Source organism: Monopterus albus, unplaced genomic scaffold (genome assembly GCF_001952655.1).
Source record: "Monopterus albus unplaced genomic scaffold, M_albus_1.0 scaffold34.1, whole genome shotgun sequence".
NCBI lineage: Eukaryota > Metazoa > Chordata > Actinopteri > Synbranchiformes > Synbranchidae > Monopterus > Monopterus albus.
In genome coordinates this window covers 5,893,847-5,957,530 of record NW_018127914.1, presented here as the reverse complement: position 1 = coordinate 5,957,530, position 63,684 = coordinate 5,893,847, and the positions used below count along the sequence as shown (strand labels likewise).

Genomic DNA, 63,684 nt, shown 5'->3' with positions numbered 1-63,684 from the left:
GCTGATTTCTCCAAAAAAATCTGTTGATAAAAATAAACAGGGTAAGAGAATTGGAAGTGCTTGGAAATCTTTTTAAGCCTTTCCTGCTTTGTTTGTAGGCATCTGATTCTTTTTCTGCTTCATTTTCAGATCCTCAGTTGCTTCGAGGAGGTCATGGTTATTGCATGTTATCACAAAGTTATCAGCTTTGGACTTGTCAACAGCTAATGACAGTCTTAGTGACATTTGACAGCAAAAAGTACTAAATCTGTATGTCTTGTCTTCTCCTGTTGTAGCTTCTGATGACTCCTCAGATGATGAGCCACTGATAAAGAGGAAAACCTCTGCACTGACTAAGACACCAGAGAAACAAGAAAAAAAATCATCCAGGTCTAATGGCACAAATAATAGGGATGCAGGTAGTTACATTCCCATATGTCATCAGCTATATTCCTATTTTCTGATTTGTGTCTATAGTTAATCATTTACATTTTTAGCTTTATGTAATCTGAACACAGATGGTAGCTCTGACAACGAGCCTCTCATTAAGATTGCCAGAGTGTCTTCCAAAGCTGCAAAGAAGCCTTTGTCGGTGACTCCAAAGAAATTTGTTGATAAAAATAAAAAAGGTAAGATAATTTTCTCGCAGCTTGTCAGTATAATGCCACTGTTTTCTTTAGTAGATGCTTACATTTTGTTTTATTACACAGAATCACCGGATGATGATAGTTCAGACGAACCTCTGAGTGAAATTTCCAAGAAACTTCAGTCACAACATCAGAGAAAGGCATCTGGCATGCCATCCAGAAAAGCAGCCCAGGTTATGAAATCCAGAAGGAATGCAGCAAGAAAAATTGGTAGGTGTAAAATCTGTACACATCTAAAATGCTTTTCTCCAAGCACTTGTACCAGAAAAAAGTAGGCAAAGTGGTAAACCTAATAATTTATTTGTTGTAGTAACATATGCAGAGTCTTCCAGTGATGACTGGGATGATGAACCACTGGCAACAATAAAGATGAAGAGGACAAAGGCTACTAAGGAGCAAAAGGCTTCAGCAAACAACAAGAAAACAAAAACAAAACCTGCGGACAAATCATCAAAAGGTTGGCAACACTTTCACTAAACTGGCCAGGGTGAGTTTTGATTCAGTTAAATTAGTTTAACCATTAAATGCTTATGTTTTAAAAGACTCTTCCTCAGAGAACAGTTCAGATGATGATGATGATGTGCCCCTGGTTAACCTCATTGCCAAGAAGATTGAACCAGTGAAGAAAAATGCAAAGAAGACACCTGTGTCACAACACAGTGCATCAAAAAAGAGACGTGGTATTTTTGCTGTAAAGATAAATGAATGAAACATAATTAGATTTTGCTACCAAAACATAAGAAGGAAATGTATTTAAATCCTTGCTGATGTGATTGTTGTTTGGCAGGACCCTCTAATGAAAGCTCAGATGATGAACCCTTGATCGGTACCATGAAGAAGAAACGTAGAGACAATCAAACAAAAACCAAAAAAGGGGACACAACTCTGAAAAAGCCAAAGACGACGCTCATGTCAAGTAAAGACTCTGGTAAAGGTGCCACAATTCAGCACGCAGATCAAAACAGACCGCGGAAGACAGCTATAGTTAATTTTGTTAACAGCAAAACCTTTGCTCAGTTACATAAATGTTAAATATTTTAGTTCTTCAAGGAATTTTATATGATATATCTGTGTGTTATTAATATTTTTTTAGACTTATCAAGCAGCAGTTCAAATGATGAGTCCTCAACCAAAGCGGCTAAACACCCACAAGTGACCAAAATGGTGAGAATAATATTAGAGAGGTGTGATGGTGAAGACGCTTTGCCAACAGGAAGCTTGAACAAAACCAGCACAGGTACTAATTGCTTAACCATTGGGTTACTGGTGCTGAAATATGATCTCAAAATTTAATAATTTTTTTATTCCTTAAACCAGAAACACAGATCACTGAACATCCAACAAAAGATGACTCTGAGGGTTTGGAGGTATCGTCAGAAGAGGAATAAGCAGATGAAGCTTTATAATGTGATGGGGCGGTTCTTTACTGTAAATTTTCAGCTTCTGGACTGGGAGGTTAGTGGCTCCAGGTTTGAAGAGCTTTCCATGGTGTCTACATCAAAGCACTTAATGTTTGTGTGAAGTTCAACTTTGTGTTTTATAGGCATACATGTTAATTTAAAGTGATAGTATTTTTACTCCAGTTTTTAATTTTGGGACCAAATTGTACAGGTTCCTGAAGGATTTTATGAATTCATTTATGTTATTTTAATATTTGTGCCTATTGTTTGTATTTGCTGTTTCCTCTGGGTTTTACATTTTGAGGGAATAATTGAACACTCGTTGATGTAAGTTACAATTCTGCTTTCAGATTAAGTGTGAAGTCTACATGCAAAATCTGTTGTGTTGGATTAAACTGCATTCACTGTGAAAATGTTTATCAGATGAGTCAGTCTCTTTCTTTCATCTGAGTTGCCACATACCCTTGACACAGCCTATCATCAGTTGTTTTTTCTAGTTAGTAGCCTTGTTCAGATGTAAAAACTAAAAATAGGGCTGCAACTTAATTATTCTGTCAATTATCTTTTTCCCTTAATGAACAAATGCTTTGACCTGGAAATAGGAAAAATATTCATCAAGTCCATGGTGACTTGTTCAAATAATCTGCTATGTTTTACTAGTAAATATGGCAATTATTTGATGATCTTTAGTTTCTTATTTATCTGTGGGATGCTGGAGCCAGAGAATGATAATTTACATTCAACATTATTGATTTGTTTCTGTCTATTTGAGCAATAAAACGCCATAAACAAGTACCTGCATTAACAGGATATATAACGCATTCAAGATGAATAAAAACACTGATTATACTGGCGTAGTTTTTAAGAGGGAAATGATAATGTGACAGGTTTCTAAAATCACAAGGACCTGCAGTGAAGTTTGGTCTTCACTCTTCTTCGTTGCTTTTTGTAGCTATTCACAACTTCCGCCACGTCCCGGTCGTCTCCCTGCAGCAGCGGTGCTAAACTGAGTCCTCCACACAGTCAACATCACAGTGAACACTTCGGGTGAGATAGTGCCACTCTGCAGATTTGTGCAAGAAAAGTCCATGTAGAAAAAGGAAGATTATCTTGTTCTGCGACGCCGGTATAACGTAAATCCAAATACTTATTGGATTTCGGTATCAGCTAACTGCTTAGCTAGCATGCGGGTGTCTCAAACCATAAGGAAAGTCCTCTCTGATTAATTTTTCTCTCGTCATGACTGAGTTAAGATGTCGGAAACTTGCAGAGACTTTGAAGGAGGATCAAGTAGAAGAGGAGCGCCGAAATGATCCTCAGCTGCAGACTGAACGTAAGTTAAGATAACTTCGCAGTTTGCTAACTGAACACCATTTAACTTCCTGTGCAGAAGCATCCAGTAACGTAAAGTTCAATTAACTTTTCCAGAGGAATGTTAAGTCTGATCTACAGTAGATGTGTGCACCGATAAGATCACAGCTGGATTGTCTGTTGTAACACATGGATAGGTATTAATGATCCTGTGAAGACAGATGAAGGGGTGAGTGTTTCCAGCTGTGGAGCACAGGACAACTTGGAGCAGAAAGATGGACGTGAAGTTAAAGAAGATGATAGCCACCATAAACAGGAGGACTCAAGCAGACTCAAAACATCTGTCAAAAAGTCCAAGAGCTCGTCTGCTTGTAAGTTTATTTCCTGTATATGTCAGTATACTTTTGCCATTGTCATTTGTGACCTACATAAAGAAATCTCTGACAGTCCACTTTTACTCCTTCTGATAAGTACTTTAGCTTCTTATCCATCATTCAACACTGTCAGGGAGGCATTTTATTGGTCCCAGCTCACAGGAACGACATCCTCTGCTGTGCCTTCTTGGTGATAGTGCTGATATTGGATATCCACTTCGGGTCCTGGGTGATAGTGGAGCCCAGGAACTTGAGGAACTCTACTGCTGATACAGTGCTGCTGAGTATCTCTACTGATTTGAGCACATTCAGATCCAGGTTGTTGCGACCACACCACAGGGCCAGCTCTTCAACCTCCCATCTCTAGGCTGATTTGTCACAGTGTCGGATGAGACCGATGTCATCTGCGAACTTTAGGAGTTTAACAGAGGGGTCCCATGAGGTTCGTCGTTTGTGTAGAGGGAAAACAGCAGCAGGGAGAGCACACATCCTTGGGGTGTGTCTGTGCTGATAGTCAGGGTGCTGGAGGTGGTTTTCCCTGGTCTCACTTGCTACTTCCTGCCTGTGGGGGCAGACACAGTGAGCTGGGTCACTTTAGAGTGGAGGATGTTGAACACCGAGCTGAAGTCCACAAAGATAATGAAATAATACAACACAAAGGATCATTTTAGTTTTACTTTCAGTTTTGCAGTCCACTGTGGTCAACCATTAGACATTTTGAGATGTGGTTTTTCCATATCTATGCATATATATCAGCATGAGGAGAAAGTCCTTACTCATTGAGTTCAGCATGATCAGTTTAAACCTTTATTGCTCAAGGTCACTTGAGCATTGTTCATCAACAATTTGCAATAATACAGTATCCACCTTAAAAAAAAAACCCCACAAAACTACTTCTGCTCCTCAGCAGGTTTCCTGCAGCATCTGGTGCGGGTGTTCTTTGGATGTCTGGCAGCAGTTGCCTGCGGTGTACTTTATGCCGGGTATCTGTCTACATATCATGACAGGAAGTTCTGGTTTTCCACTAGACAGGTGGGTGGCTTCGTTTTTATTCATGTGCTTTTATTACTTTTTGACTTCACTGCCATATAATTTTAATTCTAAAGTTTAGTTAAGTGCACATGTTCTCTCTCAGGAGCTGGAACGTGAAATCACCTTCCAAGCAGGCAGTGGGCTTTATTATTACTACTACAAGCACATGCTGGCAGCAACATCTTTTGAAAGAGGTACTGTTAGCCTTTCTGCTTCTAATTAAAGAAAAAAATGTAACCTCTAACAAAATGCAGCACCAAAGGGACAGTAATTTGGAATAACACATCATGAACGTCACACTTTTCTCTATCATCATTTTTGCTTTGTATTTCGCAGGGTTTTATGAGCTCACGATAGATAACAGGACTGTTTCAGGTCAGACCATCAACGCAGTGAAGCGACTGTCTTTGTATCCAGAGCTCATCACAAGCTACATATACAGAGTCACAGGCAGCCAGGTCAGTCTTTTCGCTTCAAAGTTCACTATAATGAAGTACAATGAGGACATTGTCAGTTTGGACCATATGTTTATCATATATGTGATGCAAGGTGCATGTGTCAAAAGAACAATCAGATGTTGAACCGGTACAATCCCTAAAGCAAACAAACGCTGGCAAACAAATTAGAAAAGGCAGCGTTTTTCCTGCCATTCGCCAGTCGGCCTATCACACTGAACCTCCTCTGGAGGGAAGGTTTTGCTCCATAATGTTAGAAAATTCAGACCGGCTGAAACTTTATCAGATTTGTTGTGAAAAATAAAGAATCTGCAGAAAATCCTAATACATTAACTGTTCAAGAGGAGAAGGGAAAAGCACATTCTCACTGAGCAAGATCTGCCTCAGCGGTTTGTGCAATTTATACAGTGTTTCTTCAGTGCCAGGTGTCCTTGGGCTTGTCTCACTTTGTCCCACAGATAAGCTACTCCCATGTTTATAAGATGTTACATAGAACATGTTTACAGTGTTTCTCCGGAGAGATCACTGTGAATTCTTACAGCACAGCAGAAAAGTTTTTCATGACACATTTTTCCCTCAGTCATTCTTCCTTCCCAACCACATCAGCATAAGTTACACATGCTTTCTTTAAGGGGCCCAGTGGGCTTCAGCTCACCTTAAAGGCTTGAAGAAGTGTTTGGTTGTACAGTTGGTGAAGTGGTATGAATTACACAAGTGGTCTAAAACAAGGCAGCATATTGAGCATCACAGTAAACAGACTTTCTTTGATGCAGTGGTTTAGCATGTGAAATGCTTGTTTGTTTCTGTTTTTCTCAGTCTACTCAGTGACAGCATAAACTGAGCTGGATGGAATTCAAATGGTGTAATTCCAGTGTAGCGAACCTCATTGTGAAAGCCCTGAATAAACACTACAAATGCAGAGGGCTTGTCATTGGATTAGGAAATAAAGTATTCAGTCTCCATTGTGCCAGAAAGCTGGGGAGAAGTTTGCATTGCATCATCTGATACTGGGTTAGTATAGCAAATCAAATCTGGCAAAACAAAATGAAGACTTGAAGCCAGTGGGCCCCAGCAGGAAACACGTACACAACAACACAGACTCATCTGTGAGTTTGCCAAGTTGTCTTATTTGTGTCATTTGGCTCATCACCTAGTTTTAGCATTTTACTTTTTGATGTTGGATTTCTGGCCTTGACATTGTTACTTTCAACAGCTACAGTGTAGACATAGCTGATACAGGCAAAGAGTGTTTTTGTTGATAAAACCAAACTGACAAAAGTGCTGCTTCTGTCCTTGTGCCTTCAGGACTTTGTGGAGCCAATTTACTTCTACGTTGGCACGGTCTTCGGCCTCCAGGCTGTCTACGTCACTGCCCTGTTTGTATGTAGCTGGGTGATGAGCGGCACCTGGGTGGCTGGAATGTTGGCTGTGGCCTGGTATGTCATCAACAGGTGAGAAGAATACTTTCACACTGCTCCTTCTACGTCTGTGTGAGATTTCTCCATGTGCCTCACCAAAGTGATTTGACAAGCTCAAGTTGCCTTCTTCCTGGTGCTCGTTCTTTCTCCAGTCCCCCTGTCGTTCCACCTGTACTGTGATCACAGAAGCATTAAGACATGCCTCAAACCTTTCTGCTTCATGGTGACTGGTCGTCTTCATTTCTCCCACAGACCGGACATAACCAAAGTGGACCATGCTGTTCCTCTGCGGGACAGCTGGGCTCTTCCTTACTTCTCTTGTCAGGTGGCAGCTTTGACTGGATTTCTGTGTAACAACATCAGCTCTGCCACTGAGGTGAGCCTCTCCTGATGCTTATGTTTGAGATATTTCACTACAGAATCAGTCAGGTGGAACTCTGCACCTGCACACACTGATTAAAACTGTATTCCCCTGTAGATGTTTTGCTATCTTACCATGAGTGTCAGCACCTTCACCTTCCTCCTGCTCTGGGAGCACAGTCACTATGTGCTCTTCATCCAAGGCCTCTGTCTTTTCCTGCTCGACTCTTTTGACCTGGTGCCATCACGTAAGGTAACACAGTCCTGGCTAATGAGGACCACATTCATCCAACTTCCCTTTTTAATATAGTGATTTACTGTAGATGCATTCACCCATTGGCCACGCTAACCTTTGATAGTTGTCCTTCTGTTAACTACTACAGCAACTCAGATATACAATAGATACAGTATGTATTCCTAAAATGTAGGTGGTAAAACTACCTGCATGTGTACTATCTTTAGATCCTGCACTGTCACACTTTTTCTTTCTCTTCGCTCTCACTGTCTGTCTTTCTTATGTACAGATGGCCGACATCCACAAGGTGTACCTCAGCTCCTTGTTGTTGGTGTACTTGTTCCAGTTTCAGAACGCGACCCTGCTCAGCTCGCCGCTACTCGGCCTCCTGATTGGCTTAGTGCTTGCGAGGTACTTCCAGGTAGAGTTAGCTGCTCCTCACATCAGAGCAACACATTAGATAACACATTACAGGGATTTGCTGATTTTACATGAGTGAAATTTCACATTAGTTTGATTCAGAATCATCACTGTTGATCATTGAGCTAATTTATCAAGTAACTGTATAAAGAATTTTCTTTTCAGTCATGGGGATTTTGTACTTTTCCCACTAACTAATTAAAAATGGCTCTTGTCTGTATTTTTATTCCAGCAAAAGATGAAGATGGGTCCTCTTGTGGCCAGAGTGATGAAGCTCTTCCTACATTTCCACCTGGTCTTTACTACAGGGATCACCTTCAGTTATTTGGTCAAGGTAAAGCTGCGAGCACTCAGTTGGTCCCTTTGTGGAAGAAGTTAAGATCATTCAACTGTAGCTGTTAAGTTCTTAGATAATAACCAGTGTTTTTTATTTACAGAAACTTATACCTGTAAGTGAAGGTGACTTCATATTGAAATTCCTTGAAGTAAAAATTGGGCTCAACACAACAAGGTGAGTTAGTGTACTGTCATTTGAGTTTCCTGTTACAGTACTGGATGCTTTGGATTAAATAACCCGTGGCATGGTGTGGGTAATATTCTCTGTAGTTCTGAAGCCTGTCCATATTTCTAGTATCTTATTTTCAAGTTATATAATATCATATAATAGCAGTGCTTTCTTTTCCGTTAGTGACTTCATCACAAACCTCCTCATGTGCCAAGAGAGTTTCCAGAGACCCGGGCAGGACTTATTTCTGCGACTGACACAGGCCTCAGTCCTCCCCTTCTACTTGCTGGTGCTCACCGTCTGCCTGCTGTCCACCCTGCAGACCATTTACAGGAGACTCAGGTTGGAGGGTTATATCACACGCAGTTCAATTTGGTGGCTTTCCAAAATAATATTGGACAGAACATTCATTAAACATCATGGTTGTGCCTTTGGCTGTAGGTTTAATGTCATGATGCTGAAAGAATTTGCACTTCTTTTTCAGTGGTCAGCCAATGAAAACCAACCTAAGACTTGAAGATGGACAAATAGGAGAGCAGCCTGAGGTCGTTTATCACGTTTTTCACACCTTGTTTTTTGGAGCCCTGGCTCTGCTGTTTGATGGGTAAGATTGTCAGCATAAAGGTGTGTTTTAGAACATACACTCACCGGCCACTTTATTAGGTACACCCCTACACCTGCATGCAATTCAATGCAACGCTTCCACCTGAACATCTGTGTTTATGAAGCTCGAAATGTTCAGTGTTTGGTGAAATTGTTTATTATTGAGGTCATAATTAAAGGTGGTGTTGTACTGGGCTACATTATATTTAGGGCTGTCTCTATATTTTTGTCCTCCCCAGCTACATACATGAGAGGGTCAGAATATTAGGAATACCTCAGAATGTAATGTAGAAGAAGCTTCTGATCAAATCAAACTGGACGCAACATATTGTAAAAGAGCAGTTTTTGAGGAAACTGTATGATTTGACCACTGCACACTTGTTATTGTACACACATGACTTATATTTGAGTTAAATCTGCTTATGCATGGCAGTTTAGGACCTCAGCTGTGTTCACTTTGGAGCTGGATATGTGTCACTTAAAAACACGAATGTGATGCATCAACACAAAAAGATCAGACCTGATAAAAAAAAATCCGAATCGAGCATTATGGCTTGTGATTTGAACTCAGGCTTAGACATGAACCGTGTTCTTTCTTCACGCAGGATGAAGTATTTGTGGACGCCATACGTCTGCATGTTTACAGCATTTGGTGTGTGTTCGCCTGACCTCTGGATGACTGTGTTTAAGTGGCTCAAACTGAAATCCATTCACCCTGTAGTGCTGGTGAGTGGCCTCTGACTCACTTTGAACTGCATAACTTTTCCAAACATACTGACAATAAAAATGCAAACCTTTTGGATAAATGCTTTTCTGGGCATTAAACTTGCTAAATTGTGTTGTTACCTAAAAAGTATCCTTATTATCATAAAATACTGTAACAGAGGACTCTCATCACTTTTTACTATAAATGCTGTTTGTTGTTTTTATTTTTAATCTTCAGTCTCTGATCCTGAGCACAGCAGTTCCTACCATCATCGGGTTCAGTTTATGGAGAGAGGTGAGATTTTCAGCAGGCTTTTCAGTGCGCTTTATGTCGGACAGTTCTAGTTGAGTCATCTCCTGTGTGCTGCTGTCTTCTGTCTTTACAGTACTGGCCTCGTGTCCTAGCGGAGTTGTCTGACCTGCAGGAGGTCTACGACCCAGATACGGTCGAGCTGATCAGCTGGATCAAGTGAGACATCAGATTCATCAGATATTCTCTGGGATATACCTTTTGCAGTGCTATTGCCAATAAATCTCTAAAATGTAACAACATTTCTCACAGGGATATGATTGAAGTCTTTATTATGCCATTAAATGTCTCCTCTTCCTCCAGGTTAAATGTTCCAGTGGCAGCTGTGTTTGCAGGAAGCCCTCAGATGTTAGGAACAGTGAAGCTGTGTTCAGGTTCAGCTGTGACCAGTTTACCGCTTTACTCCGACATCAGCCTGCTGAAGAGGGCTGAAGATGTGAGTGACTGATAAAGCTGAGAAGCTGGTGGTTTATTTAATGTGTTTATTTAAAAAAATCCCCTTTAGCTGAGTGCCATAGCAATCAGCTAATCTTCCTTGGGTCCACACCAGGTGGGTGTAATAAGAACTGGATTCATTTCAAAACAACCTCGTGTTAGAAACTGAAATTGAAAGCAGTTTAGTACAATGTGGACAGCTTATAATAGCCTTTTTCCAATTTAAGATTCTTCCTTTTTGTGGTGAGTTCATGAGCAAATGTAGGACCTTTAAAATCCATTTCTTTTTCTCTGTTAGAGTTATCAGGTGTATGCAATGAGGCCTGCAGAGGACATCTATAAGATTCTGACGTCTCAAAAGACAAACTACGTGATAATCGAGGAATCGATTTGTAATGAGATTAGGCTTAATAAGGGCTGTAGGATAAAAGACCTGCTCGACATCTCCAATGGACAGGTGAGTTTCAACACTTAGACTTGTGCCAACCTTTTGAAAGGTGCATGTTGCAGTCATATACTGAAAATAATTCTAGTAACTCAAAGATATAATTTGTTCTTAGCTAAACATTATTAGGTTGACATGAAATTTAACTTATCAGAATTAATGTGGAATATTTTTCCTTCAGACAAAGAGATTGGAGAATATTGTTAATATGAGACTGATTCTGTCCAATAAAAACACCAAAAACAGATTGAGTTCATAGGTTGTCATACACAGAAACTGTGCTAATCCTTTTCAGATCATTCTACTCCCTCACCAAATAAATTTAATAGTACTGTAGCTTGCAGCACTGTTGTCATACAGCAGCTGCACACACCTAAAGTCTCATTAACATTAACTACAAAAAAACTGCTTTCTGACTATGAAGCTACAAAGACACCCCAAACTGAAATGTTTCATTATGAGATGAGTTTATAAAAATGATTATATAAAAAGAAATCTCCATAATGTTTGATATCATCTTGTCCCTTTCAGGTTGTTTATGACAAAGGAGAGATGTATTCCTTCTCCAAATATGGAAGATTCTGCCAGGAGATGAAGATGAACTACTCGCCCTACACAAACTACTTCACCAGAGTTTTCTGGAATCGCTCCTACCACGTCTACAGAGTGAACTCAGTCATTTCCTTTCAGTACTGACAGCAGTTTCTGCCTCCCTGCTGACACTTCGCTCCAGTGTTTCACTTCATATTTACAGTGTAACACAGAGGACTGCAAAGTGTTTTTGCAGTGTGGGGACAGAAAATGTCTGATCACTGTTCATGTTTGGGCGAAAGTTGCACATCTGATTCAAAAGGGATCAGCTGAGCACATTGTTGGTCTGCATACTGATTTAAAATCAACATAAATTGACCTTGATTAAGTTGACATATGCCATATTAATCAGTGCACTGTAGTTCTATAAGCAATGTGTTACAGATACTGCAGAGCATTTCCTGAAGAGGGAGGTTAATGTCTGAGATCTGTGTGTTCAGTTTGTACAGAAGTTGTGGTTACTGAGATGCTTAGGGCATTTTATCTTGTGTTCACAATTTAAGTCATTATGCTGAGACAACAACTTTTGCTTATATGAATACTATACTGTAAAGCTGTCATTCTCTGCCACTGATAGAAGTATACTGTTGTCTTGACATAACCAGTGCAGTTTTCTTAAAACCTTGTTTTAATGTCACATGGCCTTTGAATAATCCGGCTCCCCTCCACCTTGGTTTGTTCATGAAGTTAGCCTTGTTGCCCTAAAAGGAAAAATGTCCGATAAGACCACATAGCAAAAGAAACCAGGTAGACCTACGCATATTAGCATTAGTTATGATGACCACCATTTAGTAATTATGATTAACAAACAGTTTGCTTGTAATTATGATTAAATATTGAATTATGAGCTTGAACATCAGATCACAAGCTGATCCATTTATCGAAAGCTAATGTGATGATGAAGAGCTAATTAAAAGCTGAACAAAATTATCCTTTTGTTTTCATCACAAAAAATACTCATGAACCCCATGTTTATATGCTGTTCTTTTGCTTCTTTGATGGGGAAAGTGGCTGTTTATAGGGTGACGTGTTCTGCAAGTAAGAGCAGGTGTCTACTGTCAAAGGGGAATATTACTGCTGGAGTCCACTGTCAGTGAATGTATTTGAAAGTAACAGTTGGCTTGTGGCACGTGAAGATACAGAACAGATTTGTAGTGAAGCTGTTCATATATGATGCTTCATCATTCTCTCATCAACTGGACGTGCAGAGCTTGAAATGGACATGTTTCTGGCCTGAGGGGTCTTAAGACTGTTCCCATCTCTATCGGTCACAACTTCAGCCCTGAGACATCATGTCCCACTGCTTCTCACCTGAAGTATCTGCTAGTTTCTCTTGGTGCTATCATGCAACACCACTGTTTCCCTGCAAAAGGCCATGTAGTGAATTTTGGATTTTATTGAAATGCTGATGGATATTAAGTGTGTATGAGTTGATAAATACAAAATGATCTCTGAAATGTTGCTAGTTTGTATACATTGTTTATTTCTTTTCTTTTTTTATACAAAATATTTATTGCTTTGTCTTTTTAATGCTGTGAAACATTTCCTTTGATTTCTGGCATGTGATTATAAGGTTAAACCTTTGCACCTGTTGCAAGTCATCCCTCCACTCTTCAAGCCTCCTTGCTTGCATACAAATTGAAAAGTCAAGTCGAGAAAAATGATAAAGGCTGTTAACTTTGTGTCTTACTGTTACCTTTTTAGTTTTCTTGTGCTTCATCCTCTCTTTCTATTACAACATTTATTTGATTGCATTTAAGTGTTTAATTCAGAAATATCGATGTAATTTTTACACAAGACAGATTCATTTTCAGTGCTTTTTCCAGGATTTTATATAGGTGCCCAGCTATACAATATATCAGTATCAATCTGATCAATTTGTAGGCGACAGCTTGACAACAGTCATGATTTTGAAACACGTTTTTAAGTAAAATAGCTCCACCTCTCCTTTCCCTTAAGTTGTTTTGTATTGTGAAGGGTACAAATTTTTAAAATATTATAAATACAATGTTTTTGATTAACTTTTAAAATTTTTCAAATTCCAGGATTTTCAGTATTACTTTATATGTTAAAATACTATTTAATTATGGCTAGTAAACTGTTAACTTATTGCTTTTATTTTTTATTATAGTTTTCAATTTTATTTGTCGATATAATAGTCCTCCACATAATTAGTCTCAAACAAATCAAGTCTGCATTGAAGAATTTGTGTAATTAAAGTACAACCAACGTTTACTGTGTAAGCATCACAGTTAATGAGTAACATCTGTTCAACAAATTTAGCGCTTTCTCTGTTTTTTTGCCCAGAGTATAAATATGCGCAAATGTGGCGCAACTTGTGTCTTCCTGACATCGAAGCGGATCCGGAATTACAGCGGAGATGGGGAAGCGCAGAATGAATTATGTGAGACTCCAGCAGTCATTGTGTATCGGTTCCGTCACTTGTCTTTGAGGGTTTTCTTTAGCATTAGCACTTATATCCCCTGTTTATTCATTTTGTCCTATTAAGGTAAGATAATCCGTCCCTATATGTGCGGGCCAGGCTGTAGAGTTTAGCCAGTTATCTAGAATATTATCACAAACAATGTTAGCTTCAGACACCACAGACAACGATAGGAAAGGGTGCGCTTGATATACAACGGCTGCCCCAGTTTAGAGCCAGTTACGCTACAGCTCCGTTGGACCAAGTTGAAATCCCCGCCCAGTCGGGATTACACGTGAAAACAAATCAAGGTTACACAGACCACAAAGACAAACCTAGTGTAAAATTAACTAGTTTCTTTCTATGGCTAGTCAGAACCCCAGAATATTTATTTTACTGACAGATATGGCAAAGAAAACCCCATAGCTATTTACATTTTAAAGTAATTATGTCCCATTTTTGCGTGAGAATGAATTACTATATTGTCAGTTATCTAATCATTCGCTGAATTTCAGCACTTTTTTCAATCTTCTCAAATGACGCTATCCAGATGTGTAAATTACACCACTCTGACTTGACAAAGCTCCCCCAGACTATTGACATCACAGTCAGCTGTTTTTGCAGATTCAGTAGTGTTCCCCATGAGGAGTCAACCAACCAACCAACCATGTGTCCAAATATGAGATGATATAAACTTAGATTCTTTTGCTTACATAGAGCTTTACTTCAGTTACATTCCAACTTAAATTTAAAGTTTATTACCCTTCAGCCACAGTGATGATGTAAACATCCGTGTTGACTGTTCACCAGGGGAGAATGAGTGCGGAAGCTGCAGACCGAGTAGCTGCAGTGGGCAACAGTCGGCCCAGCACCCCTCTGCAGACGTCATGGTTCGAGTTCCTCCTGGATGGCAGCCTGCTGGAGAAACACCTGCAGAAATCAAACCCAGGTCAGCTCACACTTACTCATGACTATAGCTTATTTTCTTTTAAATACACTATACTGTATTAAGCACATTATTTTGTTTATGATGACTCCCATTCTTTAGCAAAGTACGTTTAATAAACAAAAATGCAACTGTTTACAGTTGTAGAAACAGCAGGTTTTTGCTTGTAGTTTGTGCAATAATTGTCCAATATGGAGTTAAAAACTGTTGGTGAGGCACCCCAGCATTTCTAGCTTTATTTTGTTGTTGTATGGCAAACATGTCTTCTGTGTTTACATGGCCACATTTTAAACAAGAATATTATTACGGTATTGGTAGTCCAGTTATCATTAGAATGCATTATAAAATGCTGACCATTTAAATGCCAAACTTCAGGCTGTGATGCAGTCTCATTCACCTGAAAGTACATTGCAACACAGTTGCCTAATTATTCTAGAATTTCGTATATTTAAGAAATTTTAAAAGTGTATGAGAGAAGTAAGCACTGTGACAACCCCCTGAACAAAATGGCCTGAGTGCATGTTAGTGCATAACTATACCTTTTCCCACAGACCCGACACCAGCGCAGCTGATCATCCAGTTCCTGGAGCAGGCGTCAAAGCCATCTGTGAATGAGCAGAATCAGGTGCAGCCTCCAGCAGACAATCGCAGGAACCGCACCCTGAAGTTGCTGGCTCTGAAAGTAGCCGCCCACATGAAGTGGGATCTGGATGAACTTGAGAAAGGGTGAGTGTGTGTTGCAGTTTTTATTCAACATCAACAATACGGCTTAATTCCTCAAATACTTGCTCTTGAACAATAATAACTTTAAACTGTTGTAATATGTATCACAGGCTTAAATGTTGAAACTAGTTTTCCTAAACAATTAGAGTTGTAAAGTTATCAGGAAAGCTGAGTTGAAAATATCTTCTGTTCTGATGTGTGCAGTTGAATAAACTGTGTAGGTTCTTGCAATGTGCAGTGTTCTGTTCTCCTTTGCTCCCCAGCTTGACCACACCAGTGTTAAATATGTTACTGAACGAGCTCCTGTGTGTGAGCAAAGTGCCACCAGGCGTGAAACATGTGGACCTGGACCTCTCAACTCTGCCTCCTACCACAGCCATGGCTGTTATCATCTACAACCGCTGGTGAGTGAGAACAGATACAAAACAAACTGGGGGTCAGACATCTGTCTGACTAATCCACTGTGACCTGAAATTGCAGTGAAATACTATTTTCTTTGGTGTTGATCAAGTGATTCAGTCCCAGTACATTGCTCACATCATACAGCACCAGGACATCACATGTTGACATCCTTCTTGTGACTCTCCCTATGTCCAATATTTCTTGCACCTTTCAAAGGGCCATCAGAACCATAGTGCAGAACAGTTTTCCAGAGAAGCAGACCAAACCCGGACCTCACCAGATGAACATGTACGTGCTACACTTTCTTTTTCCTGTTGCCACCCTCTGATTTTGAACAGGCTTTTTGTTTTATCGAACAAATAAACATGTATATCTATATCTGAAACACTGTACAAACCATCCAGACGTACTGCACAGATCTGATGGAAAAATAGAACCTGTCCAAATAGCTTTTACTTTGAGTTTAAAGCTTTTACATCAAGGTATTTGTGACTTTTCTCCACTTGTGGCTTGTCTTAGGTTAAGTATTGTGCAGCAGGAGAAAGAAATGACGGACAACATCCTTTGTGTGGTGAGTTAATGTACAGTATATACATATCCTTTAAAAACTCAAATGCTTTTTCTCATACTTTTTGATTTTAATAAACTAATTTTCCACTAAATATTAAATGTAATTTCTTCTCTTGGGCCATTATGCTCTCAGCTGAAAGAACAGGCGACTGACTCGATCAATGTTCTGGAAGGAGCTGTGCGGCTGAAGAAAGACTTCTACGTTCACACCCTGAGGACTCTGGACCTGCTGGCTGCTGATGCGGCCGCCAACGGAGAGACGGAGTCCTCGACAGCGGGGCTTCGCATCAGTGCTGACGAGCTGCACTGTCAGGTTGGAGGACCACGCAGTTTGGTCTTGCTGGATTTAATTTTAGGCTGAGATCACTCTGAATACAACGAATCCAGATTACATCAAAGACTGTGTCAGAACTCTTGGAATATGTTTAGGATTAATAAACTAAACTTTGCATTATTGAATCTGAAGAAAACCAGTGGCTGTGAATGTTCATTTTGTGTTTAATTTCAAAATGTAGTTTAAATAACTGATTTTGTAGCTAGTGAGTTGTAATCCAGCTTGTTGTATTTTGTGTTTCAGGTGCATTATGATCTGGGAGGTATTTTCTTCCAGCAAGGCTGCACAGACCAACCAGCCTTTGAGAAAGCTAGGGATCACTTCAGACAAACAAAGGAGCTGTTGAAGAAGGTACATTCACTTGTTTACTGACATTTATCATGAGTAGAACTTCAGCCTGTTTTGATTTACTGAAAGGCACCTCCTTGTTCATCCATGGCTTCTTTTTTTTTTTTTTTTATTTAAACAGTGCACTGTTTAAAATGCTGTTTATAGGAACAAGAATGCAGTCGCGGTGCACAGAAATGTGTTGTCCTGGTACTGTATGCTTGTGGTTCTCGGTATTTCCTGTCTATTTTGTTCTTCAGCTGGACTCGACTGTTCACGTCCACCTGGATGAGAAGCGTCTGGCCGGTTACTGGAACGCATGCAAAGCTTTGACAGGAGACTGTGACCCCTCTGACTCCCAAACCACACCCTACGATCAGATCAACACTCTGATCCGGGTACACAACTACCAGGTCAGAGCAGACCCACCACTCACAGTAACACTTTCTGTGTAAAAATACACCTGGGACTTCACGATGTAAAACTTAAACTGAGAAAATCCACAAAGACATCGAACTGAGCTGAGCGATTCAGCCCTGTATGTCCACCCTCTCATAGGCTGTCATCGAAGCCTTCATCAAAGACAACGCAACCCGCAGTTTGCCGAGCCACTTCCGACGCTCTGTGCTCAGGGAGTTCATGTACAAAGTCCAACAAGGGTGAGCGCACACTTCAATCCAAAACTCATTTAAAAGAATGCAAGTCATTCCATGGAAACTGTACAGTATTTTAGAGCACAAATACATTGGTGTGACAGGGATGGAACATGAAATTTATGGACACATCATGCTATTTTAACTTTTATTAACACATTTCCCATACGAGGGAAGCATTTGTTTCTAAAAACAAAAGACACTTATTGAGCATTACCGCACATTGTGAGAAGTGGTCAGAACGGACATGAGAAACTGACTGTAGCTTAACAGAAAACTAAAAATATGCAGTGTTTAATTTTGACTTCATGCTAACAAGTACACTTGAATTAATGTCTGAAAACAATATTGACAGTTTTTGCCTTTAAATGATGGGGACAACATGTACAGTTTCCATGGAATGACCCAGGCTATAGATTACCAACAGTGAATGTGTGATGCACTGAAACGAGGCACCGCTTCTATTGTAGTCGCACACTGTTGGCATTTCTATTTCATCTACTGACGACTTTAAAAGATTCTTTCTCTGTACCACAAATCCCAGTTGATATTTTCTGCAGTCGGTTTGCCCTGAATTTCTGGTCAGTTTTAGTTTTTAATGAAGAGTTGAACTGAAAAAATTAAATTTATATTGACTGTCAGTTATTTGCTACAGTAAAAACATGAGCATTACGTACAAAGCCACTCATGTTGCACAGTGAGCCCCACACTAAAGTCTGCAAACTATTTCTACCACTGTGCAGGGAAACAGGCCTGGACGAGGTTTGCCACAAGCTCTGTGTGTGCAACGCAGTCCGAGATGCTCTGGAAGGAGAAGTGCTGAGTGTGCGTTTCCAGCAGCTGCTCCTCAAGCCCAGCAAACGAATGGTGGACTTCATTTTAGAGGTAATTGAGCTAAAAACAAAACTCTTAAATAATGAAAGGTCAGCACTGCCCCCTCATCTCAGCTGGTGCCAAAGCACTGCATTATACCGAGGTTTGTATGAAGAGTTGCACCCAAGGCTTCATCACACTAATACAGTCCTTGCAACAGACATGATCTGTTAGTGGTACATGCTGCACTGAGGTTTGAGGAGGAAAGTGTGTAATTGGGGCTGACCTGAAGCTTTCTCGTCGTGGTAAGACTGAAAGGTTCACTGTTCTTCATCCTGCAGGTCTGCACACGTTCACTGGAAAAGGAGCGTCCGTCCAAAACATCCCGAAGAAACATGGCCATTTTCATGAAGTGAGTGACACACGCCAGGAGTTTGGCTTGATGTTTAAGCACACTGACAGTGCACCTGTTTGTCAAAAAGCAGATGGGGCACTATGTTGTTCAGTAGGCAGTGCCTGAGACTTTTATTAAACAGCACCAATTCTATATGAAACGTTTTCTATGCAAAATCACATTTTTAAGTTGGATCATATTTATTGACTCGTCTGCATTCTCGCTGTGCAGGACTCTGTGTGAAAGCTTGCAGGAGCTGCCTCTGGTGTTTGTGGTGTCATCTCATAAGCTCTTCACGGAGCTGCTGAAAGAGGAGGAGAGGAAGCTCCTGGTGGAGCAGATGAGGAGGAGGTCGGCCACAGTCAATCTGAGCGCCAAACCCCTGCCTTCCTTCTATGACATTCCAGGTGCAGGGATCAATTTTTCTTGCAACACATTAGTCAACGATGTCCACATTTCTTGTCAAAATTCTGCCAGCGTTGGGTCACTGAGTTTTGTGCGTCTCGATTCATCCTTTGACAGCTTCGGCCAGTGTGAACATCGGGCAGCTGGAGCAGCAGCTTATCCTCTCCCTGGAGCCTCGCAGGATCAGACAGATCCTTATTGAACTTCATGGCATGGCCGAACGGCCCTTCTGGAGGGTCAACAGCAAGGTCAGAGGTCAAAAAAAATCCAGCCTTGTCTCATACTTTACTGTAGATGTCTAAACACTCTTAATGAGATAAAAGGATTCCATCAGATTTCTAAATGTCCAAATGTAAGAGCTACTGTAATTAAATACATACCGAAATAAAATGCTATTTGTGTGCGTGTACAGTGGGAGGTTCCTCCAGACTACATCACTGTAATCCTCAGTATTAAAGACAAGGTGACCAAGGACCTGGTGTACATCCTAATGGCCAAAGGACTCCACTGCATTTCAATAAAGGTCTGGCTTTATTCAGTGCTCAGAAATGTAACCAATTTAAAAATAATTTTGCCCAAGTGAAATTTTTCAGGTTGCACAAAGACCTGTGTCTCTGTTGGCTGCTCCCTACAGAAAATAATTTATTAATTACATGCTGAGAAATGCGTTTTGAGATCAAGTGGCTCTTCTCTCCAGTCTTTGTGGAACCTAAAGTTTGTATTAGCTTTTTTGACTCTGCACCAGGAGAAAAGTGTGTGTGTGTGTGTGTGTGTGTGTGTGTGTGTGTATTGTGAACTGATTACCTGGTTAAGTGAAAATTTAAAACAAAGTATAGAAATCCAAGCAGTGAGAACCATTAAACATGAAGTGCTTGGATCATGCTCTCCTGCTATCAGGACTTTATCCACGCGCGGCAGCTGTTCTCGGTCTGCCTGGAGCTGGTTACAGAGTTCTCCCCGAAGCTGAGGCAGGTGATGCTGAATGAGATGCTGCTGCTGGAGGTTCGAGCGCACGAGACGGTGGCAGCCGAGGGCAGCAAGGAGCGGCCGCCCCCTGACCTGGTCAGCAGGGTCAGAGGTTACCTGGAGATGAGGATCCATGGTGAGTGGATGCTAATACTGCAGAATTGCTACCTTATCTACATGTCACTTAACTCTGATTTTTATTTACTTATTGTGTCCAGATCTGCCACTGCGTCAGGTGGTAGGTGAGGAGTGTGTCGCCTTCATGTTGAACTGGAGGGAGAACGACTACCTGACTCTGCAGGTGCCACCGTCTCTGGTCATGAACAACCCGTACATCAAGGTAAAGAGTGCATTGTTCTTCCACTGCTGCCTCTTCCTAACAGTTATATAATCCCTATCACTCTCTTACATTTGACTAACCCAGAAAGCTACCAACATTTTTGTAGGTAAAAAATAAAGTTTTCATATAAATGTTAATTTAGACATCACTTAACTGCTCAAACACTGCTGCTCACAAATTTCCTTATGCCTTGACATTTTCAATGAACTGCTTGTTGAAGTTACAGTAATCACTGACAAAACAGTAGAACAGTGAATTTCAACACATGCAGCCATTCTAGTTTAGACACAATGTCTTAAACTCTGATTTAAGTAAGCCATGTGATACTTGTACTGAAATGCAAAACGATATTCAATACCTATGTCATTTCAGAAGTACTCTTAAAGTAAATATTCTTAAACTGTATAAAATCTAATACACATTTTCCTATATATATTCAGTTTGGTTTTTGTGGAAGCACCGACATCTCTCCATGATGGCTTAGAATGCTGCTTTAGTTTGTCATGATCTAGTCTTGTGGGTTAAAACTAAGTGCTGTGGTTTGTCCCTCACAGCATTCGTTACTTCTGTTTCCTTCTGACAGCTCGGTCAGCTCCTGGCATCCACGTGCAAGGAGCTCCCCGGTCCCAAAGAGAGTCGCCGCACGGCCAAGGAGCTGTGGGACGTGGTGGTTCAGATCTGCAGCATGTCCGTGCAACATAAGAGGAACAGCGACGGCCGAGTGGGCCTCATTAAACATAGAGAGTCCTCTATGGGCATCCTGCACAGGTAGACATGTCTAGTAATATCTAACTTTCCAAAAGGGTTTTTTGATTATGCGCCTGTGAAAGAGTAATGCTCCGTTTTCATGGTTTAACCCATTTAGGAGCAAATTCATCACTTTCATCAAAAAGCTTAGAGTAGTAGAAGTAGTAAGGGGTCGGCGGGGGGGGGGGGGCAGAAAATACTAAAGTAATGAGTTTCATCTTTTTTTGCACAGGAGCCTTTGGTGCTGACAACTCTCATCTCATTGTTTGTGAGGCTCCACAGCATAGTGCGGGTACGTCTCACAGAGCTGTGAAAACTGACTTTACCTTTAAACAAAAAATAGATGTGCTTTAGTGACTTTACAGTAAGTGTTAAAGTCTGCACTTCAAGTTCTTCAAATGTTTTCTTCTTCAGGATGATATTGTAAATGAGGTGACAGCAGAACACCTCTCCATCTGGCCGTCGTCTCTTCCAAAGTAAGAACCTGTTTGAACTTTCTACACACTTATTCCAACTGAACAAAACCTATGATGACTATGATGTGTGTTGAACAGTATACAGGCAGTAGATGTGGAAGCTGTGGCTGTGACTGTCAAAGAGCTGGTGTCCTACGCTCTAACTCTGAACCCCAACAACCAATCGTGGCTCATCACGCAGGCCGACATCTACTTCGGTAAGAAGAAACCGCTGTGCTGCCACGTCAAAGGAAAAGCCGGGAGCCACAGAAAAGTATTTGCAAAGAGTTATCCAAATGTTTGTTTTAAGTAAAGCTCCCCTCTCTTCTCTGTGTAGTGACAAATCAGTACTCGGCTGCCCTGAACTTCTACCTCCAGGCTGGAGCCGTGTGCTCTGACTTTTTTACCAAAGCTGTGCCCCCCGATGTCTACACCGACCAGGTAAACGCAGTTTCAAAGCAAGTTTACTCTCACTGACAGGTTGAATTTTATCAAATTCAGTGCAACTTTGAATTAGTTTCTGTAGTGGCTAGTTACAAAACAGAGAATAAGGTTGTTGTCATGCTGTGCTGAATTTTGGTTAAATGCACCATTTTGGGAGTGTCACGATCATTATCAGATATATACATACTGTACATCTTAAGGTAATATTAAAAAATAAATAAATGCTATCCTATACAGCTACATACAATAGCGGATGCTTTAGCTACGTCCATGCGGAGCCATTTGTCGCTCTCATTGACAGAATCTCTAGATCAGTTACAAGTCGGCTAAGGTTATCCATTCTGAAATGCCACAGTCAGTAAAGTGAAATCTAAACGATTTAAGCAACTTTTTAGTCAAAGTGTATGCAGGTAAATGCAGCTCCTCCTCCCAAAATGGTTCCCCCATCCCACCATTAAACGCAGCACGATTACCTTCAGATTGTCTATACTAGTATGAACCAGTTTAATAAATGAAAAATAAAAAAATTTAAACTGGAGCTAGAAACCTACTGCAACATACTGAGTCATTGTGAATTGCTTTTTCAGTTACTGTTGTGCACAGTTGATGTGATTTTAAAACGCAAAACAGGTTCACCCTTGGCATAAAACACTATTCACATTTCCATACAAAACAGGTTTTACTTGGTGCACTTATGACTCCTGGTCATACTGAACTTTAGTTTCCCACAGTGTGTTTCCATAAAAATATACCTGGATTACTAACTAACCTATTTATCAAAAGGAATGTAAAAAATGATTGTGGTAATGCGAAGAAAAATACTGACCTGTGAACATCTGGGGGGGGGGGGAGGGGTGTTACAGTAACAGCCAGCAGAATTAATACAAGCAAAATCTGTTTGGGGGGGTGGACGACTGTGACCCTGTTATCAACTCCCTATTAACACAGTGACTGTTCTTTTAAAGGTTTTGAAGAGGATGATCAAGTGCTGTTCGATGATGAACTGCCACACACAGGTCAGAGCAGACTTCTCAGTCTATGCTTAGACAAACAGTTTTATTCAGTCTTCCACTGTCATTCAGTCCATCTGCTCTGCACTGTACTAACCTGGTTACTCAGACATTTGGAAGACGTTTTTTGGAAGCCTGGCTCAGATTTTACAGACATTGCAATGAGAGACAGACTAAATGAATTTAACAAATACTCAAATATTCAGCAGCTACACCGGACATTTACTCTTGTACAGGCCCCTTGGCGTTGGTTTGTTTTAGTCTGACTTGCTTTAAATAAGCCTCCCCCTTCACCCAGTCACGCCACACCTGTCTCTTTACCCTCCCGAGGCGTCTGTTGTGCACATACATGCTTGTCAGTGCCTGATGTTTAGCATTGACACCGTCTCATTCTCAGGTTGCCATCCTCTGCCAGTTTCTGAGAGAAGTCGACTACATGACAGTATTCAAAGCTCTTCAAGAACAGAACAGGTATGGCACAGCATGGCACACTGCAACCCCTAGCAACCAGCAGAGCTATTCCTAACATCTGCAATATTTTCTGGTATCACCACAGTCATGATGCCATGGACTCATTCTATGACTATATCTGGGACGTCACCATCCTGGAATACCTCACATGTATCCTTTTTATTTTGTATCGTCTCATCAAAAATAAAAGTCAGTCCTCTCTAGACTAAGAAGCTGTTTTAACAGTCTTTTTGAAGCCTTCACCTGGTTTTTAAGTCTTACATGAACTCTTTAGGATAAATGCATTAGCTCCAATTTAGTGGGATTCCGCCTTTGACTGCATGTTCAGATATTCACCACAAACGAGGCGAGACTGAGAAGAAACAAATAGCAGTAAGTTTGACCTGTTTCTGCACCAAAAAACTGACACTTTTTTCCAAATGTAAAGTTCATCATTAACAGCTTTTCACTCTGTTTCTATCAGCGTCTTGTGCAGCAAGAAAAGCACTGAAAATTGATTTTTTTTTTTTAAGTGGCTTACATATGTTCTCAGCTTGTACACAAACATTTACTACTTTGGTTTCTCTCAAAGGCTAAATGGTCAAATTTTGGGAATAGTGTTCACTAAGCAGTGGAATAGCAGCTTAGAAGTGGGCTAAATTTGGATAAACAGCTAACTGTACATGAACCCTGTGTCAATGGTAGTTTGGCAAATTCAGTGTGCCGTTTCCCTCAAAAGTGGATATGCTGACTATACAGTAGTGCTCATTTTGCCATTTATGCTTTCATTGTAGCGAGTCAGAAATTAAAAGTTGCATTAAACAGCATCACTGGGGCAAAAGGTTAGCCTTGGAATGATTTCAGTCAATTTCTCATGCTCATCTCAAACCAGCAGGAAGGGTAACCACTACAGCTAACTTCATAGGATGATCACCCGGACACTAGTGGTTATCCCAGACAGCAGCCCAAATCTTGCATTTACTTTCCTTCTGACTCAGAGGGGGGTAAGAAATGATTTGACTGAAATCATGTTAAGAGCTCTGGACAACAGTCGCCCCTGTGACTTTTCATTTACACAAATCTCTACAACAGAGGCAGTGACAACAAAATTAGCACCAACTATAGAGTTGTGTAGATACCTCCATTTTAGGGGAAACAGCAACTTCAAAAACAAAACACTCCTGAAGTAATCCTGCAAGTTCCAGTAACAGGTTAGTTTAGATCAAAGGACGTCTCATTTCCACAGCTTGTCCTTGCATCTTTAGCATGATGGACTAAGATGGAAGGAATGATGCAAGTAAGGGAAATGATGCAGTTCAGAAACTTTGGATGTACCAGAGGTTTCCTAACCCTCTGTCTCCTCAGATAAAAGCGATTGGCCAGGCAGAGCTGAACACCAGTAACCCCGAGGAAGTGCTGCAGCTGGCTGCACAGAAGAGGAAAAAGAGGTTCCTGCAAGCGATGGCTAAACTCTACTTCTAGTAGACATGAACCAGTGTTGGACTCTGGGAGGGAGGGAATATACATTTTTATTTTGTGGTAGAAAATAAACTTCCAAATGAATAGACCATGTGCAATCATCTGAAATTTTTACTTAAACAACCCCTGACTATCCTGTGCCCTGAGTTATTCAAACAGTGGTTTCAAAAGCCTGGTAAAGATAATCAAGACACAACTGAACTGAACAGTATGCACCTTATTCAGTCAATGCTTTCTGGCACATACATGTTCTTGGTTACATTCTCTCTCTCACACACACACACACACACACACACACACACACACACACACACACACACACACACACACACACACACGGTGGTGCACAGCTAGTGTTAACAGCACCCTGTTAACATTTGAAATGACCCTGAAGAAATGTTTAAAATTAGATTTTATTTTGCCTATGAACATATTTTAATATGCCCTAAAAAAAAGAATTGCACACAGTTAAAATTTCATTTTCTAGACATAACTTAGATAAAAGCCTGACTCTTGGTTAAAAACACTTCATGTCTGAATCAAAGCACCCAGTTGCTAAAAACAGCTTTAAAATTCAGGTACATTATCCTGAATAATGCATTGTGACAGATTTCACATTAGCAGGTGTGAAATTAACCCTTAATTTCCTCCGCTGACTATGATAGGAGCCTTTTTTTTTTTGTGGGACATTATCCCAGCGTCCTCTGTTCTCACTCGCTGCGAGTCTTGTTCAATGTGAGCAGGTTTTCTCTGTGCTGTTGGGAGAAGTGGGGAACTGGCTGTTCAGCTTTTGTTCAACATGCTCCTGAAAGAAAGATGGGACGCTAGGAATTAAGCGGCATCAGTAAACATCTGCATTATCTGTGGGGACAGGTTAAATTCTTTAATAAGCTGCTCTTTGAATAAAAAAATTAATTCCCAAATGTAAACCTTGTGAATATATCTGCTGAAAGAGATTCAGTCAGATATGTACAAATTCCATTAAAATTGCAGTTAGAAAATGAAAGCAAAGTATCTCAATAGTCACATCATGTGATTTTATTCTAGCCCATTTACATCTTCATTATTGCTGTAAAAGCACAATATAACATGGACTACGCAAGAAGTTTTCACACCAGTATAGTCCTTATCAGCCTGCTGGAAGTGAAATTTGGGACTTCAAGGGGGATTTTTTTTTTTTTTTTAAATCTTCGTCCCACAACATAGGTTGTTTACAAAAAAAAAGTGTTTTACTTAAATGTTCTAATAGAGGTCCTGTGACTAGTATAAAAACTGAACTAAACACCTGTTTTGTGTCAGATGAGGTATAAAAATTATTTGCACTGAAACACTTGAGTGCTTCACCCTTTATCTTCTGTCAGCAGATGCAAACAAGAATAAATCTGGCTTTAGTTTTATTTGCACCCATCAGTAATTGTCATTTTTCTGACCTACCTCGTCTGCCACTTTTTCATTTCAGCTTATTTCCTATTTCATTCCTGTTTATATATCTATACATGAAATATATTTGACTTAATTTCCCATAATTGGCCAAATACCAAGAATCATGGGACAGGCTGTTGTCCACATTACCTCCACTCTTTCTATAAACATCAGAGTAGAAAAACACTCACCAGCATGGTCATGTAGTCTGTGTGTGTCTGGATGTTGTATCTGTCGTCTTTATTTATTTGAACAAAACTTCTCATTGTCACCAGGCCAAACATGTCCACCGATTCAGCAAAGGGAGCCATCCAGGTGACACACGGCTGGATAATGTCTTTCGACAGACCTGAACAAACACAACATGTACTGAGTAACGCTACTGTGGTTTAGATCCTGGTTGTGATCACAGCTCAGCCAATATGATGACGTAGTCTATGGTTTTACAGCTGCTTTTGTGTCATCAACAGGTGGAACACACACAAATAAACAAATAGTAAAATATATTACTCTGATGTGAAACAGACAAGTTCAAGAATCAAGTACTGAGGTTTTTGATTGACTTAAAAACAGTAACAAGTGATTTTCATCAGGCTCAAAATTCAGTATTTTTCCATTCCATCTACATTTCTGTAAATTTAACCAATCCCAAATCTGACCTGAAACTTTTTCAACGGTTTCCTGTTGAAGGAAATAGCACAAGACTGAAGCAGCCAACACTCGATACTGGAAGTCCAGCGAGTTTATGTTGAGGATACAGAGATCTAAAAGCTGGCAAAAAGAAGAGAAACAGCATCTGATGAAAGTAGTGAGTGAGACTTGAAACAGACATGGAAACAGCTGCTTCATAGTTGTGCATGATTACAAATCTGTTTTTCAGTAGGTACCAGAGCTGGGGAACATCTGGCCCCAGCTACATGTAGTATAAAGTAACATTAAGTTTGTCTAAACTGGTCTGAAAATAAAGGAAGAGAGAAGAGGGTCTTGCAGCAGAATGAAATTTGACACAACAGCACTGTCAGAAAACCTTTTATGAAGTTTTGAATGCTCTGAATTGTTGCAGCTGTCACAGAAACAGTCAGTTCTGCTGCTGAGCTTTGTGTCAGCACGTTTGCTTTAACAGGTGGATCTCAGCTGACACTTACACGAGTCATTTGGACAAACATGTCCTGTGGAAACTGTGGCTCCAGCAGGTCAGAGTTGGCACTCGATGAAATCTGGAAGTAAAGCTTCAGCCAAGAAATGGCTGTTTCAGGACAAAGGTTCCAACTCAATGCCTGTAAAACATTCATAAAATAGAATTATGTAAAATGAAAGCCCTCATTGATCATTAACAAGAATCAAACACCACTGTACTTGTTATTTTATCTATACCTTCAAAATGATTAACTCCATTTGAAGGATCTCATGCTCATAGTAGGTCCCTGCAGTCACATAGGCCATCTCTGAGACCTTTGGAGGACAGGCTTCCTGCAAACAAAAGAAGCTTCTATGGTAATGCACTAACTGACCCAAGAATCCCTGATCTCTCCCTGTTTTTCCCCTTACTTCCATCTTTGATGCTACAAAAAGACAGGTGATCCCAATGAGCTGCAGCACATTCTTTTCGGTGTTGTTCTGGGTCAACATGAACCGGTCGAAGTAGTCCTGTGCCAGGTAGAAGGTCTGACGGTGAAGGGTGTACGCCTCACTCACCTAGTAAAACCGGTGGAAACACTGCTGTAGACTCTTTTTGGTGGAAAAACTTTTACATGATACTGCCCATGTAAAAGTATACTCAAATTCATCTTAAGCTTGATAAACACAATGCCTAGGATGCTTAGCAGATAACTAAAAGTTAAACAAATGACTAACACTTAAATATAAAACAACTACTACTGAATAAATCAGTCAGAAAGGTGTGGAATTTGTGCATTTACAACATTGCAACCATAAGAGGACTCCACATTGCTAATACTTTAATCAAATAAAGTCACGAATTTCTCCATAATACCCAGAAATTTTTAACATACATCAAACTTGACATAAAAAACAGATTTTTGATTATACAGGCACCAGTTGGAGTGAAAAACTTAAGATGTAGATGAAAACTTGCCTCCATTAACCAGTCAAGGAGGATCGATCTCATTCTGGGTTGTATCCTGGGATGCAAGTGCATAAAGTTCTTGCTGTGTCTGTAATTGTGCTCCTTGTTGAGCATCTTCACCCACACATCTTCAGAAAAGACCCATCTGTAAACATGAAGAAAACACTGGTAAACCATCTAGCAGAGGACAAACTGTGGCCAAACAATGTGATAATTACCCAATATGAGGCAGAGGGGATGGATGAACCAAAGAACCTCTCAAAGTGAGAGTAGGATTGTCGTGCTCGTCAATGTCTATGTTAACTTCCTTCTTTGAGGTCTTGGCAGGAATACGAGGCTCAGTGACACCTTCAAGTACCAGCTGATTCTGAAATGTAAAAAGAAAAATCAGTTACTTCTATGTTACAAACAAATATTTGTGGACACCAGGCACAGATGTGATTTTTGTTGTGATTTTATTCATGTATAGGGATGGGTAGCATTCCAACATTTTCGATACCAGTTCCTAAATGATATTTTTTCAATCCATGTTAAAAAAAAAAACATAGATTACACATTTTGGTACAGATCATTAGTTTTATTTTTCAATTCCTCTGTATTTTTGTGCATTCAACACAGTTTCATAAAATAAAAAGTAAACCTATTTACCACAAGCTTAAATTCTATTAACATCAATAAATAAAAATGTAGAAAAGCATTTTCTGATACTCGATGGTATTGAGTAATCACAGTAAAATCGATGCCATAAAAGTATTAGTTTGATACCCATATATTATGTTCACTTTAACTGACTTCAAAAAAAGAGGGCCCCACACTTTTATTCTTTAGTGTTTAATATAAAAGAAAAAGTTTCGGCATAACTACATTCTTCTGTGCTTTCCTCAGTGACTACAGTGAGCTATTCACAAAATGTCTGTGTTCTTTTCTCAGCCATGTGATCTTTTAAACGCAGTCTCTTTTTTAACAATAGCTGACCTTTAACTGAGCAAAACCAATATATGTATATATAATTAAACTAAAGAAAGGGACATACCTTCTCACACTGCAGCCTTGTCAGGGCCTGAACCTTTTTTCTGCTGCTCTGCTGCAAAGAAAAGGTATGAGTTGTAAGTGAAACCATCTAGAAAACACTTGCTTGATGGTTTTAATTACCAATTCATGCTAGATGACATATTCTTGAATATGTTCTCATGGGCTCTCACCTTAGTAACTTTGCTTTTCTGTCCTGGAGCATTTTCAGATCTTTTCTGCAGATCTTTTCTGCAAAGACATTGAACTGGATTCAACAAGCTGCTGGAGATTTGACAACTAATCAAGTTACAAGTAAAAAAAAAAAAAGTTTATTACCTTTGTCTAGTCATAGCTGTGGCTGCTTCTGCCTATAACAGAGAAACAATTTAGAAACCAAGTTAGTGTTCCACAACAAATGCATGAAGTGAGTCCAAAGATAAAAATGACAGACAATTATCACCAGTTGTAAGAGTATTGGATTGCACATACCATATGTAAGCCATGAACACCTGCACAGTCTCAGGAATATGGGCCTAGTACAAACCACATTGTATGAGCCTATATCATAAATAAACAATCTACATAGTCACTAAAGTTAAACAGTGCTACTAAAACTTCATTTTGAGACGCTTTATCTCTCTGTCTCTGGCTTGATGTTGGAGTTGCATGAGACAAACATGAACATTAACAGCACACAGACACAGAGAATGCCTCCACAAGCACACACTTCATGTAGCAACAACACTTTTGTGTGCACAGGGGGACATCTTGTAAGTACCACTGACAAAGTGCTTTGAATTTGGCACCAACCGTAGGATACACGCTCATTAGTTCAATAAATAGCTCACCCGTTATGGTTTGTTTTCTGTGTTATCACCAAACCAGGAAAGAACTGCAGATGACAAGGGTCATTCTGCAGCAGTCGAAACTGTAAATTTATTAATTATTGCTCAGAGGACGCAAACGTTGCTCTCCCGTTTCCCCTGCTGCAGCTTGTAAATAACTGACTACTGTCAACTAACCTTGACGCTAGCTTAGGTAGCACAACCATTTGGAATACTAGTTAAGCTCTCTTCTAACTTGCCAACAAAAAACGAGCAACTAGCTACTTCAATGATAACCCCAAGATTACGCTGCTGAAAATGAAACTGTCCAAATAGGCTTAAGATAATTTAACATTATTAAACAAACTTTCTAACTGTATAAAACCACAATTGTTTACAACTTACCGTTCCCAGGCCAAAGAAATGTTCCAAATTGCCGCTGGCGCCAATTAATGTTGCTTCTTCTTCTTTGACTTTATTTGCGAGGCACAAACCAACGAAGAAATGTTGCCAGATTTGACTGACCAATATCTACGGACCATATATACAGTAGCCAAATGGAAAACAGACCTATTTGGCAACATTTGCGGAACATCGCGCAAAAACATTAAAACTGAGTTTTAAATTAAAAACCAGTCCATTTACAGATGGATTGTAGCCTAACTGTTTTCCCACAATCCTTTTTACAACTGTGTTTCTTTTGCTCATAGTTTTAAATAATTTTGGAGTCTTAATAAAATTGGAACTAAAAAGAAAAAACGAAGTTTTGTGAATGCAGTACCCTTAAATCATGTTTAATTTAAATATGTTGTTTTACAAAATGTATATAAATGGTACATTATCCTCTTTTTGATCGCTTGTTTTCTGGTCAGCTGGTGGTGGGTGTGGTGACAAAGCAGGACAGCCAATAGGAGAGAGAGTTGAGTTGAGCGCGTGCTGCTGGAACAGGATGTAAACAAAGCAGGGAGTCGTCAGAGCTGCTAGTGGGGATGTCGCAGCATGAATGTAGATGTAGGCTATGTAGCCTAAATGTTTGGCACATGCCATATTTTGTTGATGTTTTAATTGAAAAGCGCTAATAATACAACATATGCAGCAAAGAACAGTTCCACCCATTTTGGTTAAAGGTTGCAAAACCATAAAACATGAGGCAATGTCGCCCTCAAACGGTTAAAATCAGAATTAGGTCACCCGACTGGCTTACTGTCCTACTGTATGTTAAATTACAACACTGTTAGCATAGCATTATCTATTATGTTAATAATACAAATTATTTACATAAAAACAATGGAGTCATAGTTTACATAAATCATACCTGTAAAACCAATAAGAGTAATTCTGTAATTTTAAGATAATTACAAGCAGTAATTTAATAACATTATAATGCTTCGGAGCATAAATTATGTTATGGTAAATGGACTGTATTTATATAGCGCATATTTCAGAGTGTGTTACACTGGCCGCTTTATAGGAGATCATACACATTCACAAACCAGTGACGAGAGGTACCAGACAAACCACCGGGAGCAATTTGGGGTTCAGTGTCTTGCTCAGGGACACTTAGGCATGCGGGGAGACTGGGACTTGAACCACCAACTTGCTGGTCAGAAGACGACTGCCCTACCTCGTAAGCCACAGCCACCCCGAGCCACAGCCACCCCCATGTTATCATATGATAACATGTTATCATATGACTGAAATTTTCATTCAGTCTCCACATTATTAATTTAACAGTTTACATTAGTAACTGGAATCTAGAGGTACCAAAATGACATCATTATATATCAGGAGGCAACAGTGGTGCAGTGGATAGAGCAATCATCGGTCAGAAGGTTGAAGGTTTGAATCTTGGTGCCTGCCACATACTGTATGTCCTTGGGCAAGACACTGAACGCCTCTGATGGTTAGAGCCATCGGTTGAGTTGGCACTGCAGATGGCTGCCATCGGTTCTGTACCCGAAACAAATTCCTTGTGTGTAACATACTTGGCCAATAAAGGTGATTATCTAAATTTAAAATGCAAAATCAGGTAACAAACATCTGATGAAATAAAATTATATGTTGAGTGAATTATACAGTTTAATAGATTATGCAAAACAAATACATAGAAGTTTCCAGCATCATGAGGGCTCCCTTGAAAAAGAGGCTGTAAACCTCAATGGGATTTCAATGGTAAAATGAAAGTTAAATAAACAAATAAAATAAATAATCTGTTATCAGTGACAAACCATTTCCTGCCAGGCAATGTAATGCAGTAAATGGGAAGTACTGTCAATTGAATAGCAAGAAAAGAAAAGAAGGAAGTCACACTTTGTGCCACCAGGCTCAGCAGATATTACACTACAGTCTGAGTTTCAACTCTGAGCAAAGACAATAGAAGCTGTTTCTGCCAACAACATGAAGCTGGTGAAATATATTTTCATTGTTCAACTCAGCTGTCTTTGTCAAGGTAACATTTCCAGTTTTATACATTTACAAACTGAATTTATGAGCTATTCACAAACAGCTATGCACGTTGGCTTTACTTATACAGGCTGCACTTTTCACTTTTCAAAATCTGTTAATAATATTAGTGTCTGTCAGTGAAACTGATGAAGTTTGACTTAAACTGTAGCTGAGAGGACAGCAACACATAGACCACATTATTACATTTAAAATGGAAATTAACAACTGAAAAAAGATGTTAAATTATTGCTGTTAGTAAATGGAAATGGTAGAGTCTATTTTTTGTTTTGTTTTGTTTTATTTGTTTTACACACCATAAATTTAATGTGGACAACACAACATACTGTTACCTGAAGAGTCTAAATATCAACCTTAGCAAAAGTCATGTAAAAAGCTAAGCAGCTTGTTTACGTGGAATTTTAAAGTAATTTAAGGATTGAAAATAAAAAGAAACAGGCAGGGCCGAGTTCAGAATGAATGGAGGAAAAATGAATATACATTTGCCTTTTTTTCTTTACATACAATTATAGTTTTTAAGCCTGAATTTTTCCTTTACAGCCTTAAGACCATAATACACTGCGTTTCATCTGTGTGACAAATAAACTTTTCAAATCAATCATTTTAATTAATTGTCATTAAGAAAATTAAAGTAAAATTTTTCCCAGTCAAATTTATATTTTGTTTATATAGCTCAGTTTCACAAATTTGCCTCGAGGAGTGTTACACGCTGCATGGGAAAACACCCCCCAAAACTTCTTTAATGGAAAACAGTGGAACTGTAAAATGTGGGAACACATGGCAAATAATTAATTAATGGTATGATGTATCTTCATGTTCCACTCGGCATGTTTTTGGTCGACATGTTTTTTGAGGGGGGCTGTTGGTGAGGAACCTGTATTGTCTCCATGATCTCACTAACAGTAAAAGTAATGAGGTTTTTTTTCCCACTCAAACAGACTCAGCTGATGCCCTAGTGAAAGCAGAGGAAAATAATACAAAGGAAATAACACAAGAGGAATTCAACGGTAAGTTAGAAATGTTCTGAAGTGCAAATGTATTCTTCAAGAAGATATTCTAACTATTTCCAGAATTTTGTACACTCTTTTTTGTCCAGGATAAACTGTATGTGCAGAGATTGTGTGAATACTCTTGCACTTGGTGGCACAGGATGTGGGGTGGCCTGCATATGAGACACATTTCAGTGCATTTTGCAGGTGCACATCGACTCGAGTTTACTCTGCAAGCCACTTGTGCAGTATGTTTCTATGTGGCTTCACACAATTTCAACCCCAGTAAAATAGTTTTGTCCTAGAAACATTTCGATCCACTATATTTTTTTAAATTGTTATTGATTTGCATATGGAAATAAACTACAATTTGTTAAATTACTTTGTCTGAAAAAAGGAAATGGTAAAGTAGAAGATTTTTTGTCTCCCGTCATACTATTTCAAGCCTCTGTTTAAGTTAGTTATTAACACCAAAAACTTTTCATGTATAAAAAAACACACTATTAGCTGAAGTGTAGGGTTTGTTTTCATTCAAAACTCAGGCACAAGTATTGTAAAGCTGGCAATGTGTTTGAATTAAAATAAATTCCCTTTAGGTAATGTGAAAGTGGCTTTTGTTCCAGTTATAGTGGCTCTTGTTTATCTTCTTTGGTTCAAAGATAATTTTTTTTCATTTGGAAAAGCCTTTTTTCTGAAAAACAAAATTAAAAATAATTTTTCAAGTGTTATATACACAGATGTTACAGAAGTTGAAAGATGAGAAACAGTAGTAGTAGTGGGTTCAAGAAATAAGTATATACAGACACAGACAAATACAAAGTGAAAGTAATCAGAGGTAAATGTGATATCTTCTGTAAATGTAAATGCGCCATGTGGAGATTTACACATGAAGATGTGATCTTTCCTACCCTGCTCCGATCCATCTGCTTAAACTCAAAAATTTGACATCTGATCAACATGATCACTACATGTGGTTAGATGTGTTTTATGTGGTGTGCTGAATGTTTGTCCTCAAGGTAACTTGAGGAGGGGGGTGGGGTACCTCTACTTATGTCCAACCTGCCACCATGAACCCTAATCCTAACACCTAACCACAACAGGCAGAAAACAGAAAGAGAAAACCTTTATGCTCCAGGACTGCTCCTTTTGTAAATGGCTCTGGCCTGTGATTTGGTATTTCTTGATTCAAATCATCCAATGAGAGATGATCCCTCAGTCTCAGGCGTGAACCAATGATCTGGGAGGCAGGATAGCGCAGGAGAGAGAGAGAATGGAAGCACCACATTGTTGGTTTTGGTCTTTTCATGGGATTTGTCAACAACAGGAAAACCACTGTCATTCTTTAAAATGGTAAATGGACTGTATTTTATATAGCGCTTTCTCACAGTGTGTTGCACTGGCCAAAGCGCTTTACAGAAGATCATACACCATTCACCCACCAATGACGACAGGCTGCCATGCACCGGCACTAGTCAAGCCACCGGGAGCAATTTGGGGTTCAGTGTCTTGCTCAGGGACACTTAGGCATGCGGGGAGACCGGGAGTCGAACCACCAGCTTGCTGGTCAGAAGACAACTGCCCTCCCTCATGAGCCACAGCCACCCCAATGTCAATGCCATTTACCATACAGTACCAATAGCTGAAAATATACAAGACATTTTCCTTGATGTTGTCATAAAGACAAAGTGACAACTTTTAGCATAGGAGATGAAGAAATTCCACTAATAATATAGTCTCATCATCATCTGCTGTATAACCTCACATTTAAAAAACAGTAAACAATCATAAGGGGGTGACTGAGGTTCAGTGGATAGAGCAGTTATCTCCTAACCAAAGGGCCAGAGGTTCGACTCTCAGTGCCTGCAGTCCATGTGTCAAAGTGTCCTTGGGCAAGACACTGAACCCCCAAGTTGCCCTTGATGGTTAGGGCCATTGGTTGAGTTGGTGCCGCAGATGGCTGCTTTGGTTCTGTACTACAAACAAATTCCTTGTGTGTTACATACTGGGCCAAATATAGGTGATTTTTATTATAACATTCACTCATATTTAAAGTGCTTCTGTCAGACCAGAATTTTAAAACCAGAATTACTGAAATAACAATCACATAATACGCTATGCTCTGTTTGTGTGCGACCTTAGGTGACCCTTTCGTTCACCATCTCAGTGCTAAATGCAGCTGGATGCTCAGGATGCCTGGAAACAGGAGCAGCGATGTGGTGGCGCTCACACCAGACTCTACAGATACATTAGTGGAACAGATCTGTAAGGTTCTTGGCTGTGGCAGCGTCTTTCATGTGAATAAAACTGGCTCACCTCCCAACACCACCTGCTTTTACAACTGCTTTTACCAAGATGGTCGTTTGCAGAACTGCTCACAGAGTGTGGGAAGTAACTGCACTGTGATTACTGCAGCCGTTTGTGGTAAGGTTTGTCTTGTAGCTATACACAGTTGTTCTAACAAACAAAACACAATAAGAAACAGTCATATAAAACATGACAGTGACAATGTCTAAGACAGGCAGCAGCTCCCCTTGCAAGAAGGAGAAAAAGTGCAGATAAATCAGGATAAAACTATCACTAGACATAATAACACAGTTTTGAATATAATATTAAACAGCCCAAATTATCCACCACAAACTAGAGGTCAGACCTTCTAGTTATCCACCTGCTCAGATATAATATTCAAAAGCAGATAAACAATAATTAATCTACTTTTGAAACTCCCTGCTTTGATTAATAATGCCCTTTTAATTTCAAAAGGTAGATGAAAGCTATGAGCTTCCATAAACAGGGTCCGTGTGCACCTCATACACAGTGCCACATGATGACAATGTAATAATGTTGTCCCCAGGCGACCAGGCTGTGCGGCTAGCGGGAGGGCCAGACCGTTGTGCTGGAAGGGTGGAGCTGTGGAGAAATAGGAGCTGGGGCACAGTGTGTGACGACCAGTGGGATTTGAGCGACGCTAATGTGGTGTGCGCCCAACTTGGCTGTGGTTATGCCCTCAGTGTGACTGGACAGGGCGGCTCCTTCCCCCCGGGCAGAGGACCCGTCCACCTGGATGAGCTGAACTGCACGGGCATGGAGGAGAACCTGTGGGCATGTCCAGGTGTACAGGATGAGCCTGACTGCGGACACAAAGAGGATGCTGGGGTCGTGTGCTCAGGTCACAGTCACGTTGAAAAACCTAAGGACATGACTTTAGTGTCCTCAGTGGTGATATAAATCATCTTTGTGGCTCACAAGGGAATTATTTAGTAGAGATGTATCTATCATATAAAGGATTGACTTTATTTTTCACAGTCAGTATTTTCTGTTGTCTCGGTGCAGAGATGAGAGCAATCAGACTGACTGGAGGTCTGGACCGCTGCTCTGGGAAACTGGAGGTCCACCGTAATGGCAGCTGGGGCACAGTGTGTGATAACTGCTGGAATGAAGGCATAGCCTCCATGGTGTGCTCCATGCTGCAGTGTGGTGGCAAGCCGCAGCAGTACAGCCAGTTTGTTCCTCCTCTCATACACAACAATGGGACGTTGTACTACTATCACTGTGGCCCAAAGGAGCCGACACTGTGGCAGTGCGGGGAGCGCGTAAACAAAAGTCACCTGTGCAAGGACTCTAAAGCATCTGGTGTCATCTGTAACGGTGAGTGACACAGATTTGGTGTTTATTGCTTTTGTGTCAAACAACAGTGGGTCAAGGTTGAACTGACTTTGTGTAAGGTAACAAAACCTGATGACAAAGACTTCATAATATATGGTTAAAAGCATGTGTGAGGTTAGACTGAAATGTTCAACTTATAATGTTTTGCTTTCATTCTTACAAAAAATCTACAAAAAATGCAAAAGTAGTTGGCATTTTATTCATTTTATAACTGTTTCCAGCATTTTTGAGGTCTTTATCATTTTTTTAGGCATACTGTCTCTTAGCTGGTAATTTACAGATGACTTTCACATGTTTTTCTGTTTATTTATTTATTATCACAGATGACTGATAAAAAGATAAATTCTTCTGTAAATGTAAAAGCTTTCAGCTATTTGTTAGACTGGACCAGAATAAGGTTTTAATCCACTGAAAACTAATATACAAATGTTTACAGTTTTAAGGTGATAATGTTCACGTTTCATAAACTAATAACAACTCAAGCCAAAGCTATGATGTTAAAAGATTTGTATTTGTATCCTGAATGATTATGTTCAGTTTTGTTGTGATGAAAGGCTTTTAAACATCTGTTTCCCTTATGTTTACACCGACTCCTCTGAGCATTAAGTCACATCTACAGTCTCCATGTGTTTTCTGGCTTATTGTTCAGTATTTACAGAATCACATAAAACTTTGTTCTAGTAAACGTATTAAGCTAATACTGATCAACTTTTTCTTCAACCTGTGAAACTGGGATTCTATAATATTTTCAGCTCACATTAAACAAAAAAAGCACATCTTTGTCCTGCAGGTTCCCTTGGGTTTCCTACACCCACCACAGCCAGTGCACCTGTAGTGACCAGTTGGACCACTGGTAAATGCTTATATTATATAATATGAATCATATGTGTCTTAGGAAAACTCAAGTTTAATTAGTTATGAATGCTAGTTACAGTATTCTTTGGCTTATTGAAGAACAACGTAAGAAACAGTTGTAAAAGCCATAAGAAAGTGAAAATGATTTATTTTGTCCATCCCAGCAGGTACCACCACAAACATCACTGCTGGAAGTTCATCCACAACGTTCCCAGTGCTTCTCATCGTCATCGCTCTGTCTCTTCTGCTCCTCGTGTTTCTCATCACAAACACGGTGCTCTGCTGCCATTACAGGAAGAGACACGGTTGGTTCCTCTCGCTTCAATCTGTCTGCAGCTTCACTGTGTCCTCAACAAGAGTTTAACAGCTCTAACGAAGGAAACATATTATTTTTTTCAGTTCATATTATAATGTATGCTTTTTATGTGCATTTATTTCACCCTTTATATTTCACTTTATCAACTCATTAGTGTCCAAGCATGTTGAGGTTCCTTTTTTTATTTTCATTTCATGTGTCCTGACTGTTTTAAGTGTAAAATCTAGTTAGGTCCTATCTGTTTAATGTAACGATAGTGAGCCACTTTTGGCTTTTTTTGGATTTTATTTGTGCAATGGAGGAAGACGTGAATTTCACTTAAATTTTTGATGCATAAACAGGTATGATTTTCCAAAACTACCTAAAATACAGTGAGAACCTCAAAACAAACACACTGACCAACACAGAATGGGCATCAATTCACCATCAGTAATCGGCTTTGACAGTTTCAAATCCTTCTGTACAGGCAACGTATCAAAAACCAACAGTTGTCCTGTACCACATAAAGAGAATAGAAACCATATTGATTCTGATTTCGCACAGCTCAATATTTATATCCTGCTTTATGTGTCCACAGCTTTTTTACTGCAGCAGACACGCGCCAACTACCAACGACAGCCTCTCTCTGAACATCATCACAACAAGTATGAAGGCGCTGTCGACCTCATCAGAGTCACTGCCAACACGCTGCAGACAGACGGTCAGTGGTTGGACTTTTACAGCAATGTGATAAATAAAAACTGAATGTGTGTTCAGAGTTAACATCTTGAATACTAATTTTTTTTCTGCCTTTTCTTTCTTTATACTCTGCATATAGAGTATATTTACTGTACAAATGCACAATGGTGAGAGTTGCAGGATTATTCAGCATCTATAGAGCTTCTATCTCACCATCATCATCATTTTATCTGTTTGTGTTTGTCTCAAAAAGTCCCCTCCAATCCCAGGCATCTTTGGACCCAGCTTAGTAGTGCTGACAGCACGTCAGTAGATACAGACTATGAGCAGTATGAGCCAAGCAATGACCCGTCTGTCCCTTTATCAACCTTTCGGAGTGAGCTGCCTTCTTTTATTTCCTCTTCATTTGTATTTATTCCTGTGTGTTTCTTAATCGTTTTCACTTAAGATGTTCTCTTGCTCTCTTTCTGCATTTTGCGGTTGAGGCTGCTCTGCCTTGTGTGCATGTGTGTGCAGCCTGTTGTGATGCTGTTTGCACTGAATGTTTGCAAGATGGTTTGATTAAAATATTGCACCATGCGCATCATTTTGCATCCAGATTCTCAAAGGTACAGAACAGACATGAACCCTTTGACGAGGCCTTCAGGTCTTGACAGCCTCTGTGAGGAAGGTGAGTCACTGTTAGCTTGCTCAGATGTCACAGAGACAAATACAAAGTACAAACATGTTTCTTTATTTGAAGATTTTAGTTAGACACACAGTTTTTGAGCCACTATCCTTTTTATTTTAGCTTAATCTATTTTACTCTTCTTTTTTAAATGATGCTATGCCTTTAATTTTATATTTCCATTGTCACTTTCAGGCCCGGAACCAACAAATGAAGGAATGGAAGCTTTTCAAAGCCACAACGGTGGGCCCACAGACCCTCAATATGCCAGAGTGTCAAAGATTTCAGCGAACTCATTTGAGACCTCCAGCACCTCCTCGGGGGAATGCTATGAAAACATAAATGATGCCTATATCAATGTCACTCCTGGTCAGTTGAATTCTTTCACTACTTCCAGATGTAATGTTACTATATAGGTCAACTTTAGGTTGAAACTTTGAAACTGAATGTTCGACTTAAAGGACTGCACACACATTTTATACTAAACAGCTTTTTACTGAATGTGTGCAGCTGCGAACAGTACAGGACTTTCTGTTGTACTATTAAAGGAAAAGTTCAACATATTGGGAAATACGCTTATTCACTCTGTTGTTGAGAGGTAGATGAAAAGATTTATATGACTAAACATGAAGAACAAATGAGGTATTTAGTTAACCTTGGACAGAGATAATTCCCTCTGTTTAAATATGTGTTGCTATATGCTAATCTATATGCTAAGCTAAGACAACTAGCTGCTAAGTGTAGTCTCATATTTACCAAGCAGACATGAGAGTTTCATCAGTTTTCTCATCTAAATCTCTGCAAGAAAGGGGATCAGTGTATGTCCCAAAAGCTTTTCTTTAATATTTAAATTAAGCCATACCATTAAAAATTCTTACCACTTTTATCTTATAGCTGTAATATTATGTTGGTAAAACAGTATAGAAAATTGCTTTTGTAACAATAGTTGCAGAAAGTAGTACTGTCATATCATTTTGAGATACTGGGGGAGGGTGTTGCAGTCATCATTTCCAAAGAAATTGTTAACAATGCTGCAACTAGCTTTCTAAATGTGAAATATAAGATTCATCGTGCCTGGTCTCTAAACCTAATCTGTGGGTGTTTGGAGGAAGACCCGTAACTGAAAGTTTGCAAGTGTTTCATTTATTCATGTAGGAGGATATGAAAGACACAAGTCAGTGTGAAACCATCTCAAAAAGACTGAGATAACAAGATAAAAACTAAATGTAGCACTCATACTCTCATAAATTGCAGATACAGAACCAGATCAGTTACCTGTTGACAACAATACTTTTGATCCTTCATGGCTCGTCAACAACAATAATCAGCTTCACAGTGGACAACAGCCAAACCAGGAGACTTCAAGTAAATGTCACCTAGCAGATTTTACAACAACAAATATGGAGAAGTGAGATTTACGACAGGTTTGTTGCTTTGTTGTTGTCTGATCATTAGGAGATGACGATGATGGCATATACTCCCCAGTGAGCCCCGACTGCTACTCTTTATCTGGGGATGACTATGATGACATAGCAGAAGAGTCAAGGCCCCAGACTGAGACTGTAAAATACCACTGAGAGAAGACACTGCACTGTAAGACCTGTTTACACTGAGAAAACCCAGAAGGGATTAATATGGATTGCAGGTTAAAATATACTTACACTTTTATATTTTACTTGGGCTGAATTTGGTTGAAAAGTTTTTCTAGCTATGGGTTTATGGGATATGCAGTAATATACAGTAATACGGCTACAATGTACAGTTTTATAGCTTTAAACCTTGCTCCAGGTACTACATGTTGTCCAGTACTATGAACAATTTGTTGCCTTTCATCAGTACAGAAAAGGCAGTATTTTTGACAGATCATCTGAGAGATCTTCTAAGACTTATAAGATCTCTCGGGGATGCTCAGACATCGGGTGGCAAAAGTATTGCGTAAAGGATAACGCACGTTTGTGCTCATTTTCTGTGCTGAGCTGCAGCTCATGTCCAGTGCAAGTCTCTGCAAGTACATTTTTTTTATAGCACACTGAGATTAAACTGATTAAAACCAGTCACCACCTGGAAGGCAGGAAATCAAACTTAGAAGTTAAGGTATGTTTTGGTGTTGTGTGACTCTAAGAGGAACAACTGTAATTATGTACAGTATGTTGTGTTTTCTGTTGTTTTCTAAATGTAACTATTGCATTTGCATAGCAGTTTTATGAAATAACTGTATTCAAGTAATGTTCTTATGTTCGCCATGTTTCTTCCTGTGGATACGTGTACAACCAAACTACTGAGTTTCAGCATAATCCTTATAGCAAACTGTGATGTGCACTACATGGCCAAATATATGTAGACAACTAAACATTACACCCACATTATTGTTGAATATGTCACTTTAACAGAAATGTTACAAAAATATCAATATGTAACATTAGTCAGTATGTAATATGTGGGGTCCAGACCATAGTCATTTGGACAGTTACACAGTTTTTTCCTTCAAACTCTCTGTTCAGTGTTAAATAAAACAGTGGATGCTACATTAATGTGCCACATCTCAGTTTTAATTTCAGCAGTTTACATCAATATAGAAAGAACTGTGTGGGAGCTATAGCCCTTTTAACATACAGTGCTCAAAGGAGTTGCTGTGGGGTCTCTCTGCCTTTAGTCTGGTGGGTGCAGCTCAGTACAACCGAGATCAGTTGATTAAGCTGGCCAGGTGAGGATATTCCAACCTCTTCACCCTCAGAAGCTCTTTGGTTGCTTTGATCATAAGAAACATTTAGCACCCAAGTGTGCAATTACTTTTGAACCATTGCAATTAGGAAGTTGTATGTTGCTCACAGTTTTCTATAGACTGATGTAAATCTACTCAAATTAAATCGGGAACTTAACTTTGTCTTACAGTCTGGACTGTATCTATTGATTCAAGCCCCTCTGGCTATTCTGATCTAAAACTAATCAAAGTACAATACACAAAAGCATCGGCAACAGAAACCTTAGAAATATAGTCTTCGTATGTTTGAAACAGTCTGGTTGTCCAACAACAGTGTAATAAATTTTTGAACAAAGTATTTATTTGGTATCTGCATTCATTGTAAGAATAACCCATTTTCCTGTTGTCATGTTGTACTTGTACTACTGAGGCCTAGCACAAGGTGGCACTACAAGCTTGTAGTTTCTGACTGGAGTGAAGCTACAGAGGAAAAAACCCTGGAAAACCACAACATGTTTATTACACCAATATTTTCCAGGCTGTAACACTGTAAAAAGTACTTATTTGTACTGAGTGAGAGAAACGTAATGCAATGCAATGTGAAAATGATCAGGGGCCAACATAAACCATCAGTGCAGGTTGACACCAGACCTGGTACAGGTCTGCCTGGTTCATTAAATCTGCAGCAGCTGCAGAGCATCAACACTTCCTCCTCATACAAAATGATACCTTGTATGAAAGTGATGTCTTGTTTTGTACAAGTAAATATGACAAACTTCTTCAAAGCTCCTGTAAAACTTTTGATAGAGTGTAACAGTGGTGCATGCATGTATAAACATAGATTAGCCTTAACCCAGCTAATGTGAGAAGTGGGAGTGATGATGCATTAGAGTGATAACCAGCACAAATAGGGTGTATTTTGAGTGGTATTTGGCAAGGAAGAAGAGGAGGATGGGTGTGTGTATTGGGGTGTGCGGAGGCAGAGAAAAGGAGGAGGTGGACAATGAATTTGGCAATGATAAAACATGTCTGAGAGAATCATATGCCCTGCTGAAATTTAGTCCAGAGCTTAGCATCAACGTAAACTGGAGAATTAATGACCAGATCTCCTTATAAAACTCAATCTCGTTCACATGCCAGACAATTCACACACACACACACACACACACACACACACACACCACTTAAAAGAGCTTCAGTCTAAATGTTTGCAGCATGATATATCACAGATCCTCCAACAGTTTGTTGTTTTATTCTGCACTGAAAGAAAAATAAGTCAGCACCTTAAAATCAGTGGAATTACAGTCCTGATTAACATCAAGGGGAAGCAAAGTAGCTCACTAGTATTTCAAGTAGTTTGTAGTATTTGAGAAATCAGATGATCAGCCCTTGATAACATATGACACTGAAACCTGTTCAGGTTCCCATTAAGAGGTTTTTTTTTTACTTTGATAAAATATTTTACACCTAGTTGTTCACTTTGTCCTACGCTTTTGACTGTATCATGTCCTTTTATAGTCAGTGCATCTCATCATCAATAATGTAAAACAGGCGACAGAACTCTGCACCCGCAGCTTCTTTTAGCTGATTGATATTAGACATTTTGGTCCAGTCACACTGCTTTCCTAAGCCTCATTTCCAGCAGATGTTTTTGATGAAAATAGCTCAGATAAACCTGTTCGCCACCTGCCCAGCACCACAGGGAAGTCACAAAGTCAACGATGAGCTGGTGAACAGGGTGGAACATTTAAGAGCTAACAAGCCAGAGATCTTCCCCAGGAACGGGTGCATGGCAAAAAGGAGCTGAAAAAGAGTGACTATTTAACTTGGCGACTATTTAATGTGGCTCCAAATTTATGCTGCTAATATGGTCAAAAATCTGCTAATGCAGATTTTTAGTCCTGCAATAAAACTTCCAGTTAGATAGCTATCTGTAACATGAAAAGGGTAGTTTACAGTTACTAATCACAGAAGTGGTCACCAACAATTTAGCTCCAAAGAGTTTTCAAAACTCTTTTAGCACATTGTTTGAATATTTACTGTGTTGCCCAATTTCCTGCAGCAGAAGAAAATAGAAACTATATCGTAAACAACTAGCAGCTAAATCTGGAGATTTGTTTCCTGGATATAATGGAGACCAAAAGAGAGATTAAAGGAGAATGAGCATTTAATTTGCATCAAGTGGCCGTTAACTCTAAATGAATGCAGAGTTTCTCCATATGTAAATGTCAAGAAGACTGAATCTGTCACTGTTTTGGATCTCTGCTGCTCTCGACCTGATTCCAGAAGTTTGAAAGTCATATTTATTTTACTTTTGGGATATTTTACTTTCATAAAGTGAGTGTGATTATTTTAATAAACCCTCTTCTTAAAGTATCTGTGTATTTTGGATCTGTCTTCACTAAAGGCAGAAATCATTTGTATATTTCTGGGAATCACATTGTTGAATAACCAACATGCTGTTTTCAGTCTCACAACCTTTTTGATGTAGGACTGGATTATTACAAATGCTTCAAATCAGGTTTCACGCCCCATTACAGCCATAAGAGATGAAGAGAGCAACACAGATTTTCGCGTGTCTGATTAGTGTCTTACTTCTCTGTGATCTTGCACATTGTGTTCTGGACTCGGCCTTTGTATTGGCACTGCTTGCTGACTGCCAGGGACATGTTGCAGGAGGGACTGCAGCCAGTAAAACGCAGTGAGGTCATCAGTTTAGGTTGAGCCCCAGATGGTTACAGACCTGGGTGAAAAATTCACTTCATTAATCAAAGCTTTTTTTTACTAATTGGTGGTGACTGATTGGTCACTATCACAGTGAATCAGCCTGGTTTGGTTGTAAATGACTTTACAGTCTGCTGGGCAGACGCCTGGGTGCACTGGCAAGGCCCAGTAATAGTGCTGATTACTCGTCACTCATTAGGCTGCTTTCGCTGCCGCTGCTGAGCCCTCACCAGGAGGTTTTTGGCTAATCAGCCGAGCAGGGACCCTGATCCAATTCACCTTTAAAATTCAGTGGACCTGCGTGAGTTGCCACGGGTCAGTGCCTCGCTCTTCATGCTGTGCACTGGCCACTCGCAGAGAGGCCCTCATTTCCTGCTACTACTGTACCAGAAAAGCTTTTGAATCTCATAGTAAAGTTTGTAAAGTTTGAAAAGCTTGTCACAGATGATATATTAAAAGTCTTGCATAAAGTGTATGAATTTATGTCTTTGGAGACGAACAAATGTGAGAATCAGCCATAATTAGCAGAACTACAGTGGCCCTGAGGTTCCAAAATTAATGCTTGTCAAACAATCAGCTTATAATATGTGAAGCATTATTAATGAAAAGTCCTGCACATCCACACAGGCATTGGCAATTATTGTGGCTGAGTAAACCTGTTCAGGTTTGAGTTGTGCAAATCTCCATTTGGATTTTCTTGAGGTTAATAAACTCCTTGTCCTGCAACACAACAAACAGGAATGTTAGAGAGACACAGGCGAAATACCTCTGGGCTCAAATAATGGTTGTACAGGGTCTTTGAAACACCCAACAACATAAAAATCCTCCTTTTATTTTAACCCACAATAATAATCCAGTTGTGTAACACAGTATATTTAAAACAGACTCCTGACATCCTGAGTTTTTAAGAATACTGATGCACAAAATAATAGCTTGTGCTAACAAGGTCCACATTTTTAGTGTACAAGATAATAATTTTTCTTGAAATCCAGAAAAATATGAGTGGATTGATTTGGAGTTTCATGCTAGTGCCACTTTAAGTTACATACTGTAGCTTTAAGTATACATTACTGGTAGCATTTTTACCTACAGTAAGTAATGGGTCTACATATTTCCTCTGCCACTGGACAGAACACATCAAATCAGAATTGGTCCTTGAATTTCTAAGAAATTCATAAAGGACATTGGCAAAAGAAAGAAAAAATTGTTTTCTAATTGTGTTAATGTGTTTTGTTCATGGTGTATTCTGAACCTCAGAACCCTTGTAGTTTTCTCATGAGACATTTATTAGTCTGTATAAAGAAACAAATCCTCACTTGAAAGCTGGCCTGGCAGTGCAGTATTTAGCTCATTAGCCTTTTTTTTTTTATTTCTAAGCACCACGCTACAGTTAATAGTCTGTGGCTGCCACCCAGGTCAACGCTGCAATTAAGCAGCTTTAAACGTGTTCACTGGTGTTTGGCGGTTGTAAAAATGTTTCCGTTTGCGTGTCAATGGGAGCCTGTGGTGGTTAATGCTGCAGTCACTGAAGAATACATTGTGTCTGCTTAAATCAACTAGTTTGGTCTTTGGGTCAAAAGGGCAACATGAGTGAAGAACACAAGGAGGGGCGGTTGTTCCCCTGGTGGTGTTTATTTGAGTTAAACACAAGTTTGATCATCCAGTACTGTGGAGTTTTTTCTCCTTCATTTGTCCAACATTCAGATTTCCGAAGGGTCTAAGAATTTATGGACATATTTCCTTGTTTGTGTCTGACCAGATGGACTGAGGTTTATGAGTGTGCGGTGCATGTTGGGCGGTGACACCTCACACTGAGTATCAATCAGTCAGGACAGGCATCATCAATCTTGGTCTTCAGTGAATGGCAGATTGGCTGCCATAAATGGGGCCTGATTGCAGAGTGCTGTCCCTGTGCAGAAGAGTTTTCATTCCAAGTGCAGCAGGGAAACAAAACCTCACAAACAATGTGTGTGAGACACTGGGAGCTGTGGCACATTGTAAGATGGTATACTGACCATGTTTGTGCCAGTATTTGCAGAAACGATTCCTTTATTTATTATCCCTGTCAGTTGCAGTGATCTTGTAACCAACAGTGATGCATTACACAACAAATGCTTCAAATGTTTAGGGCAGATGGATCAAATTATAGAAAAATGAAAGAAAACAAATATTATGGACACTTGAAATATTCTTGAATTAGGTTTGTAGCCTTTATTCTGGACACCAAGGTCACATCCTCTGAGACCTGGGGGGTGTTTACATTCAAACTTTGGTGAAGGTTTTTCAAGTATCTGTAGACTCAATATGCTATTTTTAGTTATTACATTTTGTGCTAACCATTTTTATGATATTATTAGAAGAGTATTACAATATCAGCTTTTATTACACTTTTTAATCGCATTATGTGCAATTATTACATTATGAATTGTTAGTGTACATGACTGTATTGACCTAGTGTTGTTACAGTCGATAAATGACAGACTCACGACTCAGGCAGCAACTTACACTACCACAATAATCCTAAAAATAAGTTATTTATAGAGTTGGGTATTACTGCAATTCAACACATGTAGTCTGAGCAGATAGCCTGTCCCGTCTGATAATTATAACCATATGTAAAAAACCCAGTGACAATTCCTGCAGCATCAGGCTCCCACTGTATGAACACCAGACAAAAACATTATGAACTCATCACTCTGTCAGGATCTGGCACTGTAACATTAACGCACACAGAGGAAACATTTGGCCAGGTGAGTCGCTGTGGATGTGAGTCATCTCTGTTGTCATGGTTACACAGTGTCCTCATTTGTTTGCTTGCCTCGGGCGAGGTCATTAATTATAGAGGGATTTGGAGACAGCCTTAACAAATCATGTAGGTAAACGTTGAACGTGTTTGTGCCAACGCAGCTGTCATTCACAGGGCAGCGGATGAATGAGTCACCTCAGTCGCAATGAAGGAGAGAAACCGAGGAAGAGGAGACAAAGGATGATGAAGAGGAGGTGAACCGAAGCAAAGTAAGGATTTGAGTCTCATAGGTAACTTCATATCTAATTGTGAAATTGAATAAAGTGAATTTTAAAGAGATGTTTTCCTTTGAAAACCATGTGGCTTTAAACTTTCAGCAGGCAATTTCAAGTTGTGCCATTATACAAATAAAGGCACAACTCCATTAAATATAAATAAATGTCTTGTTTTATTTGTCAAACAAACCTAACTAAAAAATATTTAATTACTATTATATTTGATAAAACCAAGCAGCGTATACAGTAGGCTCTTTAACATTTCTGCTTGAAATTAATATTAAAATACTGCATTTGTCAGTGATATATGGCCAATCAATAAACTGACTGATTGTTTCAGCTCTGGTTTTCATTTACTGGTGACATTTTGGTTATTATAGCCTTTTCCCCATATTTATTTTAATTTTCACACAGGAGATGTGTTGTTTTTCAGATTGAACAAGGTCACTGCAGGATTGGCAGTGTGGCAAGCAAGGTAATGATGAGTGAGCTCGGCCAGTTTCAAGGAATTGTGTGTGTGAGACTGGTCAGCCACTGCACTACCACCAGCTTAACCCCTGGATTCCCCACATTCCTGCCCAAAATCAGGCATAAGTCTTGTCACTGGTCCATTTAAGGTGATTGACGTTATTTGCTACCATTAGGCCCTACTACATAATTGACCTTTGACCCCTCACAAGTGACCTGTTGAAACAGCTTTAAACCAGACAGTCTAATCTCCATGGAAAAAGCCCTCAATCTAGACTTATGGCTTGAAAAGCAATCAACACCTAAAGGTGAAGGAGGTGAGTCAGGGTCACTGCCACCACATCGCTCCGATCCAGTCGGGAGGGGAGGAGATGATGATCCTTGTGTTCAGACTCAACTAGCTGCACAAACACACTGCGGGCACCTGTCCTTTTATATGGTGGAAAACGCTATAATCATTTCAGGCATTTGCTGAGCTGATGCTGTTGTTCATCTTGGGAGAACAGTTTCAGCTTCCATGTTGCAGCTTTAATTCTTGATCACACTTTTACAGGTGCATGTTTAATTTGGAATTGAACTGCATTGCTTTGTAAAAACAAATCTACAGCCTGGAAGTATTGTGTGTGAAACTAAACAGTTTGCTGTGTCTTAGAGTAAATCTCAGGCTTGCATTTTATATATTACAGGTTTTGTATTTAAGCTGTATCCCCAGCTACAAAAAGTTGGAGCTTCCTTCTTCATGATAGCGCAGTTAAAAGAATATGTGAAAACACCTCGACATGTTGCATTTCTGTCTGCAGAGCATCAGTGCGGCTCCAAGGCCGCTTCCCGAATCACCTCTGGTCAAAATTTTCTCTGCAGATGTGATACAACCTGACATTTTGGAGGGATTAATTGAGGTTTGACAGCATGATACTGTTTCTTATGATACTGATCAAAGTTCACCTAAATCCTGTTAATTAAAGCAAAGAATAACACAGAGCAAATCCATGAGTTAAAAGAGAGGCTAAATAAAAAACCTGATGAAAGATTTTGACCTGGTAACTCTGTGTTAATAACTGATTTGGCCTCAGAAACGCTGCTGCTTCCAGGCAGGCCTCCAGAAATGTGCAGCTGACTGACAATCTTATCAAGGCCTGGAGAGGGAAGGACCTTGAGAAAACCTGGTGTTGAACACATGCATGGTGGGAGGTCTGTCTCACTTGACGTTAATGCCCATATATGCTGACCTCTCCCATGCTATGTGTCTCCCAAATCCAGATATGAAAAGTAGTGTACAGATGAAAACATCAGAGATAAAAGGATTTAACACGTTTCTTCAGTAAAGTCACAATCACAGTGAGAATAGGTGACGCTTTGTTAACTTAGACATGAAGCAATATCAAAGACAAAAAGCCATAACAAGCATATATGAAAGAAATTAGCCTACAAGATTTAGTGTACTGTAATATGATTATTGTATATTGATAACAAAAATATAATGATTGCAAAATATTCACTTTGACCTTCATGAGAATCTGGAACATGCAGGCTTTTCCCTATTATCACTGTATGCATGCCCTCTGTTGACATGTTACAGTTTACAACACAAAGTTAATGTATTTTAACCATCAAACAAATGCAGTAAATGAATGCATTTTCTTTATTAGACAGATTAGACATCAGTATTTTTTGACGTCTTTTTGAAGCTCTGACCTTTGACCTGTGCATTCCTCAGTGCTGTCTCCTATCTCTTTTGGATAAACTAGTGTACACGTACCAAAATCGAGAAATTTTAAAATAAAACCCCTCATCTATTCATATTTGTGCTTTTGCTCAGCCTGTTTGTTTAGCCATCAACCCTCCCTCCACATTTACGACTTCTTCGTCTTCACTGCTGCATTTTTCCAAGTGCAGATAAAACCCAGAGCCAATAATTTACACAAGGTGCCATGCTCTTCTATTACAGACATAAAATATTTCCTCTTAAAAATACTACATGTTTCCTCAAACTGCTTTAAAGCCATAATTGAATATAGACAGTTTTTGTACCTCTGAGTCACAGTAGCCTGAAGTATGTCTAAATCTGTCTTATTTTCTTTCAGTCCAGGTGAATGATGGGCATTTTCAGATACTCATAAAACTTCTATGGGAAAAGCGATTATGTAAATGTCATCTAGAGGGATCTGACAATCTTCAGTCCGACTTCCAGCGTTAGTTTAAACTAAACATTTGTGTACGTGTTTCTTAAAGTATGCATGGGGTAGTGCCCCCGCTGCTGGCTCCCAGTGACTGCTCCCTGTGAATAAATGAATGAATTTATGGCTGTGTGTGTGTGTGGCATAGTAGCATGCCCCACAGAATCCACCCACCGCCCCCTCAAGCCCCCTTAGCCCCCTTTCCCCCTTTCCCCCCTTTCTGCAGTTCAGTCCATCAACACTTCCTCTTTCAGCCTGTTAGTGTCACACTGCATTTCCTCTCCGGCCTCAACCAGACTAGCTCGCCACAGTCTCCCCGGTTTTGGGTTTCCCTCAGAAAGCAAAGGGCTTCAAAGTCAATAACTGCTTTTTTGATTTTTATTGACCCAAAGATTTGGCTCCCCCTCCTCTCCTCTCCATCCAAACACCACTCGCCTCCACATTTCTTTAAGGGGAATAACTTACAGTAAGGAGGGAGATTGTGCCAAGGTTCGAAAGTGGTGTTGCACCTGCAACTGATTTAACAAGGTGTTAAAAATTCACGGCCTTCAGCACCTCAGAGGAACCCCGAATGTCAGATTTCCACACAGACGAAGACTAAGAAGATGAATTCTCCATCTGATTAAACAATCTAAAAAACTGCAGTAAAACTGATTTGAATGTAGGTAATTATTTTCATGAATACAGATGCATTTGGTGTTGCACCAGGTCAAATAATTGTAGCATAAAATCTTTGACCTCCAAGAACGTTTTAGAAATAAGTGTGCTTCAGTGTCTTTCTGTGGGTGGAAAGGTGGAGAAAGAACAGACAATCTGTAGGTAATCAACCACCCAATGACTGCCTTTAATCTTTTGGGGAAATCGACTCACTAATGGCTCGCCTTGTGTACTGTGATTCCCTTTTGATGTGACCATGCAGTGACCGGTGATCTGGCTGCATGTAGTAAAGAGCTCTCAGCAGGCACTTTTAATTACAAAGGGGACTGATTTTAGCCACGTAACCCACCTCGTCTGGTTTCTATTTAAAACTGCAGACTGACTGTAAAACAACACTACCAGCACTGTCACCCCACACCAAAGTAGCTCTTGTACAAAAGCAGCCCTGATTATCATTGTGCTCCGGGGGTATGAGTGACAGTTGCTCTGTTTTTACTTACAGTCCCCTTCCTCCTCCTCCACCTCTTCTTCTTCTCTCTTTCCTCTAAGTTTCTTTCTGCACACATAAAAGCTGATGTCAAGTGCACATGCTACATGCTCTATCTCAGATAAATCAGAGCCAGGTGTGTCCGTATGAGATAGTTCCTGCTGCAAACATCTGCATGTTCTGCATGTCCTCATCATTTAGATCCCTGTGTGACAGTAAAAGGCTGTGGAGAGAGGAAGAGGGGAGCACCCGCTAAAAGTAACTCTGCCTGGACTGTTCTGCTGCTAAAAGGCCTGACTGATGGGGCCGTGCAGCAGGGGCACACGCACGCACACTCACACACACACACACACACACACACCTTCCCTACTTCACCAACCAAGTGTGGGCCACTAATTCTAGTCATTCTGAAAACAAACAAAAAAATCTTTCCTAAAATTCTGTAAGTGCAAACCACTTTATTAAGACTAAAGAAGCACCTCAGAACTTTCACTTATGTAAAGGTAGCAATAATACAGCGTAAAAATATGTCCCAACTAAAAGTTCTGCATTCAAAATTTGACGTTTTACTGTAAAAATACAAAAGAATTATCTTCAAATAATACTTGAAGTAAAAGTACTCATGCAGTTTTGGATCAAATCATTTTAATCTGAAAGACATTACTAACCGCTGGGTATCTGGTGAATTTGTCATTGGGGATCAGCTAAGTCTTATGATTATACTGTACAGTATTTTGTTCTTTTAATCTGATTCTGAAAAGAAAATAAAGTTATCAAATAAATGTAGAGTGGGTAAAAAGTTCAATATTTGCCTCTGAAATGAGGTTGAAGTATGAATTAGCAGAAAATGGAAATACTCACCCAGTACTCAACTACAATACCTTAAAACTGTACGCAAGTACAGTACCTAAGTACGTAACACCCTGAACTATTAAAACCTGAAGCTTTTGAGTGTTTACTTCAGGTTTTCAAAATTCAGTGGCATGTCCATGAACTGAACCTCAGCCTTTATGGTCTATTGGACCAGAAATAATTCAGCTTTGTTACCAGGAGCTTTTGGAGGTTTTGGCTCCTCGGGACATTATATTTGAAAAATTAGTGAGCATCACAGTGTTTGAACCCTTGACTCCAAAAGCTCTCAGTCCTCTGACTTTGGTCACGACCATTTGAGCAGTGTTTTTTACAACATTTTGTGTTTGTCTTTTAGCAGCTGGACTTCACTAAGCTAGCTGAGGATTGAACACACAATGTCAGAATGTCAAAACAGTTTCTTTGCGTTTAGAAGGTGCCAGTGATGCAGCGTCTGGCTAGAATCACGCACATTATTGATCCTGTGCATTATTGACTCAGATGCCTGCATTGATCCTATACCAACCTCAGCTGTATTTTATGATTTGTGCTGATTAACAAGTGTTAGCATACCAATAGGCTAAACTAAGATGGTGACCATGGTATACTGACATTATACTGCCATACTCTTGTTATCTTATTTGCCCACTTTTTGGCCTACATATTCGCTTTCTCCTTGACTTGGTTTGATGCTGTGTTGTCTCCTTCCCCTTCAAAAGTCACCTTTTTCTTTCTCTGCTCAGGTAGCTTTCCCCTCTCCACGGAGGAACTGTCATTTTGTTGCCTGTGCCAGTTACAGGCTTCTGTAATTCAAGGGATTCCAACAAGGTTCAGGGGAAAGACAAGCAGGAGGAGAGCCTGCACAAACAAAATGTGAAGCAGTAACATCTTCACTCTTCAGTGCATGGATGATGGGGAAATGCTATGTACAGCTCTAAACCAAACACAAACTGATTCGTTCCACCAGCTTATGAAACTGAGGCGCAGCTCCTACTGATTGAGGCGGATAAGTATCACCGTTCAAGTCCGAACGGCACACTATAAATCAACTGTGCCATAAGTTCACTCTGGAAAAATGACCAAATTTACACTTAAACATGACAACATGCAGACTAAGATAACTGTATTCTTAATGGGGTGTTGTTGGACACCATCTTCCCAAAAATGCAAAGAGAAATAGGAAAAGTTCTCACAGCTGATGTAGATTAAGATAAATTGTGGACAGAGCTGCAGAGACATTTTCTTGGAAAACATGTTTGTGTCCTATTTGTGAGGTTTTAAAATGTGAAAAGCCAGGGGTTTTCCAGCATCTCGATTCAATCTATATCCACTTGCACAACATAGTTTTTACTTCCTGTCAGATCAGCCAGAGACTAACAGCCAAACTAGTTCTCTGTCAGTGCTGGTTTGTAGCGTTCAGTACACACAGTGTGTAGTACTGTGAGGAACAATGAAAACCAGAATATGTTTACTACCTGTGGTTTTATCATGACAAATGCCTTATATCACCATAACATACTGTGTTTTTAATTCTCAATGCAACAAGCAATAACTTTAAGCCTCGAACTGCTTCCTTGTTTCCAAGTGACATTCAAGTAGACACAGCTTAGCAGCAGCATTGACCCACAGAGGACACACCTGAGCTACTCACCTGCACTTTGCTCTGTCACTCAGCTGTGTAATCCCTCTCTTCCAAGTCTGTATCAGTTAGCACACAGCTAACCGAAAGATCAGTGAAGGATTTTGCTCAAATAAACAGAAACATCGCTGCTGCAGCTAAATGTCTGCCAGGCCCATGAATCAGGAAGAACAAATGTAAAAGAAATAAAGGCCTGAAAAGACACACCAGTTTTTAAGATGGTTTTATGTTTAACTCTGAAGTTTTAAAAATTCCAGAAGTAAATGTATGTATGTTTTAAATTGTGTACACTAATAAAATTTGTTGCATCAAAGTCTGATTGAATGTATATTGTCTTCTGAAGGTCAGGCTGCTTTTACATTAAAGCATTCACTCAGTTGTCAGTCTAATCCAACAGTCCTGATAAATCCCCCTTCACGAAGGTGATAATGTTCAGTTTGTTTAAACTGTTTCAGAGAAACTGTCAGCATTATGTTATTATTTAGCCTAACCTCATAAATATAAATGGGGTGGATCGCTCTAAAACATAACATCACATTCATGAAGGAGGATTTATTACAGGACTGTTGAATTAGAATGCAGTAGGTTTATATAAGTGTAGCTAATAAATTCTCAACTGTCAACATTTTATCAACTGGTTCAGTGAATATGTTTCAGTATGTCATTAGGACCCACTTCACACTGAGATGTAGTCATAATGCAGTTCACAGTAACTGAAATAATTAGGCAGATTCTGAAACAACTTTATTTCAGTTGGAACCTAGATGTCTACATGGAAACTCATCAATCAATGTTTAGCAAAATAACACCCTGCAGCAAAGACTACAGATAAAATGTCACTGACGTTCACTTGACTAACAGAAGAAGAAACAAGGCATTTGAGCCTGCTGCCATCTGACTCCACTGTAAAGCCTCGAACAGGCCAAGTTTACCGGAGCAAACACAGAGGTCAAGATGACATGGCATCACTTTCGCCTTGGACTAGACACAAACAAGGGAGACATGTTTGAATTATATCATATAAATACTTCAGGGGAATGTTTTTTCGTTTTACTGCAATTGTTGTAAACATATTTTCTGTAATATCACATTCCAGATCTCAGTCACTGTAGTCATTCCTTCCCTTCTCAGCTTTCCTTTCCTCCTGACTGCACTCTGGACATGTGTGAAACATTTAACATCACAGACGTATATGAGCCCTGAGTTACTGCCCCATCTGATAACAACAGCTGAATCCTGCACTTGATTTACATCTGCCTTTGTTTCCCCTGGCAAATATTCTCCATCATCTCACAGTGCAGAAATGCCTCCGTACGCTGCTACAGAGACGATACATTCCAGCCCTTTGTGCCTCACTGGCTGTTCAGAGCAGCTGCTTCAAACTGGCCACCCCTTTTTATTCTATATCTCACCTTAGTGTATGAGGAGTGACAGTTAGGCCTTCAGACAGCATCACACACATTCCTTCCCATCACACTCCCCTCTTGATTGCCACCCGGAGCGGGGGTGGGGGGTGGTATGTAACTTACATCTGCCCACCAATCTGTTGGTCACATATACCCCCAAAAACCTCCATCAGGCAGCCCACCCAGGAAATATGGCCATCTTTTCACTTCTCTGCTGACCCTATTTACACCCTGCAGACTGTCAATCACAGCACTCATCTGGTAACAGTAGAGAGGAAAATGATGAGTCTCTCTTTCTCTCTTTTATATTGGTCAGCAGCAAGTACAGTTCTGCTTTCCTATCTGTGCACTGGCCCTTTAACTGCAAACAAAAAAGAGTAAATGTTCACAAAAACCTCTAACGGCTACAAAATCCCATTTCCCAGGCACATTGTCATATATATTAATGAAAGGTTTGTCAAAAGGCAAATATAATATCTACTGATACCCACTATTCCTTAAAAGTGCTTATAATAGATATTATTGTATAACAATTACTCAAACAAAAGTGGGAAAACAATGTGAAGACTATGTGCAGGGGAACCTACAGCAAGTTATCACATGAATCTGCTGCACCATTCATTTTTAAGGGGCTTTAATAGTGAACTTCAGCTCATTGTTTATCTGTCTGAACCACAACTGCTTTGGTTCGGTCTTGTCATTGTTGGCAGCTACTTTCAGAAAAAGCTGTAAAAAGCCAGTGTCCACTACCTGTCCAGCAGCAAACAGCAGACAGACACAGTTGGAGACTAACTGCTGAAGGTAGTGGAGCATTTAGCAGCTGAAGAACCAGAAATGTCCCTCAGGAGAAGTTAGTATAGACCAAAAACAGAGCTAAAAGAGAGTGACTATTGGACTTCTATTCATGAGGTGAACACAAACACGACCCCAAATGAATAATCTTATTTAATACAAAACAGCTGGATGTGTAAAAAACAGAAAGCAAGCAATCAACTTGAAATGTGATAACAATGTTGCCCCCAAGTGACCAAAAAAAAAAGGTTATTGCAGGTTAAAAGTGAGATGTCTAATTATAAAGTAACACAGTCCTCATAAGAAATAAACACACTTTTGCATATTTCAGTACAGTCAGATATTTTACTGTTACAGTTTCGCTAGGTCTGCTATGGAGGCTAATGTTTGCTAATGTTAGCAAACGTTCGGTAGCTAATGCTCTATAGCTGATGTAACTCAGTTTGCTAAATTTATGAATTATTCATCCATCTCTCTGTGTCAGTCAGGCATATTATATATTATATTTGGATTCCAGTAAATAATACAAAACATAAACAGAATAAAACAGCTAAAATGTGCTACCAATGTTTTAAACAATAGCATAGGAAAAGAAACACATTCCCCAAACAAAAACAATGCTTGTTCTTTGGGGATGAATTCTTTCCTATTTAGATGCACATTGACAATACTGATGATGTTGTAATATTTCACAATCTGCGAGCAGAACACAGCTGTGATGCTTCGTTATCAAAACAACCCACGTGTTTATTTGAACCTGAACATCCAGATGTGTGACTCACACTGTCTGGAAGTTGTACTGGAGCAAAGCAGACAATAAAAATGCAATAACTTATTTCTAGAACATAAATTATTATTTCTCTATCAAATATTTACACAAGATACCTTTGAACAGTGCATAACAGACACAAAGAAGTAAACTAATGAGGATGTACTGATGGTGGTTTTATGTGAAAAGGGGACTTCACATTGTCTCCAGCGCTCGAGGCTGTTCCCTGAGTTATAGGCCATGTCAAGTGCTGGAAACCTGCTTTTTAATCCTGGCAGAGATCTCGCTCAAGGATTCCACTTTGCTAATCATAACATTTTTCTGAAGTACGGAAGAAACAAGCCAAGAAATGTAATCAATCAATGTGGTCCAATCAGCATGTCCTAAATTAAACAACAAACAACAATAGACTATTATTGATTGTTAGACCAGTGTGATATCATTTTTAGAGATTTATTACACAGCTGGATTCAGACTACTCTGACTGTAGGAAGACACCACATATTTCAAGGTTTCAGTTGTGTACTCTGACACGCATTGTACCTGTACTGATTTTACTACAGGGTATTCCTAATCTACCATCACACATATTCATAACCAACTGTTCATTGTACTAGCAGTCCATGGGAAGAACAGCTGGTGGTAAAAAGTGACACAGATTGTTTTAATTGTTGCTGACAATTATTTTGTATGAACAGATTCCTCTCCCTCAGGTATGATACATTTCAGACATCTTATTTAAATAAATAATTTAGCATTTAGGGAAATTGTTTGCTTTCTTGCCCAGAGTTAAATCTGATAATTGATTCCACTCATGTGCGCACAGTAAATGTGAAGCTGCAGTTGAGAGATGGTTAGCGTAGTTTAGCATAAAGACTGGAATCAGGGAAACAGCCTGGCTCTGTCTGAAGGTAACAAAATCCACCTACCAGCACATCTAAAGCGCATAAAGAAATGATCTAATTGCTTTACACATCACAGGTGGTGTTTTGTGCAGGTCTTCAGGTAGATTTTGTTACCTTAGAGACAGAGCTATGCTAAGCTAACAGTGTCCGGGGCGTAGCTTTGTATTTTGTGGTATCAGCCTTCTGATCAAATTCCCAGCAAAGATGCAAATATGCACATTGCCCAAAAAATGTTAAACTGTTCTTTTAAATCTTTTGTTGATTTGGTGACACAGAAGAGATACGTTTAGTGTATATCCAAAAATACGCAGGCACTGCAGAGTATAAGGCAACCAGTACTGCAACAGAACAAACAAACAAATGTACAAACAATGTTTGAGGTACTAAACCTGGCTTTGGGGGTGCATGGTTCTGAAATGCATGAATACGTGTTGCTAGTTTCTCCACATTCAGGCACAGTCTTCCCACCGCACAGAGTGAGATGCTGCGTGACACCCATTAGCCGAAGAGCCCGAAGAACAAGAAAGAGGCCATTGTGGATCCCTACAGCTGTCAGATCTACTACCTACAGCCACAGGACTCAACCACCATGTCCTCGTACTGTTTATAGACCACGTTGTTTCCTGAGTCGATGTAAAGGATGCTGATTGGGCTGAGCTTGGAGGGGGCACAGCAGCTCGGTGGCATGTTGCTGGGGTTCATTGAATTCATCAGAGTCTGGATGATGGCATGGTTGGTGGGCTCCAGGTGGGAGCGCAAGGGGAAGTCACACACACCCTCACAGTGGTACGCCTCATAATCCAGCGGGGCAATGATCCAGTCGTCCCAGCCCAGATCTCTGAAGTTGACATGCAGGGGCTTCTTGCTGCACCTGGATTTGGCCTTTTTGCCGTGTCTCTTCCTGTGACGGGTTTTGGATGCAGCTGTCCTCCTTCTCCTGCTGGCTTTGGTGCCAGAGCCTCTCTCTTTGGTCTTCTCCTCTAAGCCCAGCAGTGCCCTCCCTTCTCTTCTCTCACTAAAGAGAGTTTGCCTCCTCTTGGACCTGGTGAAGACCACTAAGATGGCTTTCTTCTGTTGAGGCCTCCTGTGCCTGTGCAAGCCGAGAAGGTGCAAGTCCAGCTCTCTCTCAGGGTTGTCCAGCAAGGCCCTGAGCTCCAGGCAGAAGAGCTTCCCCTGCTGTCGTTCTCTGAATATTTCCCAGACGTCCAACACCTCCCACTTGGGCCTGTGAGAATCCTGCAGATCCAGTGTTTTGGAGTCAAGCAGCTGGTGGTCATGGCAGGAGAGGAGCTGGATGTCGACGGGCTCTGTTTCCGATATCCTGAAATTCCCAGACACTTTAGTGTATATCCTGAGCTCGGCTCCCAGCACCTCTGCTTTTTTGGAGAGGGTTGAGACATCGAACAGATACTGCTGTCTCTTCAGAGGGGAGAGTGGGAGGTCATCTGTGGAAAGTATTAAAACAGCAGGGTCAGATGCATTCTCCCGGAGATGAGGTACATACCACAGAGATGTGTAATCTGACAGGAAAACTCACACTGGTCTGCACTGAATTAATCTGGAAGACAAAAGTAACATACCTGCATGCAGACTGACTCACGCGCACACGCACACACCCACACCCACAAAGCAAAGCTCAACATACCTTGTCCATTGTCCACAAAACTTGCGATAGTGTTTGCAGCTTTTGACGAGCGAAAAAAACTGGCGTTGAGTCCCAGTTTCTCCGCCGCGGAGAAGGTTCTGTATATAGATAGCATGTAGTCATGAGGCTCGATTAAATCTTTCGATGATGCTTTACCCTTTTTGTCGATGGATGGCGGTGCGTAAAAATATTTCGATGATTCTTGTCCATTCAAATGTTTCGCCACCTTGCTGCTCTTTGGAGCAGCTACAGGGAAAATAGCAAGAGCCTGAAAACAAGGGACTTCCCAAACAAACACCAGAGCCCCGCAGAGTAGAGTAAAATGATAGAAGTCCATCCTCTGGTCTCGTCCTGAATCAGAGCCGGAGCCTGAGCTGTGGCCGTGGGACCACGGGCAAAGCCGATGCTCACCTCTGCATCCGCTCTGCAGCAAGTGGCTGCTCTGCAAAGTGCGCACAGCTCTGGAGGACAGGAGGTGCAAAGTTTAACAAGAGGCGAGAACACGCCCACGTGGTACTGCGATCGTTAAGGCTAAAAGGAGGACGCAAATTAAGGCTGTAAAACTGTTCTTCCCCTCAACATTCTTCATTTAGACCAAAGGGGTACAAACATTACAAAATGCATCAAACAAGCAGATGTGCGCTGAAAAGACGCGCGTCAACTTCTGGTGCATTTGCGGAGCCTCACTTTTAGTTTCCAACACAAAACCTGCGTGTACAAAACCAAAAATAGCTGTTAACGCCGAGTTTTTAGTCGGTTTGTGAGTCTCCCTCTGTTCCAGCAGGAGTTTAAATATCACCGCAGCTCTGCTTCTGTGGCCTGAGGATTTCCCGCGGCGTCTCCCGCCCTCTAGTGAAACACAAATGCAAGGCTGGCTCAAAACAGGACACCTGCTGCAGCCAGTGTCCTCCAGCACCATGGACAGAGTCTTAGGCAGCATTAGGAAATAATTATCTGAACCAAGAAAAACATTTAACCATGGAAAATAGAATTTATTGTAAAAAGAACATAGTTCCACAGAAACTTAAACCGATGCTTGTTTGATTCAAATTTCAAAAAGGAAGTCAGTATGGATCTGGCCCCTGATGTCAAACAGACATTTAGATATGACACAAAAGAGCCCATAGAAACAGAAAAAAAATCCACATTTGTTTTACTAAACAGATGCTGATGTTAAAGTGAATATATGTAGAGTTATCCTTCATAAACTCCTCTTCCCTGAGCAGCTTTGACAGAGCTATCTACCATATGGGGATGTCTTCAGAGCAGCAGGCCACAGCGTAGACAATGCCGAGCAGACACAGACTGCTGGCAGACACAGTGCTGCTGGAGCCCATGACACTGTTGTCAGTGGTGGCCATTGGCTCAGTGACATTGCTGCCGGTCGTCGGGGTGTCGGTGGTCAGGGTGCCTTTGATATTGAAGGAACGTGACTCAACACCCCACTGCATCAGCGTGAAGACCATCTTCAGGTTTTCACCTGCTGGAAGAGGAGGAGTAATTACTATTTAATATTTTGTTTCATTTAAAGCATTTTAAAAGCAAAGTGTTAAATGACCAGTGTTAAACATCAGATTTAAAGTTGATTGCAGGACCGCTATTTAAAAATCCGGATGTAGACATACTGCTTTTGAGAATGGACAGGTTGGTGAAGTTGGCCCAGCAGGCGCTGAACAGGATGGTGGTGTTTCCTTCAAGTCCATCCATGTTGTTTCCACTGACATCCTTCAGACTGGCTGTAACAGTGAGAGTTGTCACTCCCACAGAGACACAATTACCCTGCAAACAACCACGGCAGTCACTCAAAACTTATGTTAAATCTGTTTCTGTATGTGTCCTTTATTTTTCTGTCATTTTATTCTCTACAATACCACATATTTTACTTCTGGTTGTGCTCAAATCTGCTCTAATCTACTTCACTTTTTCTTTGTACGTATGTGTGTATGACAGCACAACACTGAATTTAATAGCAGACTTGGCTGGAGATGCCCTGTGACTCACCTGTGCATCCACGGCCATCAGACTGGGCTGCTGGTACAGGGGACCCACAGACTCCCCGGCTATCGGCTCCTTTATCAGCAGCAGGTTGGCCACGCTGGACACATAGCTTGCTTTAGGGTCCGCCCTTGTCACTTCTGCTGTGGCCACCTGGAATTTAAAGCAGAAAACCACAAATGAGCACCCATGAATTCATGTAAAACTGACAATGAAGTTGTTAGTTTTTAGTAGGAAGCCTTGAGCATCACCTCATTCCAGCTGGGGTCAGATGACGGAGGAGGAGGAGGGATAATGCCAATCGAAGAGATGTTAAAGCCAAGGGACTGACTGAGGTTTCCAGAAACTGCTGCCTGACCCAGATTATTAGCAATGTTCTTCAGCAGAGTAAAATCCTGCTCATCTGAGAAGTGACAGGACAGAGAGCAATGTTACAAATATTATGCAGTAGCTTTCATTTTTATTCAAGACATGAATTTACAGGCACATATCACATTGAGTCAAAATGGCGCCGTGGATGGCTGCCTTGGTGGTGCACTCTCTCATGTATTTGTTGTTTTTCCTCGTTTTCTTCGTCTTCTGCAATCCATCCAGGATTACTTTTACCAGAGAAGAGCTCCTAAACATCAGACAACTCACTCCGAAACCCTTCTCTCCCATTTTTGCTAATGCAAAAAGCTGTGTGGGCATTCTGGTCAGAAGGGGAGCAGCCCTTTAAGGGACCTACAGAAAACGCCAGCGAGAGAAGAGAGTGTGGGGCCCTGGTTAAGTTAGTACAGAGAGGGACCTGGACGCCACGCCCGTCTATCCATCTAGCCTATCTCTGCTCTCTAGCCAACAAAATGGACGAACTAGTTCTGGTCAACTGGACTAACTCTGACTTCTTACACTCTGCTGCTCTGTGCTTCACGAAGACTTGGCCTAGTGACTCCATCTCAGAGGTTTCCTCATGCGTTCAACACACCTGGCCAATAAAGCTGATTCTGTAAATACAATTTTAGCAAATAAAATAGCCCAGAAAGTGTATTGCATCTCCATACTAACTGTTGGTGCTGTTGGTGGTTTGCAGGACTGGAGGTTTCTTGATCTCCACCTCCACCGTCAGACCCGTCGACCTCTTCCTGCGCTGTGCACCTCCATCTGCCCTGACAATCTTGGAGATCCGCATCATGTTTGGGGGAATGTTGAGAAACAAAGCGAGGTTCTGGATCAGGTTTTCTCCAAAGAACTGCTCCTCGGTCATGGCAGGCAGCCCAAAGGAAATGAAGAGAACTGGAGCGGTCCGGATCTCTGCCGGCTGGGAGCCTGCCAGCACGACTTTCAGCATCTTGTAGTCCCGGTCGAAGTAGTTGGTGCCCAAAGTAGAGTTC

The 63,684-nt window shown here is 40.2% G+C and overlaps 7 protein-coding genes across 19 annotated transcripts in view; 4 read left to right on the top strand and 3 right to left on the bottom strand.

The window, feature by feature from the left end:
- LOC109958573 (nucleolin 2-like) overlaps nucleotides 1–2,448 on the top strand; it is a 4,680-nt gene extending 2,232 nt beyond the window's left edge. For 3 of the 8 annotated variants that reach the window (XM_020597306.1, XM_020597302.1, XM_020597309.1), the window contains 10 exons: nucleotides 1–41; nucleotides 130–177; nucleotides 276–398; nucleotides 477–608; nucleotides 690–836; nucleotides 937–1,083; nucleotides 1,169–1,306; nucleotides 1,414–1,560; nucleotides 1,720–1,863; nucleotides 1,944–2,448. The exon at nucleotides 1–41 is cut by the window's left edge and continues 1 nt beyond it. In XM_020597306.1, coding sequence (XP_020452962.1) covers nucleotides 1–41; nucleotides 130–177; nucleotides 276–398; nucleotides 477–608; nucleotides 690–836; nucleotides 937–1,083; nucleotides 1,169–1,306; nucleotides 1,414–1,560; nucleotides 1,720–1,863; nucleotides 1,944–2,014 — 1,138 coding nt within the window. In that variant the 3' untranslated portion in view covers nucleotides 2,015–2,448. The remainder of the gene's footprint in view (nucleotides 42–129; nucleotides 178–275; nucleotides 399–476; nucleotides 609–689; nucleotides 837–936; nucleotides 1,084–1,168; nucleotides 1,307–1,413; nucleotides 1,561–1,719; nucleotides 1,864–1,943) is intronic. The other 5 variants (XM_020597307.1, XM_020597305.1, XM_020597304.1 and 2 more) reach the window with 5 other exon arrangements.
- A 631-nt stretch (nucleotides 2,449–3,079) lies between these two features.
- On the top strand, nucleotides 3,080–12,686 carry LOC109958572 (dpy-19 like 4). 2 transcript variants are annotated; one of them, XM_020597301.1, is made up of 19 exons: nucleotides 3,080–3,359; nucleotides 3,535–3,708; nucleotides 4,622–4,743; nucleotides 4,847–4,937; nucleotides 5,080–5,201; nucleotides 6,504–6,649; nucleotides 6,869–6,992; nucleotides 7,095–7,229; nucleotides 7,501–7,632; nucleotides 7,864–7,965; nucleotides 8,069–8,142; nucleotides 8,320–8,478; nucleotides 8,621–8,740; nucleotides 9,345–9,465; nucleotides 9,683–9,739; nucleotides 9,831–9,913; nucleotides 10,058–10,190; nucleotides 10,488–10,646; nucleotides 11,166–12,686. In XM_020597301.1, exons 1-19 carry the CDS (start codon nucleotides 3,266–3,268, stop codon nucleotides 11,328–11,330), a joined length of 2,313 nt encoding a protein of 770 aa, XP_020452957.1. In that variant the 5' UTR covers nucleotides 3,080–3,265; the 3' UTR covers nucleotides 11,331–12,686. The 2 variants fall into 2 exon arrangements, with proteins under 2 accessions (XP_020452957.1, XP_020452956.1); XM_020597300.1 differs by having other exon boundaries at nucleotides 4,619–4,743.
- An 852-nt stretch (nucleotides 12,687–13,538) lies between these two features.
- On the top strand, nucleotides 13,539–25,203 carry ints8 (integrator complex subunit 8). 2 transcript variants are annotated; one of them, XM_020597298.1, is made up of 28 exons: nucleotides 13,539–13,629; nucleotides 14,458–14,596; nucleotides 15,145–15,319; nucleotides 15,580–15,720; nucleotides 15,935–16,006; nucleotides 16,238–16,289; nucleotides 16,422–16,601; nucleotides 16,866–16,973; nucleotides 17,210–17,362; nucleotides 17,508–17,608; nucleotides 18,346–18,487; nucleotides 18,757–18,827; nucleotides 19,041–19,216; nucleotides 19,332–19,462; nucleotides 19,627–19,737; nucleotides 20,112–20,316; nucleotides 20,399–20,520; nucleotides 21,104–21,288; nucleotides 21,386–21,419; nucleotides 21,500–21,559; nucleotides 21,682–21,743; nucleotides 21,822–21,940; nucleotides 22,060–22,163; nucleotides 23,132–23,182; nucleotides 23,574–23,647; nucleotides 23,733–23,797; nucleotides 23,976–24,019; nucleotides 24,992–25,203. In XM_020597298.1, exons 1-28 carry the CDS (start codon nucleotides 13,606–13,608, stop codon nucleotides 25,106–25,108), a joined length of 3,018 nt encoding a protein of 1,005 aa, XP_020452954.1. In that variant the 5' UTR covers nucleotides 13,539–13,605; the 3' UTR covers nucleotides 25,109–25,203. The 2 variants fall into 2 exon arrangements, with proteins under 2 accessions (XP_020452954.1, XP_020452955.1); XM_020597299.1 differs by lacking the exon at nucleotides 13,539–13,629 and adding an exon at nucleotides 13,636–13,734.
- A 507-nt stretch (nucleotides 25,204–25,710) lies between these two features.
- LOC109958574 (G1/S-specific cyclin-E2-like) lies at nucleotides 25,711–30,977 on the bottom strand. Its single transcript, XM_020597310.1, has 12 exons — nucleotides 30,854–30,977; nucleotides 29,961–29,992; nucleotides 29,816–29,873; nucleotides 29,647–29,697; nucleotides 28,832–28,980; nucleotides 28,623–28,758; nucleotides 28,076–28,222; nucleotides 27,902–27,997; nucleotides 27,673–27,804; nucleotides 27,187–27,298; nucleotides 26,719–26,876; nucleotides 25,711–25,910 (listed from the first exon to the last, which is right to left on the bottom strand). The coding sequence occupies exons 2-12, from the start codon at nucleotides 29,972–29,974 to the stop codon at nucleotides 25,836–25,838; spliced, it is 1,128 nt and encodes a 375-aa protein (XP_020452966.1). The 5' UTR covers nucleotides 29,975–29,992; nucleotides 30,854–30,977; the 3' UTR covers nucleotides 25,711–25,835.
- Nucleotides 30,978–32,773: 1,796 nt separating this feature from the next.
- Nucleotides 32,774–43,091, top strand: LOC109958579 (T-cell differentiation antigen CD6-like). 4 transcript variants are annotated; one of them, XM_020597314.1, is made up of 13 exons: nucleotides 32,774–32,897; nucleotides 33,850–33,918; nucleotides 36,040–36,321; nucleotides 36,752–37,066; nucleotides 37,231–37,545; nucleotides 38,354–38,416; nucleotides 38,586–38,723; nucleotides 39,312–39,434; nucleotides 39,666–39,788; nucleotides 40,011–40,082; nucleotides 40,275–40,448; nucleotides 41,334–41,444; nucleotides 41,535–43,091. In XM_020597314.1, exons 1-13 carry the CDS (start codon nucleotides 32,846–32,848, stop codon nucleotides 41,654–41,656), a joined length of 1,959 nt encoding a protein of 652 aa, XP_020452970.1. In that variant the 5' UTR covers nucleotides 32,774–32,845; the 3' UTR covers nucleotides 41,657–43,091. The 4 variants fall into 4 exon arrangements, with proteins under 4 accessions (XP_020452970.1, XP_020452972.1, XP_020452969.1 ...); XM_020597316.1 differs by having other exon boundaries at nucleotides 38,583–38,723; nucleotides 40,275–40,322; nucleotides 41,340–41,444; XM_020597313.1 differs by having other exon boundaries at nucleotides 38,583–38,723.
- A 14,081-nt stretch (nucleotides 43,092–57,172) lies between these two features.
- Nucleotides 57,173–60,951, bottom strand: gdf6b (growth differentiation factor 6b). Its single transcript, XM_020597312.1, has 2 exons — nucleotides 60,320–60,951; nucleotides 57,173–60,119 (listed from the first exon to the last, which is right to left on the bottom strand). Exons 1-2 carry the CDS (start codon nucleotides 60,654–60,656, stop codon nucleotides 59,236–59,238), a joined length of 1,221 nt encoding a protein of 406 aa, XP_020452968.1. The 5' UTR covers nucleotides 60,657–60,951; the 3' UTR covers nucleotides 57,173–59,235.
- A 354-nt stretch (nucleotides 60,952–61,305) lies between these two features.
- pkhd1l1.1 (PKHD1 like 1, tandem duplicate 1) overlaps nucleotides 61,306–63,684 on the bottom strand; it is a 40,767-nt gene continuing 38,388 nt past the window's right edge. The window contains exons 73-77 of the mRNA XM_020597527.1: nucleotides 63,359–63,684; nucleotides 62,566–62,717; nucleotides 62,321–62,467; nucleotides 61,945–62,098; nucleotides 61,306–61,799 (exon numbers count right to left, since the gene is read on the bottom strand). The exon at nucleotides 63,359–63,684 is cut by the window's right edge and continues 19 nt beyond it. Coding sequence (XP_020453183.1) covers nucleotides 61,561–61,799; nucleotides 61,945–62,098; nucleotides 62,321–62,467; nucleotides 62,566–62,717; nucleotides 63,359–63,684 — 1,018 coding nt within the window. The 3' untranslated portion in view covers nucleotides 61,306–61,560. The remainder of the gene's footprint in view (nucleotides 61,800–61,944; nucleotides 62,099–62,320; nucleotides 62,468–62,565; nucleotides 62,718–63,358) is intronic.

Bases quoted from the DNA above. Each gene is read 5' to 3' on its own strand.
- gdf6b (XM_020597312.1), bottom strand. From the start codon at position 60,656: ATGGACTTCTATCATTTTACTCTACTCTGCGGGGCTCTGGTGTTTGTT. The intron at 60,120-60,319 runs GTATGTTGAGCT...TACTTTCCACAG, and splicing joins TTTTGTGGACAATGGACAAG to ATGACCTCCCACTCTCCCCT.
- LOC109958579 (XM_020597313.1), top strand. From the start codon at position 32,846: ATGAAGCTGGTGAAATATATTTTCATTGTTCAACTCAGCTGTCTTTGT. The intron at 33,919-36,039 runs GTAAGTTAGAAA...GTGCGACCTTAG, and splicing joins AACACAAGAGGAATTCAACG to GTGACCCTTTCGTTCACCAT. The intron at 41,445-41,534 runs GTAAATGTCACC...TCTGATCATTAG, and splicing joins GCCAAACCAGGAGACTTCAA to GAGATGACGATGATGGCATA.
- LOC109958574 (XM_020597310.1), bottom strand. The intron at 28,981-29,646 runs GTATGTCCCTTT...TTTACATTTCAG, and splicing joins CAAGGCTGCAGTGTGAGAAG to AATCAGCTGGTACTTGAAGG. The intron at 27,998-28,075 runs GTAAGGGGAAAA...TTTTGTTTGCAG, and splicing joins TTGTAGCATCAAAGATGGAA to GAAGCCTGTCCTCCAAAGGT.
- LOC109958572 (XM_020597300.1), top strand. From the start codon at position 3,266: ATGACTGAGTTAAGATGTCGGAAACTTGCAGAGACTTTGAAGGAGGAT. The intron at 8,143-8,319 runs GTGAGTTAGTGT...CTTTTCCGTTAG, and splicing joins ATTGGGCTCAACACAACAAG to TGACTTCATCACAAACCTCC. The intron at 9,740-9,830 runs GTGAGATTTTCA...CTGTCTTTACAG, and splicing joins GGTTCAGTTTATGGAGAGAG to TACTGGCCTCGTGTCCTAGC.
- ints8 (XM_020597298.1), top strand. From the start codon at position 13,606: ATGGGGAAGCGCAGAATGAATTAT. The intron at 18,488-18,756 runs GTAATTGAGCTA...TTCATCCTGCAG, and splicing joins TGGTGGACTTCATTTTAGAG to GTCTGCACACGTTCACTGGA. The intron at 21,420-21,499 runs GTAGTAGAAGTA...TTTTTTGCACAG, and splicing joins CTTTCATCAAAAAGCTTAGA to GAGCCTTTGGTGCTGACAAC.